Source organism: Eurypyga helias, unplaced genomic scaffold (assembly GCF_000690775.1).
Source record: "Eurypyga helias isolate BGI_N326 unplaced genomic scaffold, ASM69077v1 scaffold11750, whole genome shotgun sequence".
Taxonomy (NCBI): Eukaryota; Metazoa; Chordata; class Aves; order Eurypygiformes; family Eurypygidae; genus Eurypyga; species Eurypyga helias.
This window is the reverse complement of record NW_010227688.1, coordinates 1-58,836: the sequence shown is the minus strand read 5'-3', so window position 1 is coordinate 58,836 and position 58,836 is coordinate 1. Positions and strand designations below refer to the sequence as shown.

Below are 58,836 nucleotides of genomic sequence, written 5' to 3'. Positions count from 1 at the left end.
ATTTTAGTTGTATACTTTAGCTAACACGCAAATAAGGTACCACATCAAAACTTGACGTTTGCAAACTTTAATCTGGATCCTCATAAAGTTCCCCTTTGTCAATATGGGCAGCCAAAAGAACTGAAATTCCTTTAAAGCTAATGCTCTATTCTGTGGTAGGGTTTTGGTTTTGACTAACAGAGTGAGAAGAGGATAGAGTTGAAACTGTGCCTGTAATTTTAAAAAATAAATTCCGTGTAAGTAATCAAAAGATGGTCTTTAATTTTTGTTTGTTATTTTCTTGTCTAAGCATATATTGTGATCAGTAGGAAACTGAATGTTGTTTTAAAGCTTTCAGTAAAAAGACTGGTAGAAAAGTAGCTTGTATCCTTTTTTCATACTTTAAAATAAATATTGATAGAAACTATCATAATGTGGTTTGTGTTACAGGTGGTGTAATACCAAGGGCTGTACTGCTGCCACATCACAGTTTTGTGGGGTTTCAGAGAGTAGTTCTGGTAAGGACACTCAATGATTTATCTATTTATTTGTCATGAAAGTGGACTGATAGTTTGGTACAATCCTGTATCAGTAATTGCAATTACGTACGTTTACAGTATTTGTTAGGTATCGGTTTCTGCAGCACGCTGAACCTTTACCTTAAGTGTTCTTTTATTCAGTGGTCTTCAACAGCTCCTCTTGGAGCCGTTATTGTCTCGTGTAAATCCATGTACGTTGTGTTGAGAGTTGTTATAACACATCAATTCACAGCATGGAAATATTAATAAATAGACCTTTGACAAAACACCTTGTAAAAACTGTATAGTCTGCTTGAAGCGTGGAGTCACTGTTGCCTTCGTGTCTATCAGTTTTTTAAAGATGGGGGGCAGTTACTATGTTTTGAATATAGTGTGGGTTTTTCTCAAGTACTGAAGTCTTGGCTTCCTAAAGGAAAATAGGCATATGTGGTGCAGAGAAAAAAAAATACACAGACCGTTTGCTGTTAGTAGTCTCCTCTTCTTAAACTTAACGTGCAGTCACCATTTTGCAATTGTTTTCCTTAAATGTATGCAACTACAATCCTTCTATAATTTCTTTTGATTTTGCATACTTTCCTTAAATGTATTGTCTTACCTCTTCTCCATGGCTGGAGTTACAGGGCAGATGAGATTACCTTACTTTTTCTAATAATGGGAAAATTCATTTTGAACCAGCCTGCCAACAGCCATGCTTAAGTACTGGGCAAGAGCACAACCGAGTGTTTGTTCTTTCAGCAGTAGATAACTGATACCGCATTTGTAGCTGTAGAGTTTTTAATATATGCTGTAATTTAACATATGCCTTGGTGTAGCAGATGTCTTGTCTTTTTCTTCCTTTAAAAAAAAAAAATTACAATCCCTTGAAGTTTGTAGCCAAAAAAAAAAAAAAATGACAATCCCTTGAAGTTTGTAGCTAGCTCTATCTTAGGTCTATAGAGGGCACTCAAAGATAGAGAGAGCTTTTTTAACAAGCCCTACCTTGCAAGCAGACCCCACAAAAGCAGAGAAGGGAATTGCTGACTGTTCTTTATGGCCTTGCTCTTGCAGGGAGCTATTGTACTGGCTCTTCTCCAACAAATCACTTAAGCAGTTGAAGTCAGTGGGACTAGAATATGTTTAAATATTCTTCTAGGTTGATCTGTAGCTATGTATACTTTCGCAAGCTCTTCTTACTGTTTTCTAAAAGCAAGGTGGAGTACACAAGAACTTCTTAATGGGATTCTCTAGTCAACTTAAGAAACTAATAGTAGGTCTTTCTGTGTTAGAATTATTGGGGGGGAGGTGCGGGGCTTGCTTGAGAAGGCTCTGGAGGCTGATAAATTAGGGAAGCAAAAGGATACTATTTGAAGATGCAGGTGAATTGGTGTAAAGAATGAAGCCATTTTCCCTGCTGTCATGACATTAAATTGGTCTATCTAAATTATTTGGGCATGGTACTATTCACACTGTATGGTTTCTAGGTACCTAATACCTTGCGCATGCACAAATAATGCATGTAGACTTAGAGTTTCTAAACCTTGGAGTGGAAGAAAATAGGCTTTCAGATTTATATGAGACAAATGGCATTGTGAGGTTTTGAGTAGCATTACTCAAGAATGTTAAACGGCAATTCTGCAAAGTAAAGACATCACAGCTTTATAAATATTGTAAGAAAAGAAAGATGATGGGAGCTCTTTGGAGTCTGAGAAATACTCAGAATTTTTCAAAATGTTGTGAGCAATTTGTGCAGTACTTATTAAAGTATAATGTCATTTGGAGAAGTCATGGACTTCTTCCTTTCTATCATCTCTTTATTTTCAAATAATGCTCCTATTCGTGGAAATGGGTGAGGGGAATTTTTTGTGCGTGGAACCTGTTATTCTAGTGTTTAAGGTAAGGTGAAGATAACCTGACATGACAGGCTTCCTTTTTTTGAAAAGCTGTCCAATCTAATTTGTTTAAATCTGAACTAGCAGCAGTCGTTGCTGTGATCGCTTAATTCTGCAAAAGAGAGAGTAGAGGTCATCTGTGGGACAATGGGAAGACCATTTCAGTGCAGCTGCCTATGTAATCGTAGCCTGCAGTTATAAGACGTGCTGCATTGCCATCTCTGCTGAGGTTTTAACTTGACTAAGCAGAACAGTTTTCTCTGCACAAAGCTATGATCGTGTTTCCAGCTGTACCCGTGGACGAGACTGTCTAATTCAAAATAGCACCTTCTAATGGAGGCGGGGGTGATCCTTATCCGACTGATGATGTATCTGCAGATTTTGAATCGTTTGCTGCAAACTGGATTAATTCAAAAATTAGTGAGAACAGATGTCTGATGTTGGCCTAAGTGGTTAGAAAGAAGAGGAAATGTCCTGGGTTTGAACTTTTCATCTTAATTGGATCCTTTGTGACTTTCAGCCCATTTGATAAGTTTCTTCAGTAGACTCTACTGCTCCTACTGAACAAAGCCAGCGTTTTTAAATGTTAAGGTTTTTATGTGTGTATATAGGTGCTCAGGCAAGCATTTACATACAGCTTTGAAGGATGCTTCCCTCACAAAACACAACTATATACAGCAGGCTGCTTTGGTATAGCTTTTAATACCCTATGTGCTATACAGAAAAGCAAAAATAATGTTCTTTTAAACCATCTTTTAATATTTCTGGAAACTCGTATATCCCTCTACAGGTGTCTTTGGGTTCTTTTTACTGGTCAGACCCTCTGTACAGTGCCAAATTAGCAATAGGAACATTTGGTACACTTTCTTAGTCTTCTGAGATCTACAGTGCAATTGCTTCTACAGATACAAGTGACTTTACAGTGTGTAGGAGCCGTCTGGAGCTGTGTTATGGAAGGCATGTTCATCAGATCTCTGGGAATTTTTCCATCACAGTAGTATAAATATGCCTCTAGACTTAAACACTGATGAAGTATCAGAACTTGGCATTCATTCAAAGTTGTCCTTAGTCTAGGATAATTTGAGTTAGGTAAAATATTCCACTTTCAACAGACAAGGAAAGAGGCTTGTTTTTATTTTTCAGGGCGTTTTGTAAAAGGCAAGACTGCTCTGGATGATTCAGCTATTGGAACAGTTCCCAGTAAAAAGAAAAAAAGGATATATTGCAGAGTATGGAAAATCTGGTCAAGAATGATGACTGTATTGCATGTCTTTTCTATGTACTATAGGCATCTCGCATCAGCATATATGGTATTCTTTATATTCTGCCAAAAGACCCTGAATACAGCTTCATTTAGAGAAAAAAATAAGCAGATGCTGAAGGCAGGAAGAAGGTCCAACTTAATGTCTAGAAACCTTTGGAGGCATGAGTGAGTTTTTCATGAAACATATACTTGAAGGGAAAAATCAGTACTACTTCTTATGGAAATTTGGGTGTAGCTAATATAGATGGAGGTATTCTCTGCCCAAATACATAGCACTAAGGCCTAGGCTATAGTTTTTGCTCATGACAACTTACATGGTCGAGCTTTGAGGTGTGGTAGGGAGTAGGATGTGGCGATTGAATGTCTGCACTGAAGGTGGTTATTGTCACAGAAACTGAAAATGACACATATATTGCGGAGGCATACTTGCAAGCTTGGAAAACAACCTGGCCCTGGTTGCAGAGTTATTGGGGGGGGAGGGGGGTGTGTTGCCAGAGCTACCTGTGTGCTGGCGAGGGTCTCGTGTCTGCAGCTCTACTTGTGTAGCCGAGCGTCCAGTGGGAGCTGGAGCGTGGGCCGTTGCTGTGGAAGTCACTGTGCTATGGACTAATGGAAGTCCCTGCATTCCCTCTCCTTTGGTTATTCCCTCGCTGCCTCCTGGGCCAAGCGTGGCGCAGGCAGTGACGGCCACGAGAGACCAGTGGTGACAGAATGCTGGCCCAGGAATGCGCAACCTTTCATTCCACTACAAGTAAAGCACTACTCTGCCCTCTCGACCTACGCCAACAGCCTTTATGTCCTGCCTCCGGACTGCCGTCTCCAGAGCAGTCTCAGGCACACGTGCCTGCTAGCCTGGTGCAGCATCAGGGCTGCCGGTGCTTTATTTCTCTATTACTTCTTAAGAGATGGCATCTGTACTGCGGGTTGGTGTGCAGTGCGGTGGAAGAAGAAATGGGAATTTTACATCGGTCTCACATTTTTTGTGATTTTAGTTTGTAAGTGGAAAATAGGACAGTGATGTTGATCATGCTGTGTCACAGCCTAAGACAAATGATTTATTGCATGCTGGCTGCAGTCACTCGTGTTCATGAGTGGCTATGCCCAGTCTCCATAGGGGTCTAAGGAGATAAACTTATGGATAAACACTTACTGTAATACTTGATTTCAGTTTGACAGATAAGAAGAGCTTTGATTCTTTGAATACCAAAAATTATGTTTGTCAGACAGTGTTTGTTCTAAATTTCATGGGCTTTGAGAGACATGTCAACTTGGGCTTAGGACGTACCCAGAAAAGGCAAGTACTTCACATCCTGTTCTTTGTTAGAAGTCAGTTCCAATAGAGCTTCTAAGTGATTCAGGTACTTCTGGAAAATTTAACTACCTAATCTCAAAGTCCATCTGAAGTTGAATCTTGAGGTGCTAAAGAAGTACGGTTGATTTCTGATCCACTTCAACAGTCCTTTTTCTAAAACAAATTTGTAAACGTTAAATTAATTTTAATTAGTACATCTCTCTTTGCTGAGGAATGCTCTGATTTAATCGTTTCTTCCTGCTAATTAGTCTTTAATTAAAAAAAAGCCTAGGTGAAGATGGCTTCACACTGCCCTTTTGCACTTGATCTTGTTTGCCTTGGTAACTGATTTCTGTCATTTAAGCTCAGACACTGCAACTTGATTGTTCTTGAACAAAAATGGGCTGCAGTTGTAAGACAGCTTTTAAAGACTCAGAGCTGCCGTTTGCACTTTTCAATAGCATTGTTACATTTGGTTTTATTTGGGAATGAAAGAAAGTGGTGTTGTAGGTGGTATTGGTGGAGTGGTTATGAGGAAAGGATGTCTTGTTTTGCAGATTAGTGATCTAGTAAGGCAGGGGTAGTGGAGGAGTGTGGGGGTAGACATCTCTAACGTACATTAATGCATTATTCATGTTTTTTTTTATGTTCATATGACCGATTGCAGAAACATGTTACCTATTCTTTTTGGTTTTGTGAAACGTGGGTATTTTCTTTATTTTTTAAGGCCCTGAACTCATAATGGTTATTTACGTGCAGATTCCCACAAGCTCATCTCAGGCTGCTTTAATAATCAGGGCTGGATGTGAAAATGCTTGGGTAAAGGAAAGAGCTGAGTTTTTAATCTGACGGTAAACTTCGTTAAGCCTTCTTTAAAACTCTCCATTCATGCATAATGCTGCAGTCAGTCAGGACTTACACTTCTTTAAATCTTTTAGGTGAACATCTTGGGGCTAGAAAGAACTTGTCAGTTTACATTTAATTTATTCCAGGCTTTAGGATATGTTTCATGGCTGTGGAGAACTTTGAACACTAAATATGATGAATGTTAGCACATATTTTCAATACCAAATTCTGCTGTCCAACTGCAGTTAGATTCTCAACATGTTTAATAACTGGGCCAAGAGAAAACAACATGTCTAAAGCACAGCGTATTTCTACTATTAACATTCATGACTACCACTACCTGTGTGCTATCAGTCCACAATTAATGAGGAACATTGGCCTTGTCCCAAGTAATCAGAAGTAGGCAGTTTTTTTAATTTAAAGAAAGAAACAACAAACCCCTGTGTTCTTGGTGTAATGAATTCATTTTTTTCCCTATCAGAAGGGCACTGTTCGCTTTTTCTTCACCCCAGTCTAAAAAAATAAATAAATTATTTGCCCCCCTTCTTCAGTAAGTAGCAGATTCTGATGTAGTTGCTCTTGATTAATGGCCACGAAAGCTAGAGATGATATCTTTCCTTGTTAACAGTTTATATTTTCCTGTCTTGAAATTGTAATGAATTGTAACTGAAGGATCTTCTCTGTGTCCTCTGAGGTTGTTAGGCTTTTTTTTTTTCTTTCTTTTTTTTTTTCCACCCCATTATGGTATTTTCTCAGAGGGGTTTTACGTTTCATCCTTCATTTTTCAGAAACAGTAGACTTAGAGCTGTTAGTATTCAACAAAACATCTGCCTCAGGAAAAAATTGGCAGCTTTCACGAACTCACAAAGGAATATCAGAAAAATTATTTGTTATCCACAAACTAGATGCTGCCAGAGTACATAATTCCAAAACATTTCTCATGGGAAATGCTGGGTTTAACACTGGGGAAATAAGCTGGCTTTATTTGCGTTTAGAAGAGATCAAACCCTCTTCACCTGCTCTGTGAACAGAGCACCTCATTACTGTCTCTTTTTCTTTTTCCTCCCTAATCACATCACATGTTTATACCCCCAACACTGTGGAAGTTATTCACGGCTATGCCTGATAATCTGAGATATTTTCTCAAATAACGGAGGAGTTGGGGAAGATGCTCACACTGAGAGTGCACCCCTTCTCCTGGGTCTTCCACTGCAGGAAGTGCTTCTCTCGCTCAGTTTACGTGGTTAGTGTTATTTATAGGGTAGTTCTGTCAACGTCTATGCTGAAAGTGAAACCTGCCCTTGATACTAGCTTTGCAGGTGCTAAAAAAGCTGAGGTGAGAGCCTGCAGGCTCATGTACCACCGGCAGGGCAAATGAGCGAGTGGATCCTGTGTTGGAAAAGGCCGTGTTCGCGTAGTTGTCTGTGTCCGGACCGATGTAAGTGCGCTTGGAGTTAGTTTGTCTTTGGTCGTTCACTGGCAATGACGAACCAGGCTCCAAAGACCTGGAGGACTTTAGGATAATTACCTAAGTAATGACAGCAAACCTAATAAAACATAAACCCATAGCATTTCACCAAAAAGACCCAATCCAAAACCATGCGGCAGTGGTGGCCTCTACCAAAATTCATTGCTGTACAGCCGCACGCTCTTGGGTCTCCCAGGCCAGGGCTGCTTGGTCCTGGCATGCTCAGCCTCACAGTACCAGGGCAAGGCACAAAGGAAGATTTGGGGTCTTTCTGCTTTACTCTTGGTTACAGAAAAAGCACAGATGTGCAGTAGGGAAATGACCTCAGCAAGGAGATGCCCAACCCAGTGTAGGTGTCGGTATGGTGCAGCGGGGTCCAGGAGATGCTGGTCGGCTCTGGCAGGCATCCTGTTGTCCCGGCCTCTGCTCTCGTCGAAACGCTGCTCTCTGCTGTGCTTTGTTACCCTGCGTAGGTGTAACTCCCAATCACCTCAATTTGTTGTTGTTATGGCAGCGTTAAAAAAACTTCCTCATCAAGAACGAGGGAACCCACTGCGGTAAATATGCTGAAGCGAGTCAGACAAAGGCCTTTCTCCTGCAGGCACTTCAGGACGTGACTCGGGGCACAAGGCTAACCAGACAAGGACAAATAAAATGAACAGGTCTTGGGTGGAATAGAAATCACTGTCATTCAAGATGAATTGAATTTTCTTTTTCAACCACCAGAGTTTATTTGTGCAAAATGCTAGCAACTCGTGTTGTAATAGAAGAATAGTGAAAGAGGAACGTAGGAAAAGAAATGACTGAAGGAAGCACAGATAAACTCAGCGCTCTTGAAAGCGGCTGGAGAGGTGAATTCAGGAGTGCAGAGTACGTGTAGGCAGCGCGTGGTGAAGAGGTGAAAACCAGGGCAAATGCGTGACCGCAGGCTCAAGATCGTGTGTCAGATCAAGAGATGAAAGCCAGAAGATGGATCACCAGCTTGGGAAAGATAGCAAGCACAGCGGATTGAAACTGTGACGGGGTGATGGACGTATGAAAACATCCCCAGTCAAGGTAGGGATGCTATTGCAGGAGTGCTGAGATACCTTTCCACAGACGCTTGTAAGAACTACATATGCTGTTTTATTAGCATTAGGTAGCAATATAAATATTTTTATCGTAACAAATAGAATGCGTGCCAGGCTACGCGGTCACTTATCACCGTTCCACAATAACATTTCCAGAAGACCAAAAAAAAAAACCCCAAAACCGCAGAGTTGAAAACCAACTAATTAGGAAAGCCTGCCCGAAATTCAGTAGTTTTTCACTGATAATTAAGTAACATCAGTCCAAGCTGAGAGTGTGAATGGGTTTTTTTGTAAGCCATCAGTATGCAGGGCAGCAGCATAGTGAAAAACTGTGTCACTGTTAGTTCACCAATATCCATCAGCTCAAGCGATTGATGTAGATGTAATCACTGTCTCTAATAGGAATGAAGTCAGGGTAATGGAACGTTGTCACAGGATCAATGTCTCCTGTTTTGAAAATAAACCCCCTAAGCTTTGCCTTTGCATTTACCTACCAGCAGGCGACCACATCATTCAGTTCAATTGACGCGGTCCCTTAGAGCCCCGAATGATCTATTGTGGGAACATCAGGAACAATGTATTGGAAAAAATGGAATGTTCTTGATCAGACTTACAGGCCACGCTATTCGGTGTGTTTTCCAGCAGTGAAAACGAGAATAAATCAGCCAAGAGCGCAGTGTGGAGATCTTTAAATCAGTTTAACTGTTTAATTTCTACACGTTCTTGGTCAAAGAGCTTGAGCTGTAGTACTTGTGTATATTTTCAGTGGTGCGTAGTCACAAATAGAAGACATTTTTTGGACATTTCCCCTCCTTACCTTGGTCTCAGCAAAAGCCTTTGACAGGGTGCGTTTCAACCGACTCGAGCTCTTGTCAGTCTGTCATTAATGCAGCGGAGGACATGAGCAGTCGTATAGTTACCAGCTTAAAACAGGGTGCATGCCGAAGAGGTGCATTGCGTGGGATTTTAACGATGTAGCAGGTAATGCTTCTTCCAGTTTTTGTCTTTCTTGCGCTTGATTCCAGCAACCTACTGCTATTCTGTGTCTAGATCCAGAGACTATAGTAGGCCATTATTTTAGCACTTAGGAAAGCCGTTTAACAATTTTACAAAGCCTTCTTGAGACAGGGTTTGTAAGTTTGATTGCAAAAGTCTTAATTTATTGAAATTAGGTATTCCTGAAGGATTGTAACTCTGTCTGAAGGGGCATCCTTCTAATGGCCTAAGAAGGGAAGCTCTTCATCTTACGTCTGTTCTTGTGTTAGCCCTCCAGTAAGAAAATTTTCCAGTTTGGGGGATAGATGTTTCTCCCTGCAGTAATGAGAAGCATTTCTCTGGTGGTCTCCTCTCCATTACAGTTAGAGGTATTTAGCGTACAGCGCCTGGAAGGTGGGCTTTGCAGGTCATCATGTGAAGTTACCCACACCTATACTACTGCTTCCCCAGATCCATGTGCTAATTCCGGTCATCAGTCAGAAGCTATCTGTGTCTAATCAGTGTTAGGAATGCTGCATTTCCCATTTTGTTCATCTGCCTAGCTCGTGTGCAGGTAGGACAGTCTAACCCTGAAGATCATCTTACCAAACCGTGGGTTCTTCCTTTCTGAAAAATGCCTTTGTTCTGGATTAGGTGTTTGATCAAGAGGAATTTCATAGCATTTGGTTATATTTCCTGGTGTGCTCTGAAGATCATTTAAGTATTGAAAAAGGCTGGTAATTTAACTTTTTAACTACTGCTTGCGGACGGTTTTCATTTAATCTTAGTTCGCTTTCATCAGTGGACTTGAGCTCTGTGATTAAAAGCTCTTGGCTGCCTTCAGGGGAGCGAGACAGAATGTTTGGGCTTGGGATCTTGTGGGGAGTCAGGATGACTTTCATGAAGTGGTCAAAATTGAGACAGGACTTTCTGCTGGTGGTTTTACTGGCATATGGGTGCATGTTCTGAGCAGCTGGGTTTGGCTTTGAAGTTTTGAGGGAATAAGGTATTTGTTCCTGAAGAAAGATGTGTCAGAACTACCTCCATTTCAACAGGGTTATAATTATCACGCAGAAAAGTTGTGCCTGGAAAGAGATGTCTATTTTCATTGTTCCCCAAATGGTTAAAAAGTCTCTAAAATACTAATATGCAACACCTTTTTGCTATTCTGATACAGGAAATAAGGAGAAAAATCTGCCTCAAACACATCATCGCTTCTTGGGTTGCACGCTAACAAGAAAAAACAGAGGCGTAAGGGCCTAAGGAGCGTTGAAGAAAGTGTCAGTACCAGAAATATCCCTGTTTCTTTAGTCAGTCTAGGGATTTACAAAATATGACTGCCAAGAATCACTGCAAGATGCCCTATAGCTGTCCAGGAAGATGTATTTTTAACTCCAGAAAGCATTGAAGTTAGCAGCTTTGTAGCCGTAGCCCTGGAAATACGATCCTGAATATACTGTCACTTGTCTCTCTGCTGTAACATCCGGAATCCCAGTCTCCTGGGTCATGCAGCATATGACTTTGGGGAGGAGATTCATAGTTCAGTAATTAAATACTGCTTTGCTCTAGGCAAAACCAACAAATGGGCTTCATCTGCAGCTTATTTTGTAATAGTACTCAGGACTCTGCTTGGCGTTTCTGGGGACTGAGTACTCAGATAAGCAGACAGTAACTGTTATTTTTAGCTAAGGTTTTGGGTGGTGGTGTGGGTGGTGGTGTTGGTTTTTTTTTTTTTCCCTCTTCCCTTTCAGTGTTGTAATTCTTTTTCTTCAGAAAATTTCAAACTGGCTTTGTCATCTTGTATGCTTCATACTCTCAAATTGGCACAGAAAGACACAGACTGTTGCCATAAATTAGGTCAGTAACGCTGAAGTATGGAATACAAATATTTATCGCCTGAGCTAAGGAAAACAATTCAGATGAGAAAAGGAAAAAAAATGTATTTTTTTTATTCAGAAATGAAGCTGTATTGAGACTAAAAGCAAAGCAGTAGAGTGAAAAGATGAACATGAGAAACATCTCTTGTTTTAAATTGCTAGACGGAAAACTAGCAAAGCTTGATCATATGGGAAATCAGTAAGAAGGTTCATTAGGTAGAATTGCAGATAATTTTTTATGCAGGTTCACATTTGACATAGATTATTGAGTCATAAAATTTCAAAAAAGGGCATGTTTAATAGCAATTTAGAGACAGGTAAAAATGCAGAAAATGAGATAACTTTCCTATTGAAATATATTACAACAAAGCTTATGCATTTCATTTAAAAAATGTTTTCCTTTAAATTCAGAAGGTTAGAAAGAATTCCTAATTGCAGATTGTCAGATAGCAGGAGAACTTCAATAAGGGCTCATTTGTTTTGTGCCCAATACAATACTGAACCCCATCTCTCAAGTGAAGATGTGAAAGAGCAATTAGAGTGTTTACAGCAATGAGTTGATAATGGTTAAAGAAAAGTCAACCTTTTTTTTGCCTTATTTTTAAAGTATGAATATATCGGGTTTGCATGGCAAGGTTTTAGTAGCGGGTGGCTTCTGTCAGAAGGTGCTGGTGGCTTCCCCCATGTCCAGTAGAGGCAATGCCAGACGGCAATGAGATGGACCACTGTTGGCCAAGGCTGAGCCCATCAGCGACGGTGGTAGTGCCTCTGGGATAACGTGCTTGAGAAGGGGGAAGAACACTGCAGGAGAAACTGCAGACAAGGAGAGGAGTGGGAATACCTGAGTGGAGAACACTGTCAGAAGGTGCTGGTGGCTTCCCCCATGTCCAGTAGAGGCAATGCCAGACGGCAATGAGATGGACCACTGTTGGCCAAGGCTGAGCCCATCAGCGACGGTGGTAGTGCCTCTGGGATAACGTGCTTGAGAAGGGGGAAGAACACTGCAGGAGAAACTGCAGACAAGGAGAGGAGTGGGAATACCTGAGTGGAGAACAGCCCTGCAGGTCCCAAGGTCAGTGGAGGAGGGGCAGGAGATGCTCCAGTTTTTAGGCCCTGGAGCAGGGATTCCCCTTTAGCCCAAGGTGCAGCCCATGGTGAGGCCAGCTGTGACCTGCAGCCACGGAGGGTCACGGCGATGGGAGAGAGGAGGGCACAGACCTCTCTACTGCAGCCTGGGGAGGACCCTACACCGGAGCACAACCCCCATTCCCCATCCCCCTACACTGCTCGGGGGAGGAGGTAGGGAAATGGGGAGCAAAGCTCAGCCTGGGCAGAAGGGAGGGGTTTTTACTTATTTCATGAGTTTTCCTTTCTAAACTGTCTCTAAAGCACTGTATGTAACTCTTCTTTGGATGTAGTCTTACTGAGGGCAGCAGCCATCTGGGGTACCCACCGTGTCCTGGGGAAGAGCCTTTGGAGAACGCTTGGTAGAACAGCAGCTGCCAGTAACAGTGGGTTGCGGAGCCCGGGATTAAAACTCCTGTCCTGCAGGCTACTGACACGCCAGGTTTGGCACCTGAATGAAACCTCATGGATCCAGCGGTTTGCCTGGGCTGAGTGGTTGGATTTTTTACCCTTTTTTCTTCCCTCGGCACCTGGGAGTTGATGAATCGAAGCAGACTGGGTGGCACTGGAGCCTCGCTGGCGTGCAACTGGGGGAGTGGAGTTCGGTGTACGGGCACTTCCCTGGGCTGCGGGGTGTCACCTGTCCCCTGAGCCGCGGGGACAGCGGTAACAAAGCTGTTTTTTTTAGCAGCAGGTTTGCCAGCCTGGGGGGGCTGCCAGTCTTGGGTGCCAAGCGTAATGAAGGGGAACTGTGTACCACACACCGGGCCTCGTTTTTATTTTTGAGAGAGGCAGTACAGGTGTGAAGCAGAATCGTAATAAAACTTTCCAAAGGACTTGTACACATATTCAGGTTTTTTGGGTGGAATTAAAAAAAATACCCATTCCCAGGTTGGGTGATACAATTTGCTTTTTTTTAACTGTTACTAAAACTGTTATTTTAACTGTCATTAAAAAAAGGACAATTTTTAAGCAACAGTTAAATCAAGAAATGTTATCGCTGTCTATGTGCACACATGCTGGCAAAATATTTGTCCGGATTTCTTGCGAAAGAGGAAAAAAAATAAAAGGACTAGCGACGGTATTTCTGTTAGAGGAGATGTAATGTTTCTGTAGCCGGACTTTTGTTTCACATGGATAGATGTAGCAGTCTGTTTGTATCTGGACATTAAACGCTTTCCAGAGCTACCCAGAGCGTGAGCTCTTCCCTTTAACATGTCATATTTGGTGTCAAAATAATGATTGGTATGTTTTGGGGAATAATTATTCGCAGCAGCCTGCCAGGTTTTTTTGTTATCCTGCCTAATTAGGATGTGGTAGAGCCCACCTAAAACTGCAGAAGTACTACTTTCTTAGGCTGTTCTTTGATGATACAATGAATCTAACGGTAGCAAATCTACTATGTATTATAAAACTGTGATTTAGAGACACAAAGTGCTAATCTGATATATAAACTTTCTCTGCCAGTTCAGGTTTGTTTAAAAAAAAAAAAAACCCAACAAAACACACACACAAAAAACCAACAACACAACATAAAAAACACCCTGTTAGGCCAGGAGCCATATCGGGCAGCATCTGTTTTCTAGCATTTGGCACAAACCTGGAAGAAGAGTACCTGGAAAGCTAGCATAAACATGCAGAGTAGAACAGTAATTTGTCAGAAATGCAGTCAGATTTGTACTGTTGGGCACCTGTCAACCTGCGGATCCGGTGCTCGTGGTAGCGGAACTTGATCTCGTTATAACAGGTTTTACTGGTAAGTTTTACACAAAGTATGAACCTGTGTGACTGGTCCTCAGGGGCTGGAGAAGCGCTGGCAGACCCTGCGTGCCGGTGTGTCTGAGTTATGGTGGGCATCTTACAGAAATACAGGCATTTTTGTTATGTGGAAGCTAAGTCAGAGTTGGTGTGTTGGCTCTGGGACCAGAAACCTCATTTCCTTTGGAAAAAAGTAGTTTCTCAATGACTTTTTGTGTGATTTCTGACAGGGATTCAGAGTTGGAATGAGTGGGTTCATCTGAAGCACAGACGTGCATCTTGTCCGTTCCTGACCTGTGGCACATCTCGTTCTGGAGCAGATCGTGGGGCCAGCATCTGTAGAGATAGTTGACTTTTACGGCTGGTGTGCGTTACGCCTGATAAATGTTGGGAGTTCAGGGACTTTGTGTAACGCCACTAAAAGTTACGGGGGTTATCTTGCTACTATGCTGATTCTAATTGTTATAAACCAGAGGTTTATCTTCCGGGAAGGGGATCCCACAGGTAAACCAGTGTCCCGGTGGTTTCAGATGAGTGAGGGAGAGCAGGATGACGGGTTGCCGCTGTCACACCGTTGCACTGGCACTGCGGCATCACCGAGCATCACAGGGGCATGTGTGGGTTGGGAGCATGAGAAGAGACGTGCTGGAGTAGACCTTGTTTTGAGCAGTGAACATCAATCCTGGTGTTGTCTCAGGGACTGGAAGCCATGAGCAGTTTGGGCATGGTTCATAAGCCCTCGTGCACGTGGTTTTGTTAACCGTTTTTTGTTGGTGGTGTTTTTTTTGTTGTTGTTGTTTTTGGGTTTTTTTAAACTTTAATCCCAGTTTTACCAGTAAGGAATCTATCTACTTCATATGCACTGCGACTGCTCCAAGGTGCAGAACAAAAGCAGGGGCAAGTGGGAGAGATTTCCTTTAAAAACACACTTGGACCTAAACAGTGGCGTGAATGCGTTGTACTCTGCCACCCTTCCTGTAAATCCACAGAATGTTTTGAGGAAGACTTGGAGTTTTTATAAGGGCCAGAAGAAAGGGCTCGGGGATCTTGTTACATTTTCAGAATGGATTTGGGACAATCAGGTGCAAACATCTTAAGATATTTTTAGTAGGACCTTTGCAAATTAGGGTAGAAATTGATAGGAAGTAATGTGTCATTTCTACATATATTTGGCTCATTTGTGTGTCTTTTGGGTTATTTAAATGCTTTATGTAAAATAAAGAGCAATATTAATATTTATTAAGTGCCCAAAGTAAGTAGTCAGTTGCACATGGAAATGGTGGATTTGGGGGAAACAAACCAGCATTAATGAGGCAGATCTGTTAGAATGTGGGGTATGTGTGTACATGCATTGGTGCATACATAAAGATACGTGAATTTTTTTCTCCTCTAATTTTCTTCTTTTCAGGCTTTCCTCCTCTATTCGTATTTCCTGTCCATTTAATGATGCCACTTTTAAGAAATCTTCCGTGTCACCACCCGAATAAGCCCTGGGGCCGTGTTGGGGCATTAGGGAAAATGGAGTTCATGTGGTTCATAGGTTAGCGGGTTTATTGTCTTTCCCATTACTGTTTTTCTTTGGCCGACATCCTTGGCAAGTTGTAACTTCAGCGTGAAGTGAGGGGGTGACCGCGCATGTCCAGCACTGAGAGCACCACGGTCGGTGGGTCCCCTCTCCATCCTACCTCTGCTTCTTCCCGCCAGCATCCCCTTGCTGCCACTCCCTCCGGTCACTCCCGCTGCTTACTTCCCAGGATGCTACGAGCGTGAAGGAGGGAGACCACACAGTTCCTAGGGCTGGAAAGAGCAGCAGCTTCCCTGTCACATGCCATGGGGTTCAGGCAGCTCTGAGTTGCCTCCTCAGCTGTCAGCAAAGTCTGCTCCTGAGGCTGGAGGTGGCCATGCTGCCAAGCCCGTTGCTGGGCACTGGCTGGCTTTGCCCCTCGTTTTGAGGGTTGGCAGCATAAACCCGGCAACCAGAATCAGATTTGTTAAAGGGGAATAATGATTGTATCCTCTCCTATCTCTGCTTGTGCTGTGTTTTCTTTTTAACGTGATAGTTTGCTTTTGGGACGTGAAGGAAGGTGGTCTGGAGTTGCTTGTTCTTCCCGCGATTCCACAGTTCCCTGGGCTGTGCTGGTGGCTGCCTCCGGCGCGCTGGGCCAGGGGTGAATACGGAGACGCGTTCTCAGAAAATTGAATTAAGCATCAAAAAAATGGATAAAGCAGTATCTTGGTGAAAACCTGGAACCTTTTTGCACGCTTTCCGGTTTCCTGTCCTCGTCAGGCAAGCTGCGTTTTTATTGAGCCAGTGCTGGGCTGCCACCTCGTGATGGCCGGGCAGGGCAGCCTCTGCCAGTCCTTCCCACCAAAGCTCTTCCAACCAGCCTCGCCAGAGGATGCTCGTTTGGCTTGGGCAGCGTGACAGACACTTCTGACAGACAAGCAAAACCTTAGCTTTTGTCCTTAATCTATCCAGCTGCGTAACAGGTGGGTTTGTGTGCCACCTCCACGGTTCTGCTATGAGTGGGGAGCCCTCTTTATATTAATAATGCAGGTCTTCCCTGCGTAGCAAATAGCGCTTTCATCTGGTTTCTGCATTTTGATCTGTCTTTTTGGATGATGCAGCAAGATCTTTAAAATCAGTAACAGACCCATGAAAAAAATACTACCGTTTGTGTGTGTATGTAATGTGAAAAGGCTTCTTTATGAGTCTTCTTGCATGGAATTACCTTTTTTTCTGAAGGAGAATGTTGTGCCTCTTCCTACAGAACTTCTCTGTGACAAGCAGTCTTAATTAAAGATGATTTGCGCCAGGTATGGCAACAAAACATAGCTGAACACAGTCAGTGTTTGGTCCTGCACATGGTAGAGTTGGTTGCTAATGCATGAAACGGCTAAAAATGTCATTCATTTCACACACTGCCCTCAAAGTATGTTGTAATTTGGCAGGTATACCTTGTGCGTCAGGCGTCACTGGGGGCTGGGGATGGTTGGTGTCAGTGCACCTCTCTCTACAAGTTGTGTTGCGCTAGCTAGGTGTTACTGGACTGATGGAATTATGGTTTTCCTTTAGAAATTCCTTTAAGTAGCTCTGCAGTTTTATTTATTTCCTTAGGAAACTAAAACCGTCTTCCCCCCTTCGACAGTGCAGTGTACCCAAGCTGTTCTCTAAGCAGGAGATCTGGGTTTCTGTGGACGTGTCCAGCATCATGTACAGCCCCGTCTCCTCGGTGGGATAACCCCGGCTCTCCCCCTTGAGTCCTGCTGGCCCCAGCTGGGTCTGAGCTCTCTCTGCACAGCTCTTGGGCTGTGTCATCTTTCCCGTGTCCTCTCCAAACGGAGCAGGCAGTGTGCGCTGCTCTCCCTCCTACCCCCGGCTATTAGCTGGGTGGGTGGCCGTGGCTGGGGCACGTTTGGGAGTATCCACGGCAGTGGGCTCATTGACTCGTCAGGGTTCATACGTGGTTTTGGGCAAACACACTCCTTTTGATGTCTGAGTTCGTCCTGTCGCCTCTCCTCTTCTTGAGGAGACATTATGGGACTTTCAGGAAAATCACGTCTTACTAAATATTTACTGTTAATAAAATCAAAGGAAAATTGTGTATATATTCATCAATATTTTTAAAGCATTGATTGAAAGCCTAGGGAAATGTTACTAAAATTGGCCTGTTTAAAGTTTGGCTCTTAATTTCAAGAATTCCTTTTGCAGAGCGTAAGTGTATGGCTGAGATGCTTTTTAATTTCTCATGGAAAGAGCTGGGCTTTCTTTGAACAGATACAGTGTGGTAGCCCATATTGCACCTTTTTACTAGAGCTGGAGTATCTGAAAATTTAAGTAGCTTCAACAGTAAAAGTGAGAACTTGCCTGAATACCATCGTGAAACCAAGTTCTTGATCTTTGTTAGCCAGGCAGAGACAAATCAGTTTGAAAAACATTCCATAGCATTAATGTCAAATTGATTAAACTCACTTGATTATTTTCTCTAAAACCTGTGAAATGAGGCCTTTTTACTGCCAGTATTAAGCGACATGGTTCCCCAGTCCATACCGATTTGCATCATTTGAGAATCCGGCCCTTCAATATTTAATTTACTGACCTTTATGTTGTGGTGAGACAAATGACTTTTTAATGACTACAGTAAATGCATTTGCATTATAAAATAAAACCATTGTCTGTGCTGCCAGGGAGCTACGTGCTCTGTAAATATAGCATTTGTTGAGAAATGCGTATTAGGTACTAAAAATATTTAATTGACCTACTTTTTTATTTTCAGGGTTGTGTCCTTTGTTGTGACCTCATGGTTTAACTGGGAATAAAGATGAGTATAAGCAGTGATGAGGTTAACTTCCTGGTATATAGATACTTGCAAGAGTCAGGTGAGTTTTTACAATTCTGGTTGTTAAACAATGCATAATTTATTTAGTATTCATCTGCAACTGGCTTTAGCAAACGCAGGCTCATTTAATTATTTTGCCAGTAGGCATGTGCTTCTGTCTGAACTGTTTCTTGGTGTTTCTTCTCAACAAGAGAATGAGTTCCTGCCAAGTTACCTTCTGTAACTTAATCAGATTTAGTCATCTGGAGTTTTCAGATGGCAGTCAACCAACTAAGGACTCACTTGATTGCTAGAAACGCATTTTCCTGGAGATCACTCTTATCTGCAGGGTGAGGATGACACTTTGCACCGTTTTCTTTGGGGCTACTTGAAGAACTAAAAAGGATAACCACCAAAACACTGTTTTTTCTGTTCTGTCTTGGAGTGATGGTGCTCCTGCGAGCTGGTCTTCGTCGCCGAATTCCTTGACTGAACATGACTGTAGGAGGGCGGATGTGGCTGTGTTTCAAAGGAATAAGTGGCAGCTGTGACCGTATGACTCGTGTGATTTGATTCTAAATACAGATGAACAGATTTTTTTACAGGAATGATTCTTCAGGCCTCTTGAAAATGCATTTGAACGTCTGTCTACTGCTAATGTCCACTGCTCAAGGACTTCTCAAACTGAAACAAAGAAGCACCAGGAGCGGTGGTGAACGATGGGGTTTTTCAGTCTCTGCTTGTCAGAAGAAAGCCGAAACTCATTGTTCAGCCTGAATTTACTGCAAGCTATTATACATTCTTATTCCAGTTGCAGATTGCTTTTGTCACAGAAGCCAAACTTTAAAAATTGCTTCACCTTCATCTGAAAGTTTGCAGGCAGCTTCACAGTTACCTGGCAGAAGAAGGAAAAAAAACCCCACTAGTTCACTGTCAAAGAATATATATATTCTTTTTTTAAGTTAATTTGCTGAAACAACTATTTTTCTCTAGGTTAAATACGCCTTTTCAGGGCGATGAAATAAATAGCAAACAACTGCCATTGCTGCACCGTAACATGCTTGCCCCTACTTGATCAGTGCACAGTAGTGCTGTAGTCCTGACGGCCCAAACACGACAGCACTGTACCACACTGTGGTTCTGTTCTGCCCACAGACCCATTTCACTTTCAGGGGTAACGAATCAGTGAGTAAAAATAACAAGTGAGTCTTGGAGACATACTTTATTGAATGCAATATATGGCACTTAGTTACATGTAGTTTTGGAATATATAAATACTATTGCTTATTGCATATTTTATATTTTTACTCATGCACAAATGTTTTGCCAACGATACCATAATTAATAATTGCTGTGTTTATATATAAACATTTAAACTAGAAATGTGTGAGGGAAACAACAGAGGTGTTTTGAGGAGGTGTTTTGGTTCGTAAGCACGCTAAACTTTTTCTAACTTGCTTAGGTTTGTAAACGGAAGACCCTGCAGTAGTATGGCAGTAGCATAGTCTATCTGTAAATCAATTCTGATCTTTTTGCCTTGTCTTTAGGGTTTTCCCATTCAGCATTTACCTTTGGTATAGAGAGCCATATCAGCCAGTCTAATATAAACGGTGCTCTGGTGCCCCCAGCTGCTTTGATTTCCATCATCCAGAAAGGTCTGCAGTATGTAGAGGCAGAAGTCAGCATTAATGAGGTAAGGAGGCTTTGCCCACCGGAGCATTATGTCCTTGCTTGCAGAAAGTTTCAATGTTAGTATTTTTTCTTAACTTTCTTGTATCCTATTTATCTACTTTTACTTCAGATTCCTTACTGCTGGTGTTCACCATGACTCCAGTGGTGGAACCAGAATGGAGTGACATAACTGGGTAGGGGTTCTGCCCCGTGCAGCCACACAACACCAGGCATGGTGTTCTGGCTCATTGCTTAAAGGTCCGTTGTCTGTAGAGTTTTTACCCTAATATAATGTTGTAGTAGATCCAGACAAGTGCAATAAGATAATCATTGAGAAGTAACCTCTTGGTTTTTGTTTTCCTAGACTTGCACAAGGGAGGTGGCAGAGCACTAAGTGGCTCTCATTTGGGTCATGTGTCGTTATAATGAAGTAATCATAGTATTTTTTAGGTTGGAAAAGACCTGTAAGATCAAGTCCAGCCATTGCCCTAACACTGCTCTGAGTGCAGTGAGGCAAGGTTTCCAAATAGAGAGAGGGTTTCCATTTGTGGCAGGAAGGATGAAGGCATATGCCAGTTTGCTTTTCACCTCTGCTGGCTAATTCATCTTGAGCAGGATCTATTAAATTTGATGTTCAAATGGTTATTCCAGCAGTACGGAAAGCTATGTATCTTCCTGCCTGATGCTGCAGATACCCTCCATTTCCATTCTCATTTATGCCTGGAAGGTTAGCAGCCTTTGTGTATGTCAGTCACATTAGAGAAGGGAACGATTTTTTTCACTAAATCTCTCCTTCCAGTTTCCCTTATGTCTTCTGTTTATGTGTAGTTTTCACAGTCCCAGCAAAGCAAGTCTTTTCCCTGAGGAAGCCTCAGAAAAATAAAGCAAGCGATTGGAATAGAAGAAGGAGACCCTATATTTATCACAAGGAATCCTTCTAGCTCCTAAAAATAGTTCCTTACAAAGCCCTAACATATGTATACGGGTATTTTTAACTGGGTCTTGTCCATTTCAGGATAAAATTCTTCCTTGCTGTTTGAAAGCATGCCAGCACTGTTTAAAAAAAGGAAGAAAACTAGTCAACTCTCCAGATAATGTTTATGGAAAGTATTAGTCTAATAAGATAGAATAACTTCACAAGCCAGTGACCTGACTTGCAATGTTTGCAGCTCCTCAAACAAACCATTAGATTTTGTTGCAGCCGCTCATGTTTGAAATCATATTCATAGATACCTTACAGTATTTTTTGCTTTAGCAGATGATTTAGCAAACTGGAAGCATAAAAGTGTTGATTCCAGCAGCTCTGCCAGAGGCCTGCAGTGGCTTTCTTTTGGCGGCGTATTTATGGTAGCCGCTTAACTTTAGACTAAAATTCCAATCCTAACCACAACAGTGATGAGATATCGCTTCCAGCAACGTTTGTAAACTGTGTTATTATATTAAATCAAATTTTGTGCTTTAGTTTTCCTTGGAATTTTTGCCCATGATGTTAATTTGTACTCGTCTTTTTTTGTTTTCTCCATCTGCTGTAATTTAGGATGGTACCTTGTTCGATGGTAGGCCGATAGAGTCTCTCTCACTGATAGATGCAGTAATGCCTGATGTGGTACAGACAAGACAACAGGCCTACAGAGACAAACTTGCACAACAGCAGGCAGCAGCCGCCGCAGCTGCAGCCGCGACTAACCAACAGGGATCGGCGAAAAATGGAGAAAATACTGCAAACGGAGAAGAGAATGGAGCACATACTATAGCAAGTAAGTTGAGACAGAAATAACCTGTGTTCACGTCATTTCCTCATCATTCATCCTCGTCGGAGCTCATAGTAGGAGCTAGCAGACAGTGAGGTAAATGTACGGAGGTACTAGTAACCCTTCAGGCGCAGAGAACACCTTCATCCTAGGTGATCCTTTAACAGATGGTGTCTCGCCTTTGTCCCCAGTTGGATGTTTGGGATTGCAGGAGGAGATGCAGCTTCTGAATTAATTCACTCACAATATTCCGCTGACCAGTCTCTCTTCGAGTACTGCCCCTGTCTCATCTGACGCTTTTTCACAGGACCCTCTGAGAGGTCTCGCATAAAAAGCAAAAAACAATGCTTGGAGACAATTCTTGAAATATTGCGTCTCCTCAGCTTTGGGCCCTGTACAAGGAATAAGGAGAGGAATCTGCTAACCCGGTTAAAACTGAGCACTGGTTGTGCAGCTCCGCAGACTGCTGTCGGCAGGTTCTGCTAACCCGGTGAATCGGAGCGCTGGAAGCAGTTCCCTGTAGGACAGACCTCCTTGCCACGCTGAGGTTGCCGAGACAAATCCTGTGCCGTTTGTCTCCTTTTATCACTAGCAGTTTTCATGATTTGCTACTCAGAATTACGCGGCGCAGCTGCCTGCAGGTTTGGGTTATTCCCTGGTTCCATCTCGGTTGTGATTGGTGAAACAAAGCGAGTTTTGCCATCACTGGTCAAAGGAACATACTGACAGTCGGGCTTAGTATAGACAAGTTTAGGTCAGGCATTAAAATGTGATCTTGAAAATCTTGTCCTGGAAGTCTGAATTACACATTTGAGGGCAGGAGATGCAGCTCTTGCTGTAAAAGCACCTGAAGAAAAGACATTTTTGAGAGAATAGTCGTATCAAGCCATGTACAATTTCCACATTTTACAGCAGGATTTTACTAGGGTTTTTTTCATTCTTACATATGAAAAATAGCCTGTAAATATAATCTTTGGCTTCAACAATTCAGCTCTCCACTTTGATGCTTTCATTTAAAAATCTCAAAAGAGTATTTACTGGTTAACTGTGAGCTGGACAGAGGAAGTGTAAAACTCGGGTTCAGCCTCCGTTAAAAGTGATAGACCAGCAACCCCTACTGGCTGGTACGCCGAATGGTACGGGCGCTCATTCTCTCTAATAGGGTGCTCTTTCTTAAAAATACGCGTGTTCTGATAGCCTTTTCTGTTTTCTCACACGTACAAACAGCGAGAGAAACCCCCAGTGTTAAATTAAGCAATAGATGTGAAGCTGTTTGCTTAACCGCAGCGTATAAATAGGGAACAGGTGAACTGTTCAGCAGTTTTCGTAGTCTGCATTTACACTCAGTGTGAATTTATTTGTAACAATAGAGAATGATTGATGGTAGCTGCCAAGAAAACTGTGTTGTCAGTTGAGTTACCCCCAGCATATTTTACAGAACAATATGGGTTCAGCATCACTTCACGCAGAAAGCCACGTACTGCCACAATTCCACGGTCATTCCCGATGCAGTTTAAGAAGCTCCGTTATCAGTTTGCCGTATCACCAAATGTTATTATATTAATTAAAGCCATTTTGTAAATGAAGTGTCTGAGATGTAGATTTAAAACCCTGTTTGATTGCAGTCGGTGAAGAGAGATTTTTGAAAATGAATGTGTCTCAAACCTTTTTTTGAAGCACGAGACAGACTAGTAACAGATTGCACTAGGCAGTATCCTGCTTGAAGAAATGTGAGTACTTTTAACACCAGCATTTATTTTTTAACATACAAAAAAATATTAACTTTTGGCCTCAGCGCTGAAGTTCTAAAATTGAATCCCTTGGGATGCTGAGGTTTAGAAGGGCTAAGGGCTTTCTCACATGTTTTGAAATTCCCCATCTCTTTACAGTACTTCATAAATTGGAACTGGAAAAACAAAGGGACATTACAGCTTTGTCAGTTTTTGATCCAAGTAAATTGTGAATTAATTGTGATGCTCATTCCAGAGGAGTATGAACCATAGCGTAGTTACAGTGTGTTGTCCCAAAATATTAAAATCCACCTCTCTCTACTGTTGTTTCCCATAATGCAGATAATCACACAGATATGATGGAAGTAGACGGAGATGTCGAAATCCCTCCCAACAAGGCAGTGGTGCTGCGTGGCCATGAATCCGAAGTGTTCATCTGTGCCTGGAACCCCGTCAGTGACCTTTTGGCCTCAGGGTACGTGCACTGACCACGTGTGTAGGTGGTGCCAGCGCTCATCGGCATGCTTCTGCGTGCTGAGGGTAACAGGTTAATACCTGCCCCAACGCCCTCTACGTCAGGTGCCACAAGGTTTGGTGTTTTGAAAGGAATGGGTTTTTAAATGGAATGGACTGGGAGGAGGAGTTACACTCTCATTAACTGTTTTTGTAGATCTGGAGATTCGACAGCACGGATATGGAACCTCAGCGAAAACAGCACGAGCGGCTCTACGCAGCTGGTACTTCGACACTGTATACGAGAAGGAGGGCAGGATGTACCCAGCAACAAAGATGTGACATCGCTGGATTGGAACGTAAGTAGAAATAGCAGTGCTGGAAATACTCTGAGAAACGCCACCAGTGATTTAGCACAGTCAGATTTTAAATGGCAGCAACTGTGCATCCTCTGCCGCGGCCCCCGAAATACTTGTACTGTTGCACTGGCATGTCTTGTGTGCGCTTTGGGAACTTCTTTTTATTAAGCTGTAGTCGGTGGAATAAATATCGTCGATCTTAGGCAGGTGTGTTCTGCCTGAAATTTGCTTTCTGCTCTTTAGCTTTGAGTCACACAGTAAAGATAACCACAATAACCTTTTTGCTGGCAGAGTGAAGGTACACTTCTAGCAACTGGGTCTTACGATGGCTTTGCAAGGATATGGACTAAAGACGGTAAGTGAAAAGCTTTTAATTCCCAGTATATTTTCCTGTATTGTGGCTCACAGCATAGTTTTTTATTTTTTTTTAATGTATTCGTATCAATATAAATTTTCAGGTAATCTTGCCAGCACCTTAGGGCAACATAAAGGTCCTATATTTGCGTTAAAATGGAACAAGAAAGGAAACTTCATTTTAAGTGCAGGAGTGGACAAGGTGAGATAATCTTTGGTAAAATTAAAATTCTTTCCTTCACCGTTATAATCGAATTGTAGCATGATGGCAAAGCTATAGAAAGTAAGTGAATTAGACCAGAGGCGTGGGATGTGAATGTGTACTTACAAAGAGCTTGTTCTGCTAGCTGTGTGTCCTTATGTTTTACAGTAGTTTATTGAGGTATTTTAATTTATTGTGTTTCAGTTGTCCCTGGATCTGTTCCCAATTAGGTTAGTGTAAGTTGGAAAGTAAGAGCATTGGATGCAGGAAATTAATATTTGTAAAACCAAATCATGTAACATTTAGTAAAGCACTTTATGCAAATCCTCAGAAAAAAGATCATCCTGGAGGAATGATCAGAGGTTCAATCTGATTTGGTTATCAGTCAAGGCTGAGAATGGTTAAAAGGGTAGAGCTGGAACATAAGAAAAATCAATACATCTGACTGGAGAGGTGCCAGTAGTGTAACGCCATGAAGCTCATTGTTTAAGTTCATGTCTCTAAACAAACTTAAACACTCACGAGGTCTTTAATTTCAAAGCTGCTGTTAGTGTGAGAGATTTTGTGAGTGGTAGGAAGGGCACGCAGTGATGAAGAACAGACTTCAGACGAATTCAAAGAGTTGATTAGGCTATTCAGAGAGTAGGAAGAGTTTAGTTTTTCCTCCGTAACTGATGCAGGGTGCAGAAGTAAACAGAGGCTTTCTCTTAGTGAGACTGGCAAGCTGTAAGCTCAGTAAGACCACAGGCCCACAACACTTAAAACTGGCAGTGTGACGTAGTAGATTTTCTCCTTTATTATTTTTTTCCTGCACGCATTTAACCTGGTTTGCTTCAGTGCCAGCTTTATAAATGCTTGTGCTGCCCCAGAGGAAGGAAAAGTAAATGTCTCCAAGCTTGGAAAGGATGGATTTCGGCTTTTGGCAGCTGTGGTGGCTTACGCCAGTATTTAAATCGCTGTGGAGGTACAGCTTTAATTCGTAGAAAAATATTCTGGGGGAGATAGAAGCCGCATTTCCATCAATAAAACTCCCTGGATGAAGCAGCTGAGTTTCTGCTTTGAAAAATATTCTGCATTAGCAGAAAGGTGGACCCAACCTTATGCCTCTTTTCTATAAATCCTTTGTGTGGTCAGTTCATGCTTCCACTGAATTTAGTGTCAACATTTTCATTGATCGTTGAGGTAGGTCAGCAATATTGACATATAATACAGTGATTGTAAAATACTGATTTTGTCATGTAATATTTCTTTCATCAGAAGTATTGGCAGAGAACAACTCAGAACAAAATTACACCCTTAAATCAAATCTCTCAGATTCTTAAGGATGAGACTAATTGTTTATATAAAGTTCTCCTTAGGGACAAATGAGTATTTGAAATTTCAATTTGAGTGTACAAGTATTTGAAATTAAAATAGGTTTGTCGAGTGGATTACAAGAATATAAATAGGACTAGAGAGATAAGTCTATTTAATTTTTTTGTTTATTAAAAAGAAAGCCCACCACCCTCTTCTTCACTCCAGACCCCAAAACGTTGGGATTAAACACCTCTGTAATATTGCAACGTATTAAGGTTTTCCACTGTTGAATGTATCCACTACCATTTCCTTTAGTGCTGGGTAAAACGCTAGAAATACATAATTGGGAGCAGGTTTGGGCAGTGGGGAGTAGGCTGGGCAGTCTGATACATGGGAATGGTGGCATTTGTGGGGAAACTAGGGATTTGGACAAGTTTGTTTATTGTTTATTTATCTGTTTAATACAGACCACAATTATTTGGGATGCCCACACTGGCGAAGCCAAGCAGCAGTTTCCTTTTCATTCTGGTAAGTCTTGATTTTGATCATTCAGGATTGTCATCTGAAAAGAGGGGAAAAAAAGTGTTATTTATTAAAATGAAGAAAGAAATCTGAAGTTTATGGTGCTTATTTACAGCATTTTAAAGGCTTACAGGCAGTCTTTGGATACTGACACCCATATTAGGAGTGTGTTAGGAGTTCTGAGAATGTGAACAGAGATGGAATTGTTCTGATTTTATGACTTTATAACTCACAATTTTATCACAGTTCTGTGAAGGCCGTGAGATAATCCAAATGTTACCGATCTTACCGTAGCGCAGTGGCAGACAAATGGAGTGGGTGGGCCGCAAAGGATTTGTGTTTATCAGCGAAGGACTGCGTTTGTCATCTTCCTGCTACAGTAATCGGCTCCGTGTCCCATTGTCCTGCGCTGCCTGCTGTGCTGTCCCCAATTTGTTTGGCCACAAGCCAGCTGAGAGGCCAGCTGGGATGAGAGTGCAGCCTCTCAGGAGGTCAGACAAATTGCTCTGTGGGCCACATGCTGTGCGAGCCTGCCAGGATCAGCTGGAAAATAGAATAGAGAGGATGACAAACATGTCATTGAAGGGCCTTTAGGAAATGTGTCTTGTTTCCACTTCTTACTCCGCTCGCACTACGTTTTCAGTGGCATGACAACAATCCGAAACATCCATTCTTGATTTACTCCAACCCATTCTGTGTGCTATCTGCCATAAATGTCTTGGCTTGATCAAATGGAATATGTCGCCCGTGATTAAGCTTCAGGTTCCCACACCTTTATGATGCCGGAATTAAGAACGGGAATAAATGATTACCTTTCCCTGGCTGCCATCTATCAGCACCGGCATGGACCGGTAGTGGAGATGAGCTCATGCATGACTGTGTGTTACGTTGTGGGAACCAGTTCCTCCTGCTGACTCCTGAGATTTATTTATAGATGGCTTAACTACGGCTTGTTGTCCTGCTGCACTGTTTCATTTCAGATACGTTCCATGTTTTAATGACTTCTATTACATTTTGTTTCATTTCTTTGTGTCAGACTAGTTTTGGCTGCATTTCTCACTGTTTGCAGTGTTTGATTATCTGTAGAACTGCTGTAAAATTAATGGTTGCTTCCTGTTGGCATTCGTTCTAAGGTGGTGCATGCTAAATTTGCAAATCAGACTCCTGCAGAATACACACCGTAGTTTTAAATATCTTTCTTTTTCTTGTAGCACCAGCATTAGATGTTGATTGGCAGAGTAACAACACCTTTGCCTCTTGCAGTACAGACATGTGTATTCACGTCTGTAAACTAGGACAAGATAGGCCCATCAAAACCTTCCAGGGTCACACAGTAAGTACTGGAAAACTGGGGGTTGCTGGACAACGTTGTTGTTGATGAGAGACCGGGGGCCCGGTGTGCTTGCCGGTGGAGTGTGTAGTGGTTGGTCGTTGGCAGTAGACAGGCAGGTGGCTGTATGGTGCGGGTAGCTGAACGGCTCTTACTCCCATGTCCGGCTGTTTTCACCAGCGCCAGGGTGGCACAGCCAAAGGGAGCGCTAGAAGAAGAAACCTGGTAACTTTAAGACTTTGCTGTGCGCAGCCTACATTGTGTAAGAGCACGTGTGGGAAAATGTGAGGAACAGGTAGCAAAAAGGTGTTGTGACTGAAGGCAAAGGAACGTCAGTTAAAATACTGACAACTACAGAGATACTCCCGACTGCTGTCCCACCCTATCTTTCCTGAACTCTCATTTGTAATGAAGACCCCAACTTGCTCTCTCTCTTCAATTTTAGAATGAAGTAAACGCGATCAAATGGGATCCAACTGGTAATCTTCTGGCATCCTGCTCTGATGATATGACTCTGAAGGTAACGGGAGTTCGGGTTCCGGCTGTTCTGTTTGCAGGACTCTGGAATGCACACCGCTCGCCTTGGCAATCCAGCTTGCCGTGTCGGCGGATATTTGTTCTTCTTTAATATAACAAGATTAGGCAATCCTAGCAAATCCTTGTTAATCAGAGCCAAGCTTTGGTCCAGAGAACTTGTTACAGGCTGCCACCCTGAGACTTGGGGCATGATTTATTAGGTGCTTTTAGCTGTTTACAGAATCAGGTCATTAATCATTAAGCTGTCACTCTTGATGGTTGCTTTCGGTTAAAGGGAAGAGTTGGAATGCACATCGTGTAACACATACAAGAATGGGTGACCAGCTCCTTTCCTGGTTTTCTTATGTTTTCCCCTTCTTTCTAGTTAAAAACTTTGGCATATTGTTTCTGAAGAGACTGTGTGTGCTCCTCGGTTTTTCCAGTTCATCAGGAGTCGTTCTGCAGTTTTCAGTTGCACCGACGCTTTTCCTCCCAATAATCCATAGCAACATGTTTTCTCATAGAACTGGGGCAAAGTGGTGCGTGCAGAGGATACTGTAACTTACACACACGACTTCAGGACGCAGTAGAGATCTGTGCAGAAATACCACCGGTTAGATGTGCTGGAAGGAAGGAGGTGGTTCATGCCGGACAGGCCTTTGCCACTTCCATGTCACGGATGCTTTTCCATGATTCCCATACTGCTTTATGTTTAGTAGGTGTTTAGCACTGTGTTTAGTCATTTCAGGATATGGGTTTTTCTGTTAACAGCGCTGTCCTACGAGTAGCCCTTGGACAGCTATTTCCATCTAGCTCACCATTGTTTTACCGGGGACAGGGAACGCCTGAAGGCAAGCCAGATACCCCTCCTTTGCTGGCCCACAGTCCAGCACTTCCAATGGAAATCCCTTTACCTAAATGTAAGCATTTAAGCATTAAGCCTACAGCTGAAAGCTAGATGCCTATACATCTTCAGTCAAGAGTGTCTACTACCACTGAAGAGCAAATCGTCCTTCCCTAAGTGTCAAAGTCAAGTGTGATGAGTAAACCACCGACAGCATCTGTTGTTCCCCACTGGCAGTGGATGGAGTCAAAACAGCCAGCTCAAGCTGGATACTCAATACCTAGACAGCCGAAACTCAGGTGAGATGAGTTCCAGTCTAGGGATGGAGCTGTTGCTGCTGCATCTCAGTGAGCAGAGAGGTGACATCTGAGAACCACCTGTGGGGTCAGGGATTCAGGCAATTAACTACTCTTGCTGGTTTGAATTCAGCCCAGGAAAGAATGTCATCGTTGTATTCAGGACTAGCTGGAAGACCAATTGCTTGTAGATAAGTCTACGCATCACTCATCACTTGTGGTACTGCTTACTTTTCAATGGCAGGTGGAATGCATGTCAGGTTTTGAAGCACGTGGAAGATGCCTGGGAATTGATTGATCTGTTTTCTCTCGTGATGCCACCTGGATATTCTCTAGGCCAGCTAGTGTGGACTCTTTTCATCTATACTCGTTTTGGAATGAAAAGCTAGATTTTGATCCCATCAATTTAAACTGGGAATACAATTTTAATTCTCTCTGCACTTGAGAATCAATTTCCCCTTCAGTGAGGCACCAGTTATGAAAAGCATCATTCGATGAGGCGTACACCTGAATTGCATCTTGAATACAGTGGAGCTTAAACATGCTTCTGTTAGCTCACCGCGCGTCAGAAAATGCTAAAAGCACTCCTGCACCAGGTGTCATTAAAAAAAGCATTGGGATGTTTAACTACTGTATCAAGTCTCACGTTTAGGAAAAGGTACAAAAGCCTTCCAAGCCCCTTCTGCATCCAGTGCAGACTCTTCATGGAATAAAGCTGCTTTTTTTGTGGAGGGTTATCATGCAGGAGTCGGGGTCCTGAAGAACTCCCCCTTTGTGTGAAGTGCTGAACAACCACCTGGCGGTGCAAATCCTAATGAGCCAGGGAAATGCCGGAGTGTTTTTTGCAGTGTGTGTCTGTGGCTTTGTATGAAAACAGAAAATTTCCCTACTACCCCTTTATTTCACTCTATCTGTGTAGCAAGAAGTTCATGTAAAAATAGGACCGTGATGTTTTGTCGACTCAGACATGAACACGTACATGCTGCTCTTCTCATTTTAGCATCTGTTGTCATCCCTGCACTTTACAAGGGGCTTGTAGTTAGCACGTGCAGGTGGGTTTCTACAGACAGTCCCCTTATTGCTCATTAAGCCCATCAGTTACTTGGAAGAATGCAGGGTACTGGAATAATACTTGTCATAATTAGAAACTCAGTTGTTACAGCAAATGTTTTGAGTGGCCTAAAAGGTCAGGCTGCAGGTGATGAAGGAAGATGTACAGTGTATTTTGGTATGATATTGTGCTAAATGTCTTTGTGTTTTCTCCTGGTTTTGTTGTAGATCTGGAGTATGAAACAAGACAGTTGTGTCCATGATTTACAAGCACACAACAAAGAAATTTATACCATCAAATGGAGTCCTACAGGACCAGGAACAAATAACCCCAATGCCAATCTTATGTTAGCAAGGTAATCCTTCATCCTGGGTTTCAGTGCCTGTTAAGCATCAGTTTTACTTCACCCTTTCTGTATGTACGGTCACCGAATGTTTTGATGCGTCTGTAAGATACTTTATCTTAATTGTGTTTATATTAGAAACAACAACATGTCAAGTTGAGGTGTAATTGATCTGTGTTTTTTCCCTTCACAGTGCGTCCTTCGATTCTACTGTTAGGTTATGGGATGTAGACAGAGGAATTTGTATTCATACTCTGACAAAACATCAAGAACCTGTGTACAGTGTAGCTTTCAGTCCTGATGGCAGGTACCTGGCCAGCGGCTCCTTTGATAAGTGTGTACACATCTGGAATACACAGGTATAGCTCTTCTGTCCGTTCAGAAGTTTGTGTTTCGGTCTTTTCCATCTGCGCCCTTCCAGCCTTTGTTGCTCCGTCATGTTTCGGCCACAGGGAGCTTTACCCTTGCTAACACGCTGATTTGCTTTCTCTTTGAGGAAGTAATAATTATCTTTACTTAGCCAAACAAAGAAAACCCACAAAACCCAAACTTAAAACACCCACCAACAAAACAAAACAAACAACCAAAAAAAGAAACAACAACAAAACATTCAACAAAATATCTCCAATAACATTTTGCATCCAAAAAGTGTCTTTGTTAACTTTAAACTCCTGATAAAATAGGTTTGCTGTGAAAAACCGATGACTGGATATAGACACACAAATCTGGTATCTGTTTCTCTGGAAAACAAGAGAATGCAATGTGAGAGAAGATGATGATGACAAAATCACAGAATGGTTTGGGTTGGAAGGGACCTTAAAGACCATCCAGTTCCAACCCCCCTGCCATGGGCAGGGACACCTTCCACTAGAACAGGTTGCTCAAAGCCTCATCCAGCCTGGCCTTGAACACTTCCAGGGATGGGGCATCCACAGCTTCTCTGGGCAACCTGTTTCAGCCTCACCACCCTCTCCGGGAAGAATTTCTTCCTGAGGTCCAATCTAAATCTCCCCGCTTTCAATTTAAACCCGTTACCCCTTGTCCTGTCACTACAGGCCCTTGCAAAAAGTCCCCCCCAGCTTCCTTGTAGCCCCTTCAGGTACTAGAAGGTGCTATAAGGTCTCCCTGGAGCCTTCTCTTCTCCAGGCTGAACAAGCCCAACTCTCCCAGCCTGTCCCCATAGCAGAGGGGCTCCAGCCCTCGGAGCATCTGTGTGGCCTCCTCTGGACTCGCTCCCAGTGGTCTATATCCTTCTGATGTTGAGGGCTCCACAGCTGGACGCAGCACTCCAGGTGGGGTCTCACAAGAGCAGAGCAGAGGGGGAGAATCCCCTCCCTCAAAAAAATGTTTCTACAGAACTTTATAGGAAAGGGCACTATGACTTGTTTTGCATTTCTGGGCTGGCCATAAATGAAAGTCTGTAGACCTTGTTGTTAGGCAAGATGTGATCTCTGGCTGCTGGGAATCGGATATTAATTTTTGAAAAGCTCATTTCAGTAATTGGAAGTAGTCGTGACCATCCCCAGCTTTGCCTGTCAAAGACGAGGTCACGACGCGATAGCTGTGTTCGTGTCCCCTAGCACAGTGCTGCCGTTGTCCACGTATCTCCTGGGGCGTTTCCTCTGAGAATTTCAGCTTTTAAAAGCAGTGGGGAAGTTTTAGGTGTTGTACAAATTTTACTTGTTCGCTTGGATTTTGTTATATTAATTACATGTTTTGTCCCTTTTTAGACAGGTGCCCTAGTTCACAGTTATCGGGGAACAGGAGGGATTTTTGAGGTTTGCTGGAATGCAGCAGGAGACAAAGTTGGAGCAAGTGCTTCAGATGGTTCAGTAAGTGCAGCCAGACTTGTCTGACATTCTAACGATAAGCGTCTTCTGGAAATCTGACAACTGAGGCAAAATTTCCTCCTGTAGCTGAAGTTCAATGCAGCCAGCTCACACGTAGCTTTTAGCATGTGAGCGTGCTGTGACGTTGGAACGAGTATGTCTTTATCCCGGCCTAATACGTCGCTGAGACCCTCCGAAAGCTCAGAAGGTGAAGATGCCTCTAATTTAAAATTCCTGCAATGCAGCAGGAGACAAAGTTGGAGCAAGTGCTTCAGATGGTTCAGTAAGTGCAGCCAGACTTGTCTGACATTCTAACGATAAGTGTCTTCTGGAAATCTGACAACTGAGGCAAAATTTCCTCCTGTAGCTGAAGTTCAATGCAGCCAGCTCACACGTAGCTTTTAGCATGTGAGCGTGCTGTGACGTTGGAACGAGTATGTCTTTATCCCGGCCTAATGCATCACCGTTGAGACCCTCCGAAAGCTCAGAAGGTGAAGATGCCTCTAATTTAAATTTCCTGCCCCTACCGGGGCTGATGGTGGAAATGTGTTCATTGTGGCTGGTCTTTTCATTGGAGTCCAGAAACAGGTTCGTGTTTGCCTCCTCCCCCCTTGCGAGGGGCAGCGTTCAGGGTAGGCGATACCACTGGAACGCCTGGTAGGAGCGAAGGAGCTTCTGCCTTGCGCTCGGCAGAAAGAGCAGCAAAACCAAGTCCGCGTTTCGGAATGCTCATCGTTAAAAAGCTGCTGGAAATGGTGGGAGGGCTGTGTGAACACCAGTCTGCTTCTCTGCTTAGAAGGAGCAGACAGTAAAACCAAACTCCAGGCGACTGTATCCTCTGTTGTCTCCCAGCAGCGGGCTGCAGCATCGTTGCCTGACGTAGTCCCGCAGAGCGCTCCCCAAAATACCCGCCTGCAGCTCTCCGTGGCAAGTACAGCAGGAGGTTTTCACTTCCCTCTCTGTTGACATGGTTGTGAAAGAAGGGAGAAGAGAGCCTAAGGAAAAGCAGAATTAGAATAAAAGAGGGGTGATGCAGGGATTGTACTTTGAAGTGCTGTAGCGTGAAGCAGCAAACGTCAGCAAAAAGCCACCCCGGTAGCTTTCGGCATCCCAGGCAGTACCTTAACGGGGTGCCACAGCGTTCTGTCCTGCGTGCTCCCTGCTGGGAAGTGAGCAGTCCTCCTTGAAGCTCAGAAAATGGGAAGTTCTGAATTTTAAGCAGGCTAAATTCTAGAGCGTTAATTTTGATTGGTCTCCCCTATCATTTTACTCTTACAGGTCTAGACAGCATAAAGGGAACAAAAGCATATCCTGATTAGAAATTAATTATCATTCCACCCTAGGTGACCCTTTTCTATACATGCTGTGTAACCTTTCCAGCCTTACAGTTAATTTGACCCAAGAGGCTGATGGTACTCGGTTTTCATTTAATTTTTGGACTTGCAAAAATGTTGGGTTTATATTTGGTTTATATTATGTATATATTTGGTTTATGTGTGTATTTGGTTTATATTGTTGGCTAGCAAAAGCCTTCCTCGTCCCCTGGGTTTTAAATATCCTTACAGCTGACAATAGCGTCACACATAGAACCCACAGCTGGACTGTTTGATGGCTAAAAGCGTAGCGTTTACACGGGTGTGTTTTACCAGCAGATTGCTGTATCGGCCAGAACTGGGGCTTCAACTGGTGGTTGACGTTCTGATAGGAATTCATTTCCCGGCAGCGCCCTTAGCGGGTCCAGCGGGGTGCTCCTACCCCCCCGGCCACAGCCTGTTGTTGGGGGGTGCGAGATGAGGTTGGCTGTTCCCGAGGCATTTCCCGCAGAGCTGCGTAAGGGGGCAATATCGTGCGGTTTCTGTACACCTATCTCTCTTTTTTTTTCTTACAGGTTTGCGTATTAGACCTACGGAAATAGCGCTACTAGTTGGAAGCCATGGACCGACTATGAATGTGTACATAGCCAAAATGACTGTCCCTGACCCATGTACTGCTATAGTCCCGATTGAACCATGGCCAGTCCACTACAGCCAAACGTAAAGAAATATATACATATACTGTATATACAAAAAGAGGGGAAAGAAAAAAGAAAAAAAAAAAAAAAAAGATTTACACCCTGAAGAGGATGACAGAGTTTTGTCACAGCTTGTGAATCCTGTTCACCAAGTGCTGGAATCTGCTGTGCCCCAAAATAACATTGAAAGGTTTGGGATGTGAAAAACAGAACAGAGCGAGCGAGAGAGAGAAATATGCCGTGTACAAGAGCAGACCCACACACCCCCCAAACGGAGAAGATACTGATGGCAGCCTTCATTACCCCTTCCCCCCTTGCAGTCCGCCACGCCGATGGGTTGTGGGGGGGTTTTGTTTTCCTTCTCGGTAGTTGAGCAGTTTGTGTGTACAGAGAACATGGACTTACAGAAATCTGCAGCAGTAGTTTTCAATTTGCTTTTAAACATTGGGTTTTCTGTTTTGTTTTGGTTAAGTTTACGGATGCATGAAGTAAGGGAGTGAATTAGTTTCTCATTTATGTTTTTTTCACCTTGGGAAAAAAAAAAAAACCAAACCCAAACACGTTTCTTTTAAACCTATTTTAATGCATTCTTTGAAGAGGTAGATTGAACCTGATGAGGTTGGGTACGTTTTGTGGCTCCCAGAGCAGTTTTGTGAACAGAGGGAGGGCGGAAAAGGGATATGGAGAGAGGAGAAAAAAAAAAAAATATCCTTCTTTGAGGCGTGATACTTCGCGTCCTGCTCATGGATGACGCCTGACAGCAATGGGTATAATGCTTGTTTGATTCTCTGGTGGCGTGGCTGAAACGCAGCAGGTTCGTATCTGGGACATGATTCTGCCAAACGTAAGAACAGAAGGGCACAAAAAACACAGAAAACACAGGGATGCAAAGTAGAAGGACAAGAAAAGAGGCAAAAATGCATCTTCTGTTGCTTTAAGGCCATAACTGAGGTATGGTTAAATTGTGCACTATTGTGAAAAGGAGCAAAGCGTAGCTGGGGGATCGATTCTGGGAGGTTAAGATCTTTCTGGACAAGGGTTCGTGCCACAGCTTCTCTGAGCGTTATCAGCCCATCGTTATTTGTAGGAGCTTAGATGTGTAACTGTAAACAGACTCCAGTATTAAAAGTATCTCATGTAATTTTTCTTTATTAAAATAAAATCTTTGGCATATATTTGATAACACTGCCATTAAGAGGCAAAATGTTTACTACCTTAGATTTAAAAAAAAAAAAAACCCTTAAACGGAGGACTTGCTTCAAGTTTATTTTAATAGCAGTGATTCAGCTTATTTAAAAGATGAATACTTGCACTAATTCCCCTGCTGCTCCAGTCCTGCAGTTTATTGTATCTTGTGACTACATTTTTTTCCAAATATAGGGTAGATGTAAGCTGCTATTTTTTTAATAATCACTACTATATAGTGTCTTTTACTCTGTTTACAATATCGAGTATTTTTCTTACAATGACAGATGTATATGGCAAACCTTTTTCTGCTCATGTGATTAAAAGTATACGGATAGTGACTTTATTTGTAAATGACAGCATGAGGTTGTGTTTGCGCGTATGTGTAGTCGGAAAGGTTGCATCATGTCTTGCCTAAGATTCCAAGAGTGTAAATTTATAAAAAGAGAGGTTGTCAAATTCATGTCACAGGCATTTTACTTAAGGAATGGTTTATCTTACAGAGCTTTGCAAAGTTACCACTTTTATAACACTATTTCCATCGCAGATAATTTTGTGGCTCATGATTGCTAGTCTCTAACCTATTTTTTTTTTCCCCCACGCCCCCTACTCTGCCCCCAAGTTTGGTATAAATTGATTTAATCGAGATAATGCAGCTTTGACGTTTTAACCATTGTTCTTCAGGCCTTGATTTCTGCTATTTCCATGGAATAAACACGACTTGAAGCAAGTCTGAGTTTGGCTAAGGTAGGGTAGCAATTTGCCAGCGGTACAGAGAAGTCAACAATCCATTCTGTATACCCCAGGGATAGGACGCTGTCACGCACAGCGTTTAAAACCAACCGGAAGTCGTATCCATAAAAACAGTCACCTGCGGAGGTTCGGTGCCAGCTGTTCTTAGGGGTTTGGAACACGTTGCCAATGTTTAGAGCAGTTACCCTGTGAGTTACAAGATGTAGGAAACCTAATGGTGTTGAGTGTCTGGCACTTGAAATACTGCTTTTATTGCTGGAGGTCCATGACTGTGGCTGACCTCTGTCATTTAATGAAAAGAAAATAAAAATAAAAAATTCTGTGCAATAATTTTAAACTGTGCTCCCAGGAATAGACACAAATGTTTTGAGTATGTTTAAGCTGCATTTTTCATTTAGCAATGCATCTGTCAATTGCACTGAATTTAAATCTGAAAGTCGGAACTGATTCTCGATAGTACTTTTGTATTTTAATATGGACAGTTTATTCATTTTCATAAAAGTCGTTGGGTGATTCTTTCAGCCCATCTAACCAGTTGTGGTGGAATTCTGTGACACAGCTGCGAAACCACAGCGCCGTCTTTTAGGGTTTTGCCATTTTCCTCAGCCACCAGCCCTTGTGGTCGTAACTCTGGTCGCTTCAGCGTAGCATCGCGTACTCAGAAACAGATACAGCAGAGCTCCGGTATCGCGGGTCCAGGGGTTTCCGGCAGCACGGTCCAGCAGGAACATGGCAGCTGTTGACCAGAGGGTGCTGGGGCGCGCAGGCCAAGCCCCCCCGACCTGGTGCCACTGCGGTGGGGTGACGATAGCATCCGCTGGCCAAGGGCCTGGCCCGTAGCTGTTTTATTGTTGCCCTCTCCTAGCATGCCACAGTGCTGCTCCTGCTCACGCCTCTGCTCGCCTCGTCTCGTGCTCCGCTCGCTGCGTGCGAGGGGTGCTGGGGGCTGCCGTCACCGGGAGCCAGGAGGAAGCGAGAGCGCCGCGCCAGGCGTGATTCTCCTTCACGGCGCACGGGCCTCAGCTTCGGTAGCGAGGCGGGCGATCCAAGCTGTTCCTTCAAACCGAGCGTGCCAGGCGTCGGCGGGACCCGAGCTTCGCGCCAACCTGCGCACGGGCTTCGTCTGGCGCACCGAGTGCGTCTGCCGCCCCCCTTTTTCCATGTGCGCCTCTTGCGTACGTCACCGTTCCTGGTTTTTCCCATTCGGCACGTTAATGAGCAACTGTCCAAATAGATGGTGAAAGGAAGGGGGGGAAAAACCCAGCTCAGAATTGACCGCGGCCTAAGAAACGAACTGCTCTTGAGTTCGCCGTCTTTCTGTGCATCCATCCCAGAACGCCGTTTCTCCTTTCCAGGTAATTCGGTCCAGGTTTCTGTAGAGTTCCTCTTTTTCTATTTTTACTTCACCTTTTTCTGCGTTTTTAAATTGATGTAAAGATTCCCAACCGGTGGTCTTTTTAGTGTAGTTAAGAGAAATATCTAGGTCCTCATCAAAGCTTTTGTAGACTCTTTGTAGCGTCGATGAAGTGGGTGTATTCCGGGAGTACAGTTGTGCAGGGTGACTTCGCGCGTCTGCTCGGCGATGGGAAATCTTACGTGAAACACTAAAAGTGCCTCTTTTTCTGGGTTGGGTGGTGGGAGGTAATAGTTACCAGAGTCAGAATGACATGGCATTTTGAAGCATGTTTTCTTGATTTCGTGACACTTTAATGCATTTTGAGAGAAAGGCCAAAGATTTCTACCAAGTTTAATTCATTTTCTTTTTTTTTTTTTTAATAAAAAAGCACTCCTTTTCCCTTACACTGCTTACCTCATGCTAGGCTGTTTAGTGGGGCATTGTCCCTTTGGAATGTTGGTCGTGTTAGGAGGAACAGGTGGCAGAGGGCGGTGGTGGCGGTTCGCCCCGGAGCGATCTCGGCAGCTGACGCGTTTCGTTGCTGGATGAAGGAGTCGCTTTGGCGTCGCAGTCTGGGCTTTTCAGCTTGTAAATAAAAGGTTGTACGTTTCTGTCCGTTTAGCGAAGAGGAGCCTTGGGACCCGATTTTTTCCAACGTTTACTTAACCGGAAATCCCGTTGTTTTTCACTTCATGAGAAAACCTTGCCAGAACAAGCCTTGGAGGCGTCGGATCCATAGGGAAAACGAGCCACATCTCACTCGAGCCGAGGCCGCCCTTGGGCGGGGGGCTGCCAGAGCAGGGCCTGCCGCGTTTAGCCCCGCGTTCCTTCCCCATCGCCAGGCACGATAGCTTCTCCCTTTGCTCAGCCCCGTGGAGCCATTCCCGGCGGGATCGCTCTCGCACTCTCCGCAAGTCCGAAGAAAGCAGAAGCAACATTGTGGCATGTTAGAGAGAGCAGTAAATCTCCATCGCGATCCCTGATGTTTTCCGTAGGGAGAGGGCCCGGGAGCAGTCTTCGCTTCTCCCCCTCGGGAAAGCTCTGAAACACCCCGTTCGCTCCAGGTGTGGCTGTCTCCCTGTCAGCCGGACGGAAGGCAGGCGATCCAGGAAAGCCCGTTCCTTGCGGATTGCAGATTTAGTGTTAATAGCGCTTCAGATCAGTAGTTTTGAGTACATAATTCGCTTTCTCTGCCTTTCAGTTTGAAGCTTGACAATAACTTGAGGCATGTTTTTCTTTGTTTTCTCTTTTTTTTTTTTTAAATAATCATTCATTTTTACTTCATAACGTTTTTTGACATTTGTGGGTAAATACAAGAAAACAGTCTGCATGTTGTTGCTAGTCCAGTGTACTTTGCAATCTCGTCCTCCACAGACTGCAGTGTGCAGAACAGTAATCCTAGAATACAGAAGTAATTCTCTCTCTCTCCTGACACCGACATTGTAGTTGTAATGGTTTCATTTGGAGTTACAAATCCTTTGGGTCTAATTCTGTGAGCCTACCTATAGCACTGGATTAAAATGTCTGCATCATTTCTTCAGTTACCCCCTGAAATTACAGCTGTTGTAAAAGTGTAAACCAGCCCATGACAGTTTTTTGTACTTGTTTAAAGGACTTTTATTGTTCAGTTTTCATGATTATTGTCTGAAGAAGACTGATATAGATGTTCTATACTGTCCTGGACCATGTTAATTACACTTTATGATGTATTTTGGTTCTACATCACAATGATTTGTCCCCAAGGCCCTTATATCCCTTCTAGGCACATTTTCTGTTGCAGTTTCCCTTTGCATTGTATTGCTTTGACAACTGTAATTTGAATCAGATCTGAAAGAGGTCCAGAATAAAATATATTTTGATATTACCTTGGCTGGATGCAATGCTAAATGCTCGGTACGGACGACGTACAGGCAGTTAACACCGGGGAAGCGACAGACGGTGGCATCGGTTCCGATACCTCTTTTGGCACATCTTCCAGGAAGACTGTGCGTAAGAAGCCGCGGGAGGTGGCGCCCTGTGCAGCGACGTCGGCTTCGCGAGCACGCGGTAGGTCCTCTGACGACGGGGACGCTGTCCTCTACCTGCCTCGGCTGCTGGGCGCTTTCTCACCTGTGCGTTTTGTGTGCTTCGCCGTCTCCTCGCTGGGCGCTTGCGGAGGAGAAGCTGAGTCTGGGGCTGTTCACAGCTACACTCCCGCCGCCTGGGAGACCTGGGAGACCTGGGAGACCTGGGAGCAGGCTGTAGGGTAACGCAGTCTCACGTCGGAGCGATCCTTTCCAGCGGGGGGGTTCAGTGCTCTGTGTGCGCCTGTATTTCAGACGCATGAACCCATTTACGTTTACATGTGAAACAACGTGTAGATACACATAACGGTGTTTCAGTTCCTGTAGAACCATGGGTCGTGTCAGAATCCAGGAGGGGGAACCCAGGTGGTTGATTTTCAGTGGCGCTGGAACTTGGTGGTGAAATCACTGCTTTTGCATGGAGCCTATTTGTGTGCTGAAACGTGCTCAAAAGTAATAGCCTTCTCATTTCAGTAATGCTATCAAAATCAATTTGTTTTAATATGTTGAAACTTGCCTTGGCAAAGGTTGTGTAACGGGTTGAGAATGGAGGAGGTGTTCCGCACGTGTAAAACCAGATCTGGGTTCCCTTCACCTGGGGTCTGGGTGGTTTCCTCTCTCTGAATTTTGAGAGAGCAATACTGCAGCGACCGAATGGGTTTGAGACCGGCGCTTTGCACCCGTGGCCCTGCGCAGAGAAACTGTGGGTCTTGAAACCCTGTGGGCGCGAGCTCGGCTCTGGAGCGTGGCCACCCTGCGGTGCAGGAACCGGAGCCGTTAGCTTGCGTGGGGGTGACGCCCACCGCTGTCCCGCGAGGAGGAGGCGGTATTCCAGGTAGGTGCGTTGGGCTGTTCCTGCCCCGATCTTCCCGCTGACGTTCGGTTATCCTCACGCTATTGCAGTCTGGGTTGGTAGTTCTGTACGAACTCGAGATCTCGGGTGTTCATGGAGTCTGTGTTCCCCGCCTCGTAGGGAAATGATTCAGTGGGAGTTGAAGCAGCACCTTTGGTTCCCTGATGGCAGCACAAGGGCAGCTGTAACAGAATCGTGATTGAAGAGGAATTTGTCGATGATTCTATAGAGGGTGATGATGCCCCACTCAGTGCAATTTGTCCCTGAGGAAAGCTGACCCAGGAGATCTGCAGTGCAAAGGCTTTCCCATTTATTTGACTTACTGAAAATTGGTACCATAAAGGGTTGTTTGAAGGATTAAAAGACACAGGTTTTCTTAATAGACCTAATGGGAAAACGTTCAGCTCCTAGATTCATTCTCCAGGCACCCAGATTTTGCTCTCAAGATGTCAAGAAGTCTCTGTGGATGTTGGGTGCCTTCAGCGGGCTCTTTCCTTGTTTCCGACTTGTTCTAGACACCGAGAACCTGGGTGTGTTACCCCGAGGGAGCTGCAGTTTGAGCTTTCTGACTCACGTGTTCCCAAACACCTCGAGACCTCCTCGCTGGCCTGGTGACAGCTGGGATTGAGTGTCCTCCCTTCCCCGTTTGAGAGCAGAGGGTGCGGGCTCACAGCGATGCTGGGGGGAAGTCTAATCCCTTCAGTGCAAGCAGGCCTCGGGCAGCACTTCTGGAAAACAGTGGTGGATGAAGGGTTTATTCTGTCAAATATTAAAAACCCATCTACTAAAGATCATGTTTCCCATCGCGCTACAGGTGAGTGCCCGTACAAATCTAAGGCACCACGTGCTGCTCCTGCATGTTGTCTCAGCCTCAGTAGAACGAAAACCTCTGCCAGCTCTGCTCAGTTTAACTCTACCTTCACCCCCGCTTCTGATGTCTTCTGTTGGCAAGAGCACCTGAGGGTGTGGGGCCGACCTGGGACAAGTGCCAGGCACGGGGGCACAGGTGGGGTGTAGGTCATCCAGACGCGGCTGTTGGTTCTCCGGGGCTGTCCCTGGGCCTTTACAGTCTCGTTCTTGCTCGCAGGGTTGTGGTGCCGCGTCATTTGCAGTTACAGAAGCTCCCGGGGGCATGGTGTCTCCAGCCGTTAGGCGTTACAAGCATGGAAAAGACTTTTTCTGGTGCAGAAACAACGCATTCCTAATACTTTCATTGGGACCCTCCGTAGGTTCTGACATACATCCCTTCATTTCTTGTAATTGAATCATTTCTAAGGCAGGCAATTCCCACCTCAGGAAAATAATGAATTGCAATTACTGGTGCTTATTTTACTTAAATAGTTACTTGAATGCTTTGCCATTCTGTCACTGTCTGCTGCCACATCTCACCTGCCCTCGGCTGGCGTTTGCATGCTGCAGCGAAGTCGGGTGCTGAGGAGGTGGGTGGGGACAAGCTGCCTTCTAGCAGAAATTTGAAGCCAGAAGCCAGTTCCCAAGACCAAGAAGTGGGAGTGTGTCGCGTTGTTTACTGTCTCACGCTCAAACCGGTGAATCTTGCTGTGTGTGCTGAATCAAATATTCTGTCACTTTACTCTAACAAATACTCCGTTTTGGTTCAGCGCCCGCAGCTCGTTTTACAGAAAATCAGTCGGTCCAGCTTTTGTAGAAGATGAGGTGTAACTCTGCACCGTGAGCCGTTAAAACAGGGGACTTCCCCCTCCGGTGCCCACTCCATGTGTGGGTTTTGGGGTGCAGTTTGTTGCTGTTGCCCGGGTGGCAGCTTTGCCTCCTCGTTCGCGTTGCGGGTACGTGATTTCTTGCCGGGAGCATTTGAGTGCGAAATACTCGCTGACCCGTTTGTTTGTTTATCTCCTGGATTATTACTGTTTGCTTGGCTGGGTGGATGCATCAACTCAGTGTTTCCGTCAGATGCTTTTCTCGTTGCAGGTAAGTTACGGCTCTGGACTGGGCAAGAAATAAGAAGTAAGAAATAATAAGGGTAAGAAATCTGTGCCCGCAGCACTCTGCTAGTTTGAACATCAGCCTGTTGCGTGGCTTATAGCACCTTCCAGTGCCTGAAGGGGCTACAAGGAAGCTGGGGGGGACTTTTTGCAAGGGTCTGTAGTGACAGGACAAGGGGTAACAGGGTTAAGTTGAAAGTGGGGAGGTTTAGATTAGATATCAGGAAGAAGTTCCCGGAGAGGGTGGTGAGGCACTGGAACAGGTTGCCCAGAGAAGCTGTGGATGCCCCATCCCTGGAAGTGTTCAAGGCCAGGCTGGATGAGGCTTGGAGCAACCTGGTCTAGTGGAAGGTGTCCCTGCCCATGGCAGGGGGGTTGGAACTGGATGGGCTTTAAGGTCCCTTCCAACCCAAACCGTTCTATGATTCCTGTATCATTTGTGGCTGAATCCTTTGTTGTATGCATGGATATAGGAATTGGGAGAATCCTGTCTCCATCTTTTCAGCCATCTTGTTCCATTTTATTTAGGAGGACTTCTAAATACGCAGGATCATGTCAAACCCTTTTGCTTTTGGGTGTTCTGTTTGAAAACAATGGGCTCATCAGATCATGAGACGCGCAAGGGGAGCTGGCTGTGGTGCTGGGTCTCGAAGGGAGCTCGGCCGTCCAGCAGGCTGCACGTGCCTGTTTCTGACAGACAGCTGCCGTCTGGTCCGAAAGGCTTTTCTGAGCAATTGCTGCCAGCGCTGGGATAGCCTGAGTGTTAAAGCACTTTTCTATCTGATCCAAATCTTCGTTGCAATTAAAAACTTAACGATTTTGTCCACTCTGAATGCTGGGGGGGGTGGGGAGGGGGGAAGCTGTTTATTGTTCACAGCAGCCTTTTACGTATTTGAAATCTGTTGTTGTGTCTTTTCTTCTTTAGTCTGAACCGTCCTCGGTGCATCTGAATCAATTTATCAACACCAGCTGCTCCTCTTGACAAACAATCTAATGAATGCTGAAATAAGAATCTTGTTTATAAGAAATACGGTCTCTGGCTCAGAAAGGATGAGAAGAGGGGAAACTGAAACGGAAATAGGACTCCCAGATTTGCAATTCTGCTCTAATAAATATGAGCAATGGCTCAATAATTTATGGGTCTGTATTACCGAAGTCCCAGAAAGATGGGACCCCATTTTCTTGGAAGTTTCACCCAAACACCTTTTTTCCTTTCTACAGCCCTTCGTTGGTGCTGTTTCTGGTTTCAGCTAGTGACAGGGTTGTCCAGAGTTGCCCAGCAGGTCTATGGCAAAGCTGGGAATAAAATTCCCTACTCTGAAGGCATTTCCCCCAGAATAGGATGGAGGATAAGGCTGAGGGTTGTATCTGCCCACGGTTCCTACCTGGGACCACCCTCCCAAATCAACAATGTTCCAGAAATAGTGAGGATGGGGAAGGGCACCCCTGGAACCGGAGATGTGAGTGAAGCCTGTGTCGAAACAAAGCAGACCAGTGAATTCATAACACGCCCCAGTGATATGCTAATACACCTGGAGAGAGTGCTAAGAACGAGAGAAAGGATTTTTGCTGCTTTGTATTAAACATGCTTTCAGGCCATGTATGTTTTTAATGTGATAAAAATACATTTCAGTCAAGGTTGCTTCTGTCTCACAGAGACCTACATATTCCTGATTTCTGACCACACCGTCTCCTGTGGAGCTTCTTTGAAACAGGTCAGTGTCACAAGGATTCAAAAATAACCAAATCTGTGGCAAATAAAAAGCTTTAAACACGTACCCTTCTTACAGCTGGAGAGCCCCTAGCACCTGCAAACTAACCGAGATGCCATTTCTCAACTGAGGCCGCATATAAATCATTTCAATCCAAATGGTGATTTTGAGGGAAAAACTGTTAAGGTGCAAAAATCAAATACCTGAAACTCCTCTCCAGTATTCTGCTTCACAGTCGCAGCTGTCTGCAGCCCTGACCACGGGGTGACAGGCGTGTTACTTAGGTGACACCTGCCTGCATTAGGTAAGCCAGCCTCTAGCACATGTTGTTGGTGGGTACAGAAACACTGAAAAGCTCCCAAAAGGAGAGGGAAGGTTCCTCACCGGGAGCTGCTGCAGCTCACTGACCCAGGAGAAAAACACTGGCTGGTTTTATTTCGTTATTTTTCCCTTTCCAGGGTGGAAGAGCAGAGGTGGAGGGCGCTGAGTCGTCCAGCAGCAGGGTGGGCTGTCAGGGCAGCGCAACTGCCGCATCTACCCACACCCACAGCAAAACTTTGATACGTGCTGAGGTTTCTGGATGTGTTTTCCTGAGGGTGCTCTTGCTTCTGTGGGTGTACAGGGAATGACTGGAAAAGGGTGAAGAGGTATAAGCTGTGCTGTCGGTATATGGATTGCTGCTAGCTCTGGGTTGTTACAGACTCTGCTCTAGCCTTATTGGGGAGCAACCTGAACCCTCTCAGGGGCTGGAGCACAGCTCCCTGCTGTTCTGGGGACTAGTCAGAAGAAAAGGCACCTCCTTTATCAGCCCTAATCGAGAGGTGTTGTCAGGATCCAGCAGTCTCCGTGGTGGCGGAGGGAGTTGGTGTGTATTCTCAGCTGCTTCCATATCCCCAAGGAGAAGTGGAAAGGTTTTATTAGCATTATTTTATCGCTGCTGCTGAGCAAGAAGGATGTGTTATTTTCCTATTGGATTTCTGCATCTCCACTGGTTTCCAAAACCGGCTGCTCCAGCTGGGGTTGCTGCAGCAGCGCTACGCTTAGTTCACGATAAGCTGCAAGAGTTTGTTTTCCTTTTCCTGGTGCTAGGGCAGTGGTCATGCTTTGTGCAGGCTCCCGGGCAGTCGCGTCCTGGGCAGGAGCATCCGGCAGAATGGCGCAGGACGGGCACTGTGGTGAGCCCTGTGGCTCAGGAGTTGCTGTGAGGCATCCCGGCAAGACTCCCCTCGTATTGTCGGAGTTCCATAAACTCAAAAACCTACTTGGTCTGGAGTGATGGGGCTGCGTTGTGAGTTTCAGGGTGTAGGTGTGTGACTCTCAGGGTGTCCCAACAGCTCTGCTGCCCGCACACCACGACCCAGCGTGCCGCCTGTGTCAGCGAGGGGGCGGGCTGCAGCGGCAGCGCGGTGTCGCAGTGACTTGTGTCATCTGGACTAAACTGGGAAATAGGAAACAAAGCGTCTTTGCACAGGAGCAAACGTAGTCAGTGAGATTCAGAACATAAGTGGTGTTATTATTTCCCATTTCCTGTAAGCCAATTTACTGTACTTCCAGCCTTCCTTCTCCTCTATACAAAACAGCAGCCGGAGTCATTAAAACAAAGATTGAATCCCAAGATTGCCTATAATTCAGATACTTCAGTGATAGAAAAATTTATAGTTTCAAGAGAAAGCATGTGCAAGTACCAAATCTCACCCGATTGCAGAGATGTTAGCTTGTTCAAACCAACCCCCCTGTGCTTTAGAGGAAACAATTTACTACTTTGGTAAATAAACACAGCTGTTAAGAAGTTAAGATTAGACTGTCACGTTCCTCGACCGCTGAGTAAATGACAGCGCACAGGCCTTCGCTGTCTGAGCAGCCAAGGTGCCGGAGCATGCCTCAGGGATGGAAAAAAGGAGGTTAAAGGGCAGATACAACGGGTGAGGCACTGGGACCACTGGTGGGGGGCCGGAGTGCTCTTCTGAAGTGCTGTTACAGCAGGCACGCGCGTGGATATACGGGGGGAAGGAGAGGGAGATTAGGACTTGAAGAGTGCCAGGCTGTCAGCTTGGCACAGCGGCTGGGAAACTTCCACCAGCACAGTTGGCGTTGGAGACCGGGTTCAGCTACTGTGTGCTTCGTGGCCTTCCCCTCCTAAGAGTATCGGGGAAGGGTATTTGAGCAATACTGTTTTTTGCCCTTCTTACCCGTAAATGTCGCACCCCAGGAGGGGGAAGGAGTTTTCCCTCTTGGCATTACAGATATTTCCAGAATGGCTGGCTGCTGACACCATGAAAGTCAGTAGCCAAATCCCTGGGGAACTTCAGAATAACAAAATTTTCATCTCTGTGACGTTGGCTTTAAAAATTCGCTGTAGGCTTTTGGTGTGACCGGTGCCTCAGACAGCAGTCGCGGTTCTTTATTCAAATCTGGTGCTTTCCTCTCATTTTTCGGTGGTGTCCAGCTAAACTGTGCTGCACCTTTTCCTGAAGCCATGGTTTTAGTTTTGTTTCATCCATTTTTCATCAGTCCAAGAGATGCTCCACAGGTGCCAGGAGCTGCTTGGGAGCCTGGATCCTTCTGCCTCACTCCTTGCCTTCCCTGTCAGAGGCTCTGTTGGTTTGTGCTTGCTGCCTGCCCCTGCACCTTTCAGCAATAATACTCTTCACTGGCCTGTTTCTCCGATGGGCCTGTTCATCGTCCTGCACTGTCTGCTGGTTTTGGACAGCTGCTGGGTCAGCGATTCTCTTTTCCAGCTGCCATAAGACATGACATTTCCGTACAGCAGTTCATCCCTTAGACTCTCTGGATCCTTAATCTCGTGCCTGAAAACACCAACAAGCTGCTACCACAGAGGTGGTTGAAGCCCTAGAACAGGCATCCTTGGTGATCTTCTGCCTTGGTCTGTTTGCTTTCCCTCGAAGCCAGTGCTAGAGTCTCTACACGTGCAGCAAACCTCGACAGCGAGCTGTGCTGGGGCCATGGCTGTCTCCTAGGACACGCTGCAAACACCTGGATTTGTGTGTTTTACAGATGGGAAGCAGGTGCTGACAGGATTCGCAGGCATTGATCAAACTGGCCGAGGGCTGGGTAACCTGTCCAGCGACACGATTGGGTTCCCCTACCACAGTAGAGCTGGTGACAGGCTTTTGCATCCACTGGAGGGGTGATTTTTCTCTGTTTCCTGTTTTCTCTGCATTCCTATTTCTGTCACTTACTAATGCAGCCAAGCCCTATCTTTCCTAATCCCCCTGCTACTGATTGAGGTAGACCTGTGTCTGCAATAGGAATTGCATAGCAAGTCTGCAACAGCAGTGAAAACCAAAGAATTAACACTTTTTTTTATCAGTGAAACAAGGATTAGCTAAGAAGGTAAGAGTGACACATTTTGCTTTACAATAATTCCTTGCGTTTTTCCCTTGAATTAAGATTTGGGGGGTTAAGGTTTTGGGAGGCGTGAAGGGCTAGCTACTTAATCATGCCTAATTGCTCATTTTTGAATAAGAAATATCCATATCAAATGCATAGGATAAACATCCATGATCAGTAGCCATTTAGAATCATAGAATCATTTAGGTTGGAAAAGACCTTTAAGATCATGAAGTCCAACCATTAAAATCTACAAAAAACCGAACTCATCAGATGATTCATCTAAGTGGTGCATTTTGGATTTTTTTTGAGATACCAGTTGACTGAAAAGATGAAGTTGTTCTATTTCACTAGGAAATGTAATAGTTACTTATTGGGCTTAATTATTCCATATGTTAATGTGCTGTTGTTCTTGCAGCTGCTGGCAGGCAAGGGTTCCTCTCAGGCAGTGGCATGCATGCTAATGAACCCCAGGGTTTGTTTTTCTGGCTTTTACACTCGTGCTGCCACTCCAGCTGTTGTGGCCCCGGATAGCTACAGCAGAGAATCCCATATTTAGTGGAAACCAAACCTATTGATGACAAACAAGTTCCCTGTTAAAAGTCCTGAGGACTGATGTGAGTTCAGTGTGTGCTGTGAAGGCAACCGTGGAGGCTTGTTAGAGAGATCCGACGTGCCTATAAAAAGCATCGGAGAAACGATCCAGGGAGTCAATTTAATTCTTAGTTATCATCATTCAAAATCCCTGCAGGAGATAAAGCTCTTTTTTAGTTCTTCCACCCCAGAGCCTTACAGCTCAAGGAAACTCGGACATGAGTCACCCCTGTGGCATCTCTGGAGAGTCCCCACTGGTGTCTATGAAGTGTTTGTACCTCATAACGTCTTCCTCTTATGGACAGAACCCTTGACTGTAACACTTGGTTCAGTGCCCAGGTTCTGTTGCGTTTATGGCCCCATCCTTGTGCCTAATCTGTGCGTAAGAGACTGCTGCTGCTCTATTTCCCTGCTTTTGTGTTATTTAAAGTAGAGCTACCTGTGCGTTCATTACTGAACCCGGGTTTGCGCCATGCCCCTCTGTGCACACCGGCTCATCTCTTCTGGATAGGGCATTTGTGTCGTGTTGCCTTGTTCCGTGGCTGCTGGCCTTTAAAAGCAGAGTACAGAATAAATTTAAAAGAAAGAAAGAAAAAATAGAGAGAAAAAACCAAACCAGGCTCTGCTCCTGTTTCTTCCCCAGCCCTGTTCAGACCTCACACATCTTAGACAGCTCTTCAGAGGTATGTAATTATCTGGCAGAGCCACGTACTTTGGTGTCCCTTCTCTGTGCTGAGAGAAAGCTGCTGAGCCTGTGTTCTTTTTGAAAATAACAGTAATAAAAAAAAAAAAAAGAGAGACTTTAAAGGAAAAGATGCTGTTCCCATGCAGAGTGTGCTTGTTTGGGCAGTTTGATGTCCTATTTTTTATTATAAATATAATTGAATTTCCAATAGTTACATGCAAACAACTCTCGTTTGGGAATAAAAAGAAGTAGACGTATGCTAATCGAAATCTCTGATAATTACACAGTCTTCAAATTAATTAACGAGCCAAAGGCAGCCAAACATTAGCATTTAGAAAGTGCTTTGCTGCATTAACCACTAATGAGTTCATTTAAATCTATCATGCAACCCATTTTGGAAAGCATGAGCCATATTTAATCATATTCAATCAGATTTAATAATGAAATCCTTAACAGGAGGCATTGTTGCTTGTGAAATTACCACAGAATTTTATTTGTTAAATACAGGGGATAAGATATTGGTATTTATTGTTAGCTGAAGTGTACCTCGAGAGGAATGTGGCAGTAAAAGATACACATGCCCAGGTAAGTATATTGTTAAAATAAGTGAGAAGTAGCGAAGGATTTTGTGTGGGTTTGTTGTTGGTTTTTTTTTGGGTTTTTTGTTGGTTTGTTTGTGGTTTTTTTTTTTTTTTTTGTCATTGTTCTTTTCATTAAATAAAAATAATTTATGTTACTTTTGGAAAATGAGCCAGTAATTTCCCAAATATCCTTGAGAATTCCACAATAAAAAAACCCCAAAATTTTGCCTAAACTTAGCTATTTTCAGCCTAAGGAACTGCAGTGCTGCAGTTCACGGGCACAGCTCTGCTCTCCATTGCGTTCCTTTGGAACTGAAATAACACAGAAGAAGTCAGAGGAGCTTCTCTGCATTTAAATCAGAGTAACAGAGGTGGAACCTCCATCCGGTGCCTTTTCGCAGACTAATTTCTGGTCTCGTTGAAAGCACCAAGCACTTTGTCATTGGATATCAGATAAATCACCATCAGCTCAGAAAGGAGACTTCTTCTGCTGAAGTTAGTGGAGTTACTAAACTCAAGACATTCTTCTGGATAAAATATCTTCCTCTACGGAGTGTTCTGTTGAATATTTGAGCCAGATAGAGCTGTGTCGATGGAAAATTTCGACCCAACAGTTTATTGCATTTGAGGCTACACTGGCACATGCAGCATCCAAAAGTTAAGTTTCCCACCTGGCATGTGGCAGACTGCAGTGAGGACCCAGCAGAAAGCTGTCTTGCCATGGGATTCTTCCTATTTTTCACGACAAATTTTGACAGGGCTCAGTTTTTCTTCCCATATCTTGAGTTTTCATAGTGGTTATTTGATCCCCAGGACAAGCTTAAAATGCTAAAATATATGTGACTCTCTGAGGGGCTTGTTCATATCCTTGTCCTTGGGGACAAGTTTATTAAAAATAAAAGAACAAGAGGCTGAGATTAGAACAAAATCTAGCAAGAGTTGTCTGCCCAGCTCTCTGCAGGTATGGGAGAGGAAAACAGACGCTTCCTCCAGCTCCCTCGAAGCTACCCTCTGGGATTTCTGCAAGCCGTCTGAAGTGGCGTCCCTCTGAGACCCCCGCTGGGTGACGTTTCTTCAAGTGATCTCTCATGCTTGTCTGCCCTCTCTGTTCATCAAGTGCTGGAAGTGAAGGATCTCGGAGCACGTACATAGAAGGTCAGATTTTCTTTTTTATTGAAAAAACAAAGCTGGAAGATTTTATTAGCAGTTGAGGGGTTTTCAGTCTCTCAGTCTTGGAGTAGAGGTGGTTCCATTTTCTTTCTAAAAAGCTGGAGAGCTCCAGAAAAAATGTAATCCTCTCTCCAAAATAACAAAGGCTTATTTGAAAACACCTTTAGTAACAGCTCAATTCTCTTTAATTCCCTCATAAACATCTTTGTTCTACCTCCTATACAGGGCTGTTAGTTCAAACTCAGCTTTCCAATTTTGTGACTCAGGTCAGGGAGAAAGGGATTAATTCATTAACCACCTGTAAGCACCAATAAAAGTACTCAACGGTGTATTTCGCCTGAGAACCTCAAAGTACCTTACCAGCAGTAATATGCAGGTGAGGGGATAAATTCTCCAAAAGTCACCCTTTTATTGAACGTGTCTTGACGCACTTCTCAATCATTTCTTATCAACGTTATTGTGCATTCAGTGGATAAGGGAATCAAAGTGACTCACTCTGGGGACAGCACATTATGTCTTTCCCACAGCTCAGAAGAAATACAGGAATCCTAACTCCCAATCTCTTGGTGTAATTACAAAATTTTCCTTTGTGAAATGTTAGTTGTACGAGTTGCTCCTTCGCATCCTGATGCATAAATATCCACCAGATAACAGCAGCATAATGGAATAAATTTACCAGGTCTCATAAAAATCCACCGACTAAAACATTTGATTAGGACTAGTTTAAGACTTCAGAGGATGTCTTTAGCTGCTAGTAAAGATAAAAGCAGTCATGAAAACTAAGTGACTCTCAGTTTGTAGCTGTATTCTTAAGCCTTTAAATGCTTTAAAATCAGATTTCTATTTTCACACCAGCGCATTCCCTCTAATTACCAAGTACTTTTTGGTACAGCACACTTTACAAGCAACAGGGTAAAGTTTCAGGATCTTGTGTTTTTGCAAGTTGAAAACCATTAACGTTTTAGAACTTCTTCACAGAGGGAAAATTGCACTGGTATAAGGAGTGATTTTTCTGTGAGTGTAGTTAAACCTGTGCCAGCCAGTTTGTGGGTGTTCATTTTTCATTTAAGAATTGTTTATTTTCCCTTAATTTAAATCAATTGAGAATGCATTCAAGTTGAACTAAATGCAGTTCGTTGAATCCAAAATGCATAGATCCCTATGGCTGGCTGTCCTGCCTAAACTTTATTGTTTCTGAGGCTGAAGAAAACCAGATTGATGCAGCCACCTGGTGCAGACAAAGCCTTACTCATGCTCGACCCTGACTGCCCAAATAGCGGTGCCTTTCCCAGGCTGATCGTTAACATGTCGCTTAAAACAGGCCGTGCACGTGGGACATCCCTGGTGCGGAGGGTGTAGGGTCCCGCTCCAGGCTCTCCCTCTTTGCTCGCTCTGTTGTGCGTTCAGGGATACTGAGCTACGCCGGGGCATGTGCGCAGCCAGCCCGAGACGTGCAATGTACACAGAGGAAAATACGCCACGTAGTTAATTATATGGCACTCTAAGGAAGGCTCTCATATTTTCAAGGAGGTTTATTTTAAGTCGTGTGTGAGCCAACCTCACAAGATGCTCATATAGCAGGCAGTGTGTGTCAAACTCTGCTCTGCAAGTATCCTACTCACTTGAAATCATGTTTAAGCGTACAACTACCAAATTAGACAGCCCATTAAACATTTGTTCCTTTTGCAAGGTTTCTCTCTCTCTTTTTCCTCTGAAGGGATGATGGGAAAATCGTAGGGCTGCTAAGCTGAAGCAGGGAGAGTTAACCACGTTTGATTCCTAAATCAAGGCAGTTTTCCTCTATTGAGACATAAATGACAGAACAAGAGGATGTGACCAGTGACACCTGATTATTCATGACTCTGCTTGTGATCTTAATTCCCTTATTAACCTGACTCCATACAATAAATTAGACATCAAAATGTTGACAGATGTAAGTAGAGCAAAAGCGCTACAGGGTTATGCCCTGAAATATCTCTTTATATGCTATTTACTTTTCCAAGTGGTAGGTGACAAAGCTGGTTATCCAATTCTTGTAGGTATCTATCACAAATACTCACTATCTGCATCTACTGCAAGGTTGTGCTGTTATTAAACTCTGTGTTTTCCTGTGGAAAATAAGGAAAAACTATCAAGCTGTTCCAGCCTAGCAAAATCCTCATTCCTCCTTTCGGCAGGACTAGGCAGAGTGGTGCGGCACTGCTGGATCTGGGTCCCATCTCCGCAGGAGCAGCCTGCTGCATGCTGCTGATCCACACTTAGCACTCAGCAGCCAGGGCTTCTCATTGCCAGCTGCCCCGTGGCTTTGGCCAGCCCCACGAGAGCTGCAGGAGCATGCTTGAACGTGCCCTTGTTGACCGTGTTACACTTTCCTCCCACTTTGGTGAAAATGTAACTGGGGAGCAGCTCGGCAGCTGTGTCAAGCATCAGATGTTATCCGTGTTGAGCAGGTTTCCGGCATGCTGGATCACTATGATGACGGAGGGAAAAGGATAAACTCCTGTACTGGCATAAGGGTGCTGTGGGGAGACCAGGAAAGCTGGAGATTCACCTCACGTCTTGCTATCTGGCTGGGGTGAGCATGAAATCTTCACCCGATTGTAACATTCCCAGAACCACACGGTACATTTCTGCTCTCACCTGCTTGAGTGATGTTTTTCAGGTAAGCATCTAATTTGGTCCTCAGGGTGGTTCCTGTTCCCATCTGAGATGCCCTTAACCTTCAGGCTGTTCTCATGTATGGAGAAAGGCTTATGGATTGAGCTCAGGGTGACCTGTGCTCTGGTTACATCTGCGCTGTGTTAAACCAACCTGGGCACACAGGGTCATATCTAGCAATATGGGGCCCAAATTCAGTGTGGCCCCACTGCAAGAGTCATCAGAGAAATGGTGACTTGCAGTAAACGAGTGCTGACTCTTGTGCCCCAGTGCATCATCACATGCAAAGCAGGAGAGGTGAAGCCCCTTGCTCTGAAGTGGAAAGAAGGTGTCTTCAAATGCCAGAACTTCAGAGGTGTTTGAAATCCAAATGAGTTCACTAGCTTAAGCCTCATCCCTAATTGAAATAAGTGAGAACGCCTATATTCTTTACTACTGGTGGTGTCATAAATATCTCCATTAAGTAGCAATTAAGCTGCTGGGATTTGGGCTGTATGCCATTATAAGAAGTAATTATAAAAGAATTGGATTAATTAGTTCCTGAATTATTTATGTAGACATAAATATTGCACATGAGATCAGCGTTAAACAGGATACCAGCATGAAGAGAGGAAGGGAATGGTACATTGATTTATGTTATTTCTTTAGTTCCTCCTCACCAAAATACTAGAAAAGTTGAAGTTTGTTAAAAACTAACTGTTCCCCCTGTTACTGCACATCCATCACCTTATCAGCTTTCATAGAAATATATTCCCCCTGATAAAGCCATTCTGTGTGCTTTTGTAATCTCTCCAAGTCACCACAAAGAATAAGCACTGAGGGTTCTCTCTTGTCAATACAACAAAGTCAATCTTCTGTCTGTTGCGGTGTAGTTTAGAGCGGGGGGAAATGACTGATTTCACAGATATTAACTTCATCGAATATACAAACAACAGATGTATTATAGGGGAAAGAAATTTTGTGTGAGCAGTACAAAGAACTCCAGCAATCAGCAAATTCAATCTGCTTTTGACACTACAGCATTCTCACAGTCTCACGGTTCTTGTCAGCTGTAAAAATAATATAATACAAAGATGTGGCAAAGTGAAAACAATGCAGGCTATTTAGTATGCAAACAGCCGAGAACCTTAAACAGGAGACATTTATGGAAACAAAAAATATGGTTTGAAATAGAATCGTCCTCTCTGAAGTTACCTATTTTCATATTTCAGGGCACAATTTGATGGGGTCAAGAAGAAATTTCCTGAAATGTAAAATAGAGTGTTGGAGTGGGGAAAGGCCACGCTGCTCTGCACGGGGCAAACTGGGCAACGGGGAAAATGTGCTTGGGCCTCTGTGGTCCTTCCTACAACCGCCATGGGTGACCAGACTGTCTGGTGGGAGCAGTTACCTGGTACAAATACATTAACCACATGTTTTGTGGATCTCTTTTTTGCCCTCTTTCCATAAGATAGATGGAGAAACCTTCTAATACCACAGTGATGAGTTCAGGCAGGGGAGGTGGTGCATGCCATGGCTGGCACCCTGGGGAAACCTGCAGCTAGGGGAGATGGAAAGCAAAGTGTGTGACCTTTGCCTTGTCAGAATGGTCTGCAGCGGCAGGTGGGGAGCTCGTGTGATGCGTGCAGGAGCCAGGCTGCCCACAGACAGGCTGGCAAGAAGTTCTGTGGAAATTAAAATTCTGTCCCATTTTTCTGAGCCTGTGTTGCATCGTAGCTGGTTGCCCTCACTGCTTCTGGGAGCTGTAACCGGCTTGTCTCTGAGCGTACTTGAAGTTTTGTGCATTTCTTAGATGCAGGACATAAACTGTACTAGAAGGGCCTAGGGTTTTTGTGTTCTCTGGAAGACAAGACTTGGGGGGAATAATTTGGGCCATGATTCACAGCGTTTTCCAGTCCTTTCATGGGAGCTGAAATACTTGAAAGTGATGTGTGGAAGAATGTTGGGACCTAGAATATCCTAGTCTGAAGTTTCTTCGGTAGCAGTAAGCACAGAAAGAAATGGAAATGCTAACAGAGAGCTTCTGACAGCCCCAGTTTTTCAGCCTGATTTACAAGGCTCTCAATGTGCAATAAGTCACTCACTTGCAATTACAAATTAGCACAGTCTGAGTGGTTTGGTACAGCTCTAGAAGTAGAGATAAAGTGACTGGTTTCAGATGTATGCGCACTTGGTGATTCCATGGAGATGATAATGATTGTTTTTTGGGCTCTTACTCCTCGTGGCTACAATTTTATTTTGAGCTGTCACCTGGGTGCCAGTTTCTTCAGTTTTAGCTGCGCAGTCCCTGGGACCAGCAGAAGACAAAGCAAAGGCAGCCCCAAGAGTACAGCATGGGTGTTGTACACATCTTAACTGTGGTCAGCTCTGTCGCCACGGGCCTCATCTCCCTTCCAGGAGCTCCAGAAGAGTAGATTTGGAACGTGTACCAACAAAGCAAGGGGTACTGCTGGGGCTGAAGCCAGTGTGGCTGTTATGTGAAGAGCTGGTCTAAAACTCAGGCTGGAAGAGTTACCTCGTGGGAAAGGCAGTATTGTTAATGTTGAAATCTCAGGTTTCTGGCAATTTGACAATTTTGAAAGGAGAAAGTCAAAACAAATCGTTCTGACTTGCTTGTGTAAATTAATTTCATTTTGGCTTATGAAAATGGTCAATCTGTTTACGATATTGTGTAAGAAAATATTTTAGGATGTTTTGACATTATCAAAATGAAATGGTTCAACATTATGGAAACAAATAAATTTTGCGACTGTCTCTGGAAGACATTGCTTTTCTCTTAATAGTGATTGAAAATAAATTTTGGGATGCCAGTATTTCCCCTAAAATTCAGAAATTCAGCTTTCTGGAAAGCTTTCATTTTATACCAGATGAAAACTTTCCTGTACCAGGAAAAGTCTCTGCCACTCACCTTTGGTGAGATTTCAACCTTTAAGTCACCTTCCCTGGCAGAAACCAGCTAGAATAAAAGCCAGATTTAAGACCTGGGAATTCCTGACTGTAACTGCTGGTGTGGATTTTGCTGGTCGGATATGTGGGGTGATATTTGAGCAAGTGGATCCTTTTGTTTGTGTCTCACTTACCTGTTCAACGGGAGAACAGCACTGGTTATTCGGAGGAGGCACTGATGTTGGGCTAACACTCCCCAAAAAGCAATTCTCACTAAGACGCTGTTCAGTGTGCAGCTTGGCCTTTACATAGTGTTGAATCCTCTTGGCTTCATGCTCACTTCAGTCCCTGTGATGCTGAATATGCTGGCTCCACACTAGGAGTGATCTTCCTTTGGGTTGTGAGCTTGGAGCATTAATGGCACCTGACTGTGTTGTCTGGGATCACCCTCTTCCCTACCAGCTGGCTACAACAGAAAGGCTTAAATACACAGACAAACACAAACGGGGTCTACAGAGAAATGTAAATGTTTGCATAACACATCTGCAGAAGCCAGTTGATAGCTTCCCAACTGCAAGCCAGCTTGTTCCAATATGAGGAGCAGGCTGCTCCTGGGCATATCCTGCATCTTCTCTCGCCTCTCCCAGGCTGGCAGTGAGGCACTGCGCTGTTTGCTTCCTGAGGTGGGTAAGAAGTAGAAAGGAAGAGATTTGAGTGGTTTAATTCATGTACCAGAGTCTCACACAAGCCTCTGCAGCAGTCATCCCTCTTCCAGTGTCATGGTTAGAAAACTGAGCCATGTGGCAGCTCACCCAAGATCACAAATACTCATTCCAGACCCTGTGGGCTCATTTCTAAGTCCAGGTTGTGGTGCTGGGGATGGACTCTGAGATCAGCCGTAGGAACCTCAAGGAACAGCTAAGAATTAAATATGAGTTTTTGTTTTTATGTTCTAGCTCCTCTCACCTTGAAAGCCAAACATGCTGCATAGTGAAGAGACTTCAGCTGAGACCCTCAAGTGTATTCTTATGTCACTTCACCTATGGAATTGGACGACACCGTTGTACGTGAGTGGCTTAAACCAGTATCATTCACGCTGTCTTTGCTGATGTGATTTAAACACTGATACAGTTCAGTGTGTCTCAGATGGAGGGTTGTGATTGCTCAGGCAACGCAAAATGTTTGTGGTTCTTTTTTTTTTAAAAAACGTGGAAACGTGGAGGGGTGTCAGATGGCAGCAGTCATTCAGCAGCTCAAATGGGGAAGTGATATGTGTAATCACTGGTTGCAAATGTTTACACTATCCAGGATACTGTTGACTCCCTTTAATTGCTGAAAGAGCTTAGTTCCTGCGGAGCAGGAATTGAACATAAATGCCTGTAACCATCATTTTGCCAGCTCTTATTCTGCTGCTTTGTGGATGAGACGAGGTCCGTTGGGAACTGGGAATGGGCATCGTAGAGCTCACTCCCGCTTACCCCCTTGGCTTGCAGCTGCTTCTCCAGAGCTGTTGGTGCCCTGAGGCCCAAACTCACCTCGGTGTCTGGGCCTCCCTGGCCGAAGGGGCTGGCCCCAGCGTGGGTGCACAGCCCTGTGTCGGGAGAGCCGCTCAGCCACCCGCCGAAGCATCTGGCCAACACAGCGTGAGTGGTTTGGCTCTCCGAGGTGTCCGGGTGTCCATCTCGGGGGTGGAATCTCGGAATCCCACTTGCCGGAGCTGATGGTGAAATCGGGCGCTTCCGGTGCTGCCGGGCTGTCCCCAGCCTGTGCAGCTGTGGAGGGCAAGAAGATCTGCTGGAGAGTTTGGTAACTTAATACTATTTCTAAGAATATAAACGGTGACCCAGGGCGATGGGGCGGTGACCGCTGGCTCCCCGGCGCGGTGGGGAGACCGGACGGTGCTGTGGCCATGGTGCTGAAGGGGCCGTGGCGTTACGGCGTCTTTGGCCTTCATTTGTCAGCTGAAGCTGGTGGCAGAGGAGGAACCCAGCGGGACGCTGTGCGTGTTCAAGCTCCCCGGCGGCGGACCGACCCCACCGTCCCTCTCCCGG

At 44.3% G+C, this 58,836-nt stretch overlaps 1 protein-coding gene across 1 annotated transcript; it reads left to right on the top strand.

Moving 5' to 3' along the window:
* The first annotated feature begins 18,336 nt into the window (after nucleotides 1-18,336).
* Nucleotides 18,337-34,989, top strand: LOC104503795 (F-box-like/WD repeat-containing protein TBL1XR1). Its single transcript, XM_010157146.1, has 14 exons — nucleotides 18,337-18,440; nucleotides 19,927-20,072; nucleotides 21,588-21,807; nucleotides 23,874-24,006; nucleotides 24,202-24,343; nucleotides 24,635-24,698; nucleotides 24,802-24,899; nucleotides 26,663-26,723; nucleotides 27,929-28,050; nucleotides 28,493-28,567; nucleotides 30,982-31,109; nucleotides 31,291-31,456; nucleotides 32,828-32,929; nucleotides 34,815-34,989. Exons 1-14 carry the CDS (start codon nucleotides 18,383-18,385, stop codon nucleotides 34,839-34,841), a joined length of 1,542 nt encoding a protein of 513 aa, XP_010155448.1. The 5' UTR covers nucleotides 18,337-18,382; the 3' UTR covers nucleotides 34,842-34,989.
* Nucleotides 34,990-58,836: the final 23,847 nt, after the last annotated feature.

Excerpts from the sequence above, each read along its gene's own strand:
- LOC104503795 (XM_010157146.1), top strand. The coding sequence starts at position 18,383 with ATGAGTATAAGCAGTGATGAGGTTAACTTCCTGGTATATAGATACTTG. Across the intron at positions 20,073-21,587 it reads CAGAAGTCAGCATTAATGAG|GATGGTACCTTGTTCGATGG; the intron begins GTAAGGAGGCTT and ends GCTGTAATTTAG. Across the intron at positions 26,724-27,928 it reads GCAGTTTCCTTTTCATTCTG|CACCAGCATTAGATGTTGAT; the intron begins GTAAGTCTTGAT and ends TTTTTCTTGTAG.